Source organism: Callospermophilus lateralis, unplaced genomic scaffold, assembly GCF_048772815.1.
Source record: "Callospermophilus lateralis isolate mCalLat2 unplaced genomic scaffold, mCalLat2.hap1 Scaffold_122, whole genome shotgun sequence".
Classification (NCBI taxonomy): domain Eukaryota; kingdom Metazoa; phylum Chordata; class Mammalia; order Rodentia; family Sciuridae; genus Callospermophilus; species Callospermophilus lateralis.
In genome coordinates, this window is record NW_027512409.1 from 1,618,185 (window position 1) to 1,690,273 (window position 72,089).

The window sequence follows — 72,089 nt, forward strand, 5'->3', positions numbered from 1 at the left end:
ACTAGTGGGAATCTGAATCTAGCAATGAAAACCCTAATTACTCTTTTGAAGGTTTTTGTGTTGGAGATAATTTTTACCAGTCATTCCAAGTTTGGATTGACTGGTGTTGCAAAGTACAGTGAAAGCACAACCTTCAAATTTATGACCTCTGAACTCTGGGCAGGGAGATGGTGACCTTACCAATCATCTCTGTGCTTGACTGGGGAGCTGTACATTCAGTTTTTCTACTACTAGTTCAGTGTGTACCTTCAAAAACTGCACAGAATTCGAGCCTCACTCTGTCCATCTTTTACATGAACTCAGGAAGCTCTGATCGTCCATGGAATGCCTAGGTTCCGAGGAGCTCTCTGGAGGGTCTGAGGGAATTGTTGTAGATTGTGTCTGGCCCAGTAGCCAGATCTCTTATTGGCTCAGAGGGTGGCTGTGTGTGCTCAGTGTGAAGAAATTCACATGGCTGCCAGTGATGATTTCACCCCATTCTTCTCTAGTGGGATCATGGTGGTGCTAAAGGTTTTATGATGAATCCCAGTATTTGGTTTACTCCTACTTGGACAAATTGAACTGTGCCAAGCAGCAGTGGGTGTGTCCTCCCTCAGAGTTCCCAGTGCATGGTAATGGCATTTCTTCCACACAGTTTCAGCACCCCACCTGCTCCTCTCTGCCCACTTTTCTCAGTTCCATCAATCAGCAGATGAGCTGGGCTCATCAGCTTTGGTCTCACAGTGATACCACTACATTAGCTAATTACATGGCCTTATTGAAATGCATCCCCTTCAAAAATATTTACAGGTATCTCTAGCTAGGATAAAGCTTAGAAATTTGATCCTTTTCAGAGCTTCCAGGTTAAGTGTGGTCTTTACAAAATGACAGCCTGCCACAGTTTTACACCAACAGGATGAGAAAAGGGGAGTACTTCTCCTACATCAGTGCATTTTGCACTTCTTCCCTCACCTAATTCAGTCTGAGTTCTTTTCTACAACTATTTCCAAGACAAGCTTGTCACCTTTGTCCATCATTCTGTCTCTGTTTGTGACCCCTTTCCCCAGACCTGCTCCATTGCTTCAGGTGTAGATTCAGGGCTGATGAATTCTTTCTTGCTTTTGTTCTAGTAACTAGAATACCTGAGTCTCTCCAAACCTCTGACAGGCCAATCTTTTGCTGCAGTGTATTCCCTCTTTCACCCACAATGCTGAAAACCTATATTCTTCTGGTTTAAATTTTAATCTGCAGAGAGGCTGGAGTCTGTAGCCTGCTTCTACTCAACCATCTTTATCTCTCTTTCAGAACATAGTATTATATAGTGGCATTTTCTCAATTTAAAGTTTGCCAGTGTCTATCCATCTAAGGGATTAAATATACACTATTTCACTTAAACCATAAGAACAGAGCCATCAAATAGAAACATTGACATGCGTGGCTTGGCTTTTTCCACATGAGACAGATGCTGAAACATTGCTTTTTGTTCCAATCTTAATGGGACTTTAGAACCTATAGAGCCTCTCACAGAAGGCCAGTGAGGGAAAGAAAAGGGTAGTAAGAGAGTTCTAGAGAGAGCAGAATCTGTATTCCCTGTAGATGTGAGCCTATATGATAGTGAATGAACTTAACTACTTGTTTAGAGGTTTAGGAAAAAGGGACTTAGTTTTTGTGGTACATAAATATTGGAAAGAATGGAGTGATTAAATTCTGGAACCCAAGTCTCCATGCTGTTCACTCTGGTCTTTTCTGAGTTAGAGGAGGCCTAAACTGTTCCAGTGTTCATAACTGAAGAAGTCCAGAATCTAAAAGAGGCAGGAGTATCAGGTTTTGCAAGTGACCTCTGGAAAAGATTGAAAGAAGTCTCACTAGCAGATTGTTGAGCACTCTTGGTTGCACTCTATTGAATCTTATTAGTGGGACAAGTAACTAGAAAAAGCTGAAGATGACCCAACGGAAATCACATTCCCACACTTTCTGTTCAGTGTCTGACTACTATCCAGAGAGAACAAATCCCTGAGGTCAACGAATCCCCTCTGTTGGTAGTTACCACCAACATTACAAAAATCTCTGCCTTTATCATTCCACCTTTCCCATATCCAAACAGTGAAAATTGGAAGTGACTGACCCAGTAGAAGCATTGACTGAGAACTATACATCTTATTCTATCTGCTACAATCCTGTGTGTGTCACAAGGAATAAAAGATCAGATCACACTCTTTTTCTCCACTTTAGGTACCTTGTCACAAATCAAGTCTGTGCATAATTACATTTCATAAATGTCATATAAGTTGAAATAAATCAGGAGAACAGAAAGGAATTTATACATAAGAAACAATATTGTGGGGCTGGGGTTGTGGCTCAGCAGGTGGGTGCTCACCTAGCACTTGCGAGGCCCTGGGTTTAGTCCTCAGCACCACATAAAAATAAGTAAATAAAATAAAGATATTGTGTCCACAAATAAATAAATGGATAAATATTTTTTAAAAGGCACAGTATTACACAGAAAAAAATTTTTGTAGTTTTGGAGTGTAGACTTATTTATGTTAATAATTGTTGGATCGCTCTAATATTCCAACTCTAGAAAAATATTCATATTTTAAAATTCACCTAGAAAATTATTCACTTTAACTTATTTTCATGTTACAGTGCTGGAATTACACATGTAACATCTATTTTAATATCCTTACAAAACTGTTCCTCCCTATTTTTTTTTCTACAATAAAAGAATATTTTTCTACCCACCTATTTGATATCTCCTTTTAAAGATCCTGCAATTACTGCTTACTCAATAATCAAAATTCAAATCCTAACCTTCATATTGTTTCCACCTCCTGTCTTCCTGGAATCACATCTCAATCTATTTTTTAATTTCTGTGGGTACTATTCCAATTGCAGCATTGGCTCAAGCCATAAAGTCACTTTGACACTTGCATTTCTTTCAATTTCAATAGATAATATATCTGCAATATATTTTTATGTCCATCTCAAATTTCTTGTATGGTTATGCTTTTTTCAAACTAATCATGGCTATAGCCATAAAGAAATTCAAACATGAAAAATTTTTTCATGCTTGTAGAAATCTTCCTCTTAATTGACACAACTTTTAATAGCAATGTTATTTCATTTAAAACATATCTTCTTGGTGTCCAATGCTTTCTACATCTGTGTTTTTTGTCAATTACTTTTCTCATTTTATCATGAACTTTTTTACATCCTGTGATAAGTTATCAACAAGTCTTTTATTACACTTATCTAATTTCAAGTGTATATGTATATACACATATGAATGTATGTAGATATATATATATGTATAAATGTGTGTATATATATATATATATATATATATATATATATATATATTCACACACATATATATGTGTATATTTATATATAAAATATTTTAGTTTGTCCAGTTATTTTAATATTCTCTTTTTCTTTCCATTCATAAATGTTCTATTTATTAGCTCTTTTGCTTTCTATTCTGGACCATGGCACATTCATCTCAGAGATGCAAATAGTTACCATCTTTCAAAGGGCACAGACAATTTAATGTATTTATTAAGTCTCATCTGACTGCTTGAGTTTCTACCAAACTCCCCAGAAACACGATACTGTTTTGACATATACTATGCTGTGATGTTTATCTAAAAAGAACAAATATAAATAAAAATCAGTTGAAAAATAAAGAAACACAATGCTACCTTTTAAGCACAGGATATTCACAATTTTAAACCATGCATAAAATAATTAAAAAGTAAAAATAGAAGAACCAGAGTTTCAACAGGTATAAAAATGACAGGAAGAACCTAAAATTCCTGAAGTGGCAGGAAAAATGGGATGAGATTTGAATTGTTATAAAGCCAAGGAAGTTGCAATTCAGACATTTCATGAGATCCTCAACCTCCAGTTCAGCTGGTTCTAGTATTACACATAGAGTATACAGTTGATGAGATTGGTGTTGTGTAGTTGAAACAAAAAAAGGATATTGGACTTAACTACAATTGCAACAGCTGCCAGAGGCAGAGTAAAGATCAATGATTTGAAACTGCTGAAATGAAAAAGGACAAAGAGGCTACTAGTTTATTATCACCTCATGTAAGAAGAACCTGGCATAGAAAAAAATCTGATATATAGAGTCACAGAACTACCATCACATTATAATATATAGAAAGGAAAATTTGCAGTTCAAATAAAATGATTTTCTAACCAATACAAGTGTCAAGCTGTAAATATACCATGTAAGTTTATGCTGAGTGGTACTGCACGCATATTTGAAGTTTTATTCTTGCATATCTCAGCGGACAAGGTCATATATAGTATCTTGATTTATCCCCTATATTTATTAAAGTTTATAACATTATTTTTCAAAAATAACTAGATATTTTATGTCACATAATTGATTGCCAAATGTACTTTAATGGCAGGGAACAACTTATTTTCTGATGATATTGGGAATTGAGCTCAGTGGCACTTGACCACTGAGCAATATCACTAGCCCTATTTTGTATTTTATGTAGAGACAGGGTCTCACTGAGTTCATTACTACCTTGCTTTTGCTGAGACTTGGCACTCGCAATCTTCCTCTCTCAGTCCCCTGAGATGCTGGGATTGTAGGTGTGCCCGGTTTAGAGTACAACTTTAATGCTATTTTATAGGCACTTATGTTCAGTCACTCTTTAAACTACTTCTGTTTTCTAAATTTATGTACACTTTGATTATACTAATTATAATAGATTAAATGTCCATACAGTCTTATTTTATTTACAACCGTTATCAAACTTTAAAAATCAACCAAATGATGTTGTCACCATTTAATCTCCTACCCTTATTCTTGCTTTGCAACCTAAACTACAATCGGCAAATTTCACATTTTACATTTGCATATGTTTAGCATAAATTTTATTGAAAAATTATGAATATGGAAGCAAATATTAAGTATGCAAGTAACAAGGGATTTAAGATATCTTAAATCTCATTACTTTTTAACATTGATGTATAACATATAAACATGCAAAGGAAAACAAGAAATGATAGTGAATTTAGAAATACTGAAATAAATAGTAGAAAAAGAACGTTAATGATTTGAAAGTTGTTGACTGTGAGCAGAATAAATTTAGAATGGGGAAAGATAAAAGAGAATGATTGATGCTTATAATTTTAGGCCAAGAAGTATTCTTTATTCTTCAAATTGTGAATGTACATTCCTGAATCAAAGTAATATATGGTAACAAAAATAAATGCATGCTTTAATATATTATTGTATTTTTATGAATATACTAATGAAAAAATATGTATTTATTATTTTTTTTCTTGGGAAGTGTTATGAATGAATATTAATGAAATTTTCAAATGTCATTTTCCCCAACTTCTTGCTTCTTTTCTGTATCTAGTGACTGACTATTTATTGTGGACATTTGAAGATCTGGCTCCTTCATCCAAAACACCATGTCTCTGAAAAGCCAATCAGTTTTCAATATCCCTAAAGTTTCTGCTGAAATTTTTACATTTACTGAATTGCAGTCCAGCTTCTTCTTCTGCCCAATTATGATTTCTTTATTTCTCAACAAATATTCCTGATTTTTTTTACTAGAGTAGATGCTTTCTTGAGATACTTATTTAGTAACAGGCTCAAAACTGATCTGAAAAAGCATACACTGTGATAGGATGTTGGTGATGAGTCACCACCTGAAGGCTGAGTACTGAGGATCCCATTTCTGGTCTTTCAAGCATAGATAGCCCTTGTTCCTGACATGAGTTAGCACTATATTTTCTTGAAGTTTTAATAGTGGTAAAATGTGATGTTATACCACTGGGAAAAAATGCACTAGCAATTGTACTATATCAATTATTATTTGTGATGTATATGAAAGAGTAATAGGTAAAGACATAACAATGGAAAGCTTTCCATTATGTCAAAGACAATAAAAGCTTAAAGATGTTTAATCATTAGTGCAAATCTTTACATAATAACAGGAAAATTAACAGCTTCTTAAAAGATATTCATATAATATAGTAAGAGAATAAATTTCAAGATAAATTTCAAAATAAATTTCAATATAACATAAGAGTAACTAGGTTCAAAAAAGTTTAAATTTTCACCATAAATTTATACATTATGATTAAGTCCAGGACTTACATAAAAAATGAGACTGTATGGTAATAGATAGAGACATTAGTTTAATACATTTAATATTTTAGAATTTCTAGATTTTCTCAAAACTTCTGTATCTAAAGAAAGAGCTCAAAACTTTCTGAAGCAAAACAGGTCCTCCTTTAATTGAAGAAAATGCAGAGTTCTTTACTCTGTGGGTCAAAATATAATCTCATCCAAATGTTTCTATGTTTGGGACTGTAACAACTATAATTATAATTAAAAACATAATCTGTCTATTAAATTGAAATTTTTATTAAGGTCAAAGAGGTCCTTAAGGAGATATAAATATATGGATTTTACGAAATATACAACCCAGGAATGGGCCTGAGATACAGGCAATCAGGTTCATTCTTTGTCTTTAAAACCTGGGGAAATTTTACTATGATATAAGAGAGTATTTTGAATGTTTTCACCAAATGAAATGATAAATTTTGAGGATATATCTAAGTTTAATTTTATTTAACCACTATAAAGCATATACATGTATTAAAACATCACATGGTACTTCAAAAATTTCACCATTTTTTGTTTTATGAAAAATTTAAAATTTTTAATTTTTAAAATCTTGAGGAAAGTGATGATCCATTCTAAATAGAGCAGAAATATGAAATTTTCCAATGAAAATATTAAAAATATGGATCAAAATATTTAGACAATAAGACATGAAGGTGGATTACATTATGTAAGTTTGGACCACTCACTAGTTGACTATTCCTGCAGGAAAGTCTAGATGATACTCCAGTGATCAAATTAAAGAGATATTGAGAAGTTCCCCAACATTATTTAGAATTTCAGTGATCAATGTGCAACTGGGTTCATTGGCTATATATTACATTCTGTAAATTACATATTAATACATTTATATCAATACCTCTTTAATCAAATTTTTGTATGCTCTATTTTTCCTTAATTATAATTCTGAACTATATTTGTTCTGGATCTTACATATTCTTGTTGACTAGACATGAAAATCTTTGCGGGACAGAGTTAGGAGATTGCATTTCAGAAATTCACTTACTAATGGCAAATAAGATGAATCAATACTTCAATTATAATGGGATAATCAAGGACAAAATCATCACAGTGACAAGATAGCCAAGGATACTGTCTTTCAGGAAACCAGTAGAGAGAATTAATTGAAAAGCAATATCTCTAAAGGAAAGGGATCATGCATATAACCATCACTTTTGGTGATCAAGATATTATATAGAAGCACACCATTAAAAAGTCACTGTCTCTTGCCTAACTTCCATATTTCAGTCAGTTTTTAGACCAGTAATATTTTGTGCCCTTGATTAATAGTCCTACAGTTTTATGGTAAGCATATATAGTAATCATCTCCTCACTTCTTCTCAATGGGATATAAGGCCATTTTCTTGTGTTATTTTTCTAACCCATAAATAAGCTGTAATGAAGTTGTCATGTTTGAGTGAGGCCCAGTGTAGTAAAGGATTCGAGGTCAAGTTTGTACAACAGTAAAATGATATTAGATGTATCCATATTGGCAAAATATGCATTGTAGAATTTAATACAATCCCAGTTGGTAATCCCAGTCACCTATAATGCTAAGCAATGTTGTGTTGTTTGACACATATTTATCCATTTAAATATTAGTTTCTATTTTGTTCTGACAAACCATGTTTGACCTTGTCAATGTTGAAATAATATTCAGTGACCCACCCATTCTGAGTTGGTTTCAATTAAACACCAAAATCATATGATGCTTGCCTAGCTGCAACCATCATTGTAAGAAGAAAGGGATATAAACAGGCTAAGGCATGAACAAGGCCTCAGGGATCAGGATCTGTCTCAGTCCGCCATGCTATCTCCACTGATGCACCTGTGGTCCTTCATCAACTTATTATTACATATGCATATATACATATGCAAAAAATCCATGTGGATTAGTTAATAAAGGGAAAAATGATTGTACTTGGTTGATAACCAATTGGTTTAGTGTGTGGTTGCTTGACAAAAAATGAATTCATGCTGCACAACACCTCCAGTTAAAAGCATCCCTGAAGCCAGGTGTACTGGTGGGAGGATTGTGGGTTCAAAAAACTGTGGTCTCATAGGTAGTGACAAATTATTTGAGGAATTTGTTAGGGGAGCAGAACAAGAAATACTGGATGACTGGGTCAACAAGTGTTAAGAAGAAGGATGATGATGGTCCAATGGGTATGAGCACCAAGTAAGAAAGCAGCCTTATAATTCATACTGAATGCATTTGCTGGATGCTGTGGTGTGAGCTTCTCAGCACTGTACTTGCTGGGATGCTACAGTAAACATCTTTTACCTTTCAGATCTTTCCACAAAATGCTACTACCTGATAAGAACTAAATGACAGCTAGTGATTAGTCAGTTGAGAGGTAAATAAAGGTCAATCTTAATGTCCATCTTGACTAATCCTGAAGCACCACCCTGGAACTCAGAACTTCCTTGTGGTTCTGAGGAAACTCTTCATGGAATGTAATCTATATTATTTAGTGGGCTCCAGAAAAATTAAACCAATATGGTGTAGATCTATCTATCTAAAGAGATATTAAATATAAAGAATTGGCTCACAATGTTACCATCAGGAGTCAGGAATCAGGTTCGTGTTCCACAGAGTCCACGAATGAACACCATGGACACCACAGCTGAGGGAAGAAGCAAGGAAGAAATATTAAACATTAAAAAAAAAGAAAGTGAAAAAAAAGATTCAGAACTCCCAGCTCAGCCTGCCTGAGAGGGGCAACAGTGCCCTTTAAGTCTTACCATGTTACTCCTTTCAAAGGCACATCAAAAAAAGGTGATAAGCTCCTTGTGCTTTTTTTTTTCTTGATATTTCAATTGTCCTGGAGGCCAGATTATGGATTATATGTCACTTTTAGAAAGATGGAGATTTATATCCTTTCTGAGAAGCAGAAGTTATTTTGTAACTTGTTGATGCTTGTTAAAAAGTCTGACCTCTCATCAACCTTTACTCCCCTTCCCTATTCTCCAATGTCTATCCTTTTCTATCTTAACATGATTACTGAGGTTGAAAACAGCTAAGATCTGCAGATGGCAAGCTGAAGCCCAAGAAGAATCAATCTGTTAGATGGAATGTGGAAGCAGGAAAAGAATGGTATCTCAAGCAAACAGGGGCAGGGAGAGTTCCTTCTTCCTCAGCCTTTTGTCATTCTTCTAGTCAGGTCCTCAATTGATTGAATGACAATGATTCACATTGGAGAGAACAAATTACTTTACTCAGTCTTAGGATTCACATGTGATTCTCATCTATTATTTTCATCACAAAGAGAGTCAGAATGCCCCAAAATATAATGGCCCACTCAAGCTGACATATATATTAAATCATTACAAGGTCACACCCCAACTTTCCTTATGCTTAGCTCAATTTTGTCCTTCCTCTTAGACCTGTTGATGCAAAGAATATTTCTCAGATCATTCCCTCATGGTAATTCTTATCTCAGAGTCTGCTTCCAGTCAAGCCAACTTGAAATTACCAACAAAGCTAACTAGTGAAAATATTGCAAATAGGAAGCAAATCTACTAGCCCAATTTTTGCTCCACGTATTTAATTCTCTTACAATACAATTATAGGAAGCAAATCTAGTTTCCAACTATTTATTTATGATTGCATCTATGTATCTCCTCTCAATTCATTTGTCCTTCCCTTTCTTCCTCAAAAAGGATGTTTGCACAATAGGGATTATAAAATTACCCTAGAACAGTTATTTTAGTATGGCACTGTCATGCACAGGTGGAACTACAAGGAAACAAATCACATTGTATATTGTCACTAACATATTTTTGTTTTTATTTTTCCCTGTTTACTATTTGAAAATGATCATGTCAATAGTCCATAGACCAGTTGTTCTCAAAGTGTGGGGAACATCAGTATGATTTACTAACTTGTAAATGCAGACCATTAAGGACTGCTCTAAAAATACTGAATCAGTAAATTCCAAGAATGGTGACTACAAATCCTGATTGATTGATAATGAATGTGTGTGTGTATTTAGTCAACTTAAAATTATTTTTAACTGGTACATTATAATTATGTGCAATAGTGAGATTCATTGTGCCACATTTTTACATGAATGTGGCAGAATTTGATCAATTACATTCCCCAGTACTTCCCTTTCCTTCCTTTCCTCTCTTGTGATCTTATTGCTCCACTATACTCATCTCTCTTTTATTACTAATTTACCTAGGACATTACAATTATATATATGCATATGCATATGTAAATATATGTATGTTATATATATAATTGTTCATTGTGTGTGTGTGTGTGTGTGTGTGTCTGTAGCATAATTTGATAGCTTTTATGGTTTAGATATTGGGTGTTGCCCAAAAGCTCATGTGTGAGACAATACAAGAAGAATTAGAAATATAATGATTGGCTTATAAAACCTTAATCCAATCAGTTAATTAATCTAATAGAATTAATCTGAGTGATAACAGAAGACTGGTAGGGCATAGCTAGAGGAGGTGGGGTCATTGGGGGCATGGCATCCATGGTATATTTTGTATCTGGTGAGTTTTTCCCTGAATTCTGATTATCATGTGAGCTACTTCCCTCTGTCACACTCTTCTGCCATGATGTTCTACCTCACTTTGAGTCCTGAGGAATGTAGCTGGCCTTCTATGGACTGAGATCTCTAAAACCATGAGCTCTCAAAGTTTTCCTCCTTAAAATTCTTTTTGTCAGGTCTTTTGTTCACAGCAATGTAAAAGATGAAGAAAACAGTAGCCGATCTGTGCATTAAAAAGCCCTCCATATGAATGTGCTTTTGTAAGTCAATATACTATTTGAAAGTGTGCTTATATCAGTGATCTCAAATTTTATCATTCCCGATAAAATAACATGTTTTCACATTATTCATTATTATTATTTTATTACTACACTAACCTGCTTTTCCTTACCAAGGTAGAAAAATATTAAATTTTAATTTCTAATTTATCTATTCAATTTTATAAATCATGAATCTAAAAGAATACCATTAATTCGTGTGCATTCGTGTGCAACATGAAACTTATTTTTCTGAATAAAAGCTATATAAAAATGTTACAGTATGGTATCATTGAAAACATTAGTGGAGGTTATTCCATTACATTGCAAAAAAAATTGTTATATTTGTTTTTTTCCTCACTATAATATTAGCTAGTTATATAGCAACTATTTTTTTCTAGTTTCTAAAAATAAATATAATTATATTCATGTAAAAAACATAGTTTCAAATTGTATATTGACTTACAAAAGCACAGTAACACTAATTAAAAGAAAACAATTTAAATTTTTAGTTTAGTGGGAATGGAACCACCATTTGACCCAGCTATTGCCCTTCTCGGACTATTCCCTGAAGACCTCAAAAGAGCGTACTACAGGGATACTGCCACATCGATGTTCATAGCAGCACAATTCACAATAGCTAGACTGTGGAACCAACCCCGATGCCCCTCAATAGATGAATGGATAAAAAAAAATGTGGCATTTATACACAATGGAGTACTACGCAGCACTAAGAAATGACAAAATCATGGAATTTGCAGGGAAATGGATGGCACTAGAGCAGATTATGCTAAGTGAAGCTAGCCAATCCCTAAAAAACAAATGCCAAATGTCTTCTTTGATATAATGAGAGCAACCAAGAACAGAGCAGGGAGGAAGAGCAGGAGGAAAAGATTAACATTAAGCAGAGTCATGAAGTGGGAGGGAAAGGGAGAGAAAAGGGAAATTCCTTGGAAATGGAAGGAGACCCTCATTGTTATACAAAATTACATATAAGAGTTTGTGAGGGGAATGGGAAAAAAAATAAGGAGAGAAATGAATTACAGTAGATGGGGTAGAGAGAGAAGATGGGAGGGGAGGGGAGGGGGGATAGTAGAGGATAGGAAAGGTAGCAGAATACAACAGTTACTATTATGGTATTATGTAAAAATGTGGATGTGTAACCGATGTGATTCTGCAATCTTTGTAATGTTTTGAATAACCAATAAAAAAATAAAATTAAAAATTTTTAGTTTAGTAATTTAAGTATCTTTGAAATAAAATTGGAACAAAAATAGCTTATAGAGAAATTGGGTTTGCAAACAATGAAATCATTTTTCATTTCACAAGCCTGATCCTGGGTTAATACTGTATAAAACCACCAACACAAAGGCAGGAAAAAATCCACTTTATTATCCACTGGGAAAAATTCATGCTGGGTTACATCAAGACAAGCTGCTACTGCTGCATAGTAATTGGCAGCCAATAGTGGGAAACCACTGTGAATAATCCTTGTTATTTTAGTTACACCTAACTGAGCTTCAAATTATAAAAAAATTTAATAAATATTATCATTTTTAAATCGCCTTATAGAATCATTACACTATTTTGTTTTTTTTATTTCTATAAATATTATAGAATAAACCATATTTTTTTATTTCCCTTTTCAGAATGCATTTGGAACTTATATTGCAAGAATCACTCATTTCCAATTCTAATCACACCTACACACATGTACTGATACCTGAGTAGGGAATTGCTAAAAAAATCGTTTTACTTTTACAAATTATTACTTCATATTTTAAAGTATATTTATATACTTTCACTTGCCATTTTGTCCAAATAAAAAGTCAACCACTTTTATGTTAAAACTGTATTGTTGATAATTTTTCTCCAATTATTTATTTAGAAAGAACATTGCTTTCATGAAAATGAATTTGTAAAAAGGTAAGTTTGTTTTCATTCTCTCCAAAATTATTTAATTATTGAACAATAGGCAACCTTATTAGGGGAAGATGACAGAATTCAAAGATTCTAAATTTTCTCCCAGGAATGAATTCATTTAAATAAAGAAAACAAGAATGATGAGAAGGGCCATCATCATGATCCTAGGAGAGTTCCAGAAAGACTGTAGTGTAATGGGGTCATATCTTCTGGTGTTGTGGAACAAAAGGCATGTCAAATGTTGGATTTCACTTCTGACCAATGTATGCAGGTTTATAGAATTCACCACCCTAAATAAGTCTTCCAGGTATGCACACAGGTTATGAAAAAGGCTGAAAAGATAATCAGTGCTGAAATAATTATAAATATGCAAACATTGCTTAACCCCAAAGACAATATGACATGACTCATATATTCTCTCTCTCATCTCAAAACATAATTGTTAGCTGTTAGTTATCCATTTGTTTTATAGTAACAAGAACAATCGAGGGTTGGGGATGTGGCTCAAGTCGTAGTGCACTCCCTGGCATGCGCGGGCCTGTGAGTTCGATCCTCAGCACCACATAAAAATAAAGAGGTTGTGCCTCTGAGAACTAAAAAAAAAAAAAATTAAAAAATTCTCACCCTCTCTTTTCCTCTCTCTCTCTCTCTCTCTCTCTCTCTCTCTCTCTCTCTAAAAAAAAAGAACAATTGATGTTAAAACTTACTGAACTTTCAAACTAGAAAAACTGTATATATTAGAAAATAAACATCTGACTGAGAATATAGCATATTCCTAGTTTTGAAGATTATACTAAATCTTTAGAATAGCTATTATTTTTCCATAAAAGTATAATTCAAAACTTAAGGCACAGTCATAAAAGTATACTTTATATTGATTTGAAGATGTGAACCTTTCAAGGCATGTTGTTGCTATAAAGGAATTTCCCAATTATTCTGTAAATTGACAGCTAAGTTTACAGTGTTTTGTTATTAAAAGAATATTTAACTAGATTTTTTATGAAAAAACTGTAATCAGCAGTGATAGTCATTAGAATACAGTGCAGATGATGTAATTGCTTTTTTTTGAAACAGTGCAGATATTTTTCTAATAGGCATGAGACAAACTGATTCATCATTTTTATAATTAAGTGAACACAGACACTTCTTAACAAAATTAGAAATATAAAGGGCTTTTCAGGTTGTTTTCATAGTGTATAATAGTCAGCCTTCTGCTACTGTAACAATTACCTGATAAAATCAGCTTAAAATGAAGAAAACCTTTTTTGGATCCTGGTTTTGGAAGTTTTAGTTTTACTCCATGGTCAGTTGGCCCAGTTTCCTTTGGGCCTGTGGTGGGGTAGCACATTACGGCAAGAATATATGGTACAGGAATCCCATCTACTTCCTGTTAAGTAAACAAAAGAAAGAGAAAGAAAGATACTGGTTCTCCATAATTCCCTTCTAGAGGATGCCACTAATGATATAAAGCCACTCATAGACCACCATCTCTTAAAAGTTATTGCCACTTTCTAATATTCTAAAGCTGAAGATCAAGGCATTAGCATTTGGGGCTTTGAGGATACTCCAGTACAGAACTATAGAAGAGTATAAACATTTTTCCCCCCTGAGGATCTCTGCCTTACACAGTTCTCTCATCTGGGCACTTAAAAAACTATTGTCTTCCCCTGGCGTAATAGCACAAGTTTGTAATCCCAATAGTTTGGGAGGCTGAGGCAGGAGAATCACAAGTTCAAATCCAGCTTCAGCAAGTTAGTGAGGCCCTGAGCAATTCAGTGAGACACTGTCTCTAAATAAAATATAATAAAGTGCTTCGGATGTATCTCAGGTAAGCACCCTTGAGTTCAGTCCCCAGTATCAAAAATAAGAAAAAATAAATAAATGAGGCCTGAGCCTTTAAGCTGCTTCTTTATTCACTGTCACCTCCATGGATAGAGGAAACTTTTCACACTTTTTCTTAGATTTTCATATTTCTTACTGGATTTATTACTTCTAAATCCTTGTTTTCCTTCGAATCTAAAATATTTTCTGACTCTCTGGTGTCATGTTCAGTTTAGGATTTGGAGATTTATCTTGCTATGAATAATCTTGTGGTTGCACTGCTGTTCTAAATGCAAGTTTAGAGGTGATTATATGTATTTCCACCCAAAAGCACTTCTCTTTCCTGAGTAGCTTCAGAGTGCCCTATGGATCTTATGTCCTAGTAGTCGTTCTCTAGTCTTCCCAAGATGTCAATCCTGTATCAAATGTATTAGCTCATCATTCTAAACCAGTAACCATAAGTAAATACAAATTTTTTCATAAATAAATTGGTTACGTTCTGTCACACGAGATGATGGCAACACAGGCTACAAAGAAATCATTAAAATACTTAGAATCCTAAATTGGGCAAATAATTTTAATAACCGTAATTGTAAAATATCTTAATATACTTGAATGATTTCTGTTTTGAAAGTAACACAGATACTCTGTGAAACATTTAAAACTTTCTGTATCTCAGAAGAAAGCAAAAACTTTGATGGATTTTTTGCCTCGTAATTGTTGTATACATGTGTGTGTGTGTGTGTGTATATATATATATATATATATATATATATATATATATATAAATATGTATTTATAATAAAAGTAAGCATATTTGTTGTTCAAATATTTTAAAATACTATCAATTTTTAATTCAGTTATTTTGCTTTTTTATTTTAAACTGATATATGAATTATTAAAATATTACTTGTTAATGGGTTACATCTTATGATTTGATGCATGTGTTATTCGTAAAATGTTTGAGTTAACTTCAGCCTGTATTTCTCCTCATATATCATCTCTTCATGGTGAAAATTTTTAAAATCCTTTCTTTAGCATTTTCGTTAGCCATAGTCACCTACTATACCATATCATACCACAAGTACTTAATCTTATGTAATAACTTTGTGCCCATTGATCCACATTTCCCCCTTGCTCTACCGGATCTTGTCTTGCCTACCTCTGTTACCAACCTTTCTAAACTCAACTTCTATGAGATAACTGTTTTAGATTACACATATGAATGGTGAGGTACTTATCTTTCTATGTCTGGCTTATGTTACTTGACATAATTATCTCTGGTTTCATACATGTTGTCACAAATGACAATATTTCATTCTTTTTGTGACTAATAATTACTCAATTTTGTACATGTACCACATTTTTTTATCTATTCATCAGTTATGGTAGTTGTTTCCATTACTTAACTACTGTGAACAGTGGTGCAGTACACATGGGATTATATTTTTAAAACATACTGATTTAATCTCCTCTTTATATATGCATAGTTCAATTTCTGGGTGATATGATAAATCCAATAATATTTTTGAGAAACCTCCAGATGGTTTTTCCATACTGACTGTATTAACTAACATCTTTATATTGAACTCTTTTGTAGGTATTCTCACCATGAAAATGTGCATGGAAGGTTCCTCTGGTGAGCAAACTCCCTGGGAGTAACAGGCACCATGTTCCCCATGCTTGGAATGCTCAGGGGTTTCACCTAGAATCTAGTAAGATAATTATATAGGCGCACTATCTAATTTCTATGGTGATGTCCTTGGAGAAAAGGGCTCTGTGTTTTAATTAGCCTGGACTTGATCTCAGCTATATAGCACTTGGGGTTAAAGGGATACTAATCATAATGTAGTCATGGTACTAATGAGCTATGTAACGTTTCAGATAAATGAATGCAGCTTCTTGGAGGAGCAGCCACTTCTTTTCTTGCCTCTGCATCTTGTCTTTGTGTCTCCTTTGATTTTCTTTACATTCTTTCTTACTATATGTATATTTATTTCATCTGAATTTTATATCTATTGAAAATAAGGCCAGTTATTTTGCAGTTGCATATGATTTTTTATTATTATAACCAATAAGTATTTTATAATACCAATAATTAATAAAGGTAGTTTGAGTTTTCTCTTCTTGTAAACATTACATAAATTTTGTATATATTATGATTATTCACAATAAATTCTCTCAATATGAAAAATTCCAAGTAGCATTAGATGAGGAGATATTACCTGTTAAATAACAGAAAGTTTTGAATTAAAGCATTGTTTTGTTTTTTAGCATACTGTCTAAGTCTTCACTGCTGCCATGGCTGAAGAAGCAAGAGAATTTGAAATTTTACTGAGCATAAATATAAACCTATCAATAAATTAAAATCAAAGGTTTTCCTAATTCATTACTTAAATATAAACATCTTGTCTTGGAACACAGATATTGTTCAACAGATAAATGGAAAACATGGTGATAATATTTATTTTTAAAGTTTTAATAACATTTAGTTTACCACTCACAAAATATAAAGTATCATGTCCATAAAATTTCTCACAATATTTACAGACTAAAGAAGTCATACATTTTACTGTGTTTAGCACATTATTTAGAATTCTAATTAAACAAAAGTGTTTCCAGAATGATGAAGTTATATTCTAAGTAATTTTTTTTTCTAGAGTAGCAAACATTGCAAAACAAGGACCAGTTATGCCTTGAAGGACTTCCTAGAGGATTATGAAATGAATTACACTCCAAATGCTGGTGAATAAAATTGACTACAATGTTTTCACAAAGAAAAACAATATTAAAACAAAAAGAAAATCAGAGAAAGACAAATGGCAAATTTTTCTTCTATAATAATTTAATATTTATTTGGCCATGTGTTGTTGAAAAAAGTATCACTAGGTAAAATAAAAGAATATTTTGCAAATTTTTTTGTGTGTTTTTTAGTATAGTAACTATATCCAATATGACTTAATTTTACGATTATTTGCATTTTATGTCATTATTGGTTTAATTCAAAGTGTTTTGCATGCATATATACATTCCAAACTCTACATGGACATAGGTTGAATGTAAAAATTCATTCATTCAAAAATTACACACTTTAGCTTAAAGTTCTCTCTGACATGTAGATGCTTACTCATAATAGGCAGAAGTGGGGTGGGAGTGTAGGGAGTGGATGTTCACTGGACAGGACAGGAGGAATAGAAAGAAAGGGGGATGGAAAAGTAAAAGACAGAAATTAATTAGATATAACTTTCCTATGTTCATATATGAATAACATGATCAATGTAACTTCACATCATGTATAACCACAAGAATGGGAAGTTATGCTCCGTGTAGTTATGATATGTCAAAGTACATTCCATTGTCATGTATAACTAAAAAGAACAAATAAAAGTGTTTTTTAATAAATTACACACTGTATATTAGTATTTTGCCTAGGAATATAATGATGAATAACAAAATTTATCACACATTATTTATTACATTTGTATAAGCAATCCCTTAAGTTGTCCCATTTTGTAATAAATATATGGAACTTTTAATAAAACTTTTCATTCTCTTATATAGTTACTTACCTAGATCTTATAAGAATGGTTACAATACTATGATTATGGGGCAGAAGCATTGTCAGTCTCTTCTTCTTTATGATATAGAGTGATAAAGCTGAGTTATACAAATTGAGTTGCCAAGTAAAACACTATTTCTAATCATATTGAGAGATAGGCACAGGAACTCCTGAATCATAGTGAGTACTATTTATGTTGTACATGTTATTACTTGAAAAATCTAAAGAAGATGACTTGGGGACAGAATGATAGAATTCCTCTGTGTAGGCCAAGATTTGCATTAGCATAATAAAGTTCAGCAGTCTCTTGGAAATTTCCTACCTCACCACAACACATTTATAACAAAGTGTTTATAGACCTAGGAATGGACATTCTTTAAGAAATTTCAGCAATTGTCAAGTTCCAGACGCAGCAAATGGATTGCAGAATGAAATTGAGTGTAGAATTTTAAGCCTCTAATTTTGAAAATGTCTTATTAATCATTTTCAGACTTCAGCAGTTTCATCACTGTCAACAAGAAGTCATAATAAAATTAAATGGAGAGTCGGGATCTTCAACTGAATATAGAATTCATTCAATTCACAAATGAAGCAGAATTGATTTTAATAAAGCCCGATGTATTACACCTTGATAAACCTTGAGACGTTAAAATAAAGTACTTGCCAATTGGTGGTTGTGAAACTTAGTAAAACCACTAGCCATGGGTATTTTTAAAAATATAGATAGACAAGATCCACCCTACATCTTCTTAGAAGTAAGGCTTAGAAACCTGTAATTAACTATTTTTAAAATAATGTTAAATTACCTCATTATAATTAAATGAGCAAGGAATAATAGTGACACATCATAGGCATCTATGATGCAGTTAACCAATGAGTCACACCTTGAGGAATGCTTTGTGATCGAAGGCAATTTAAGTTTTTGCAACTCCTCTTTCTAAAGTCCTGTGTTTACTGGGAACCCTAGACACTACCTATTCCTCCATTTATCACACACCCACTGCTTTGTCACCCAGGGTTTCTTGAAGTGTACCTACTGTATAGAACTTCAGGATAGTTGACATGGATAGTAAAATTGATACACATGTAATATATTTAGAAGATATTTTTGTCTCACAAACAAAACATAGTAGAATGAATTCTAGAAAGAAAAATGTGAATCACAATAGAGCTTCAATTTATAGATATGTTGAGAGTATTAACAACACCAACCTCTGATTAGGTTGACATAGAGAAGCAAAAGGGAGCATTGTATCAGCTACTATATTAAAATATAGTAACCAATATACACTTTAAGAAGTAAGTTAGAAGAAACAAGAAAAAAAATGAATATTTTCTGCCTTTCCATCAGAACTCACTAAACTGAATATTTTAATAAGCTTTCATAAGTAGAAAAATGAATTATGGAAAGTAAGAAATACATAAATGAATTAGATAAGCCCAAGTATACAAGTATTTTAAACCCTCTCTATATTATTTATTATTTGGAATTTATTGCCTTTGAATAATTAGTTAATTTCAAGTGAGTTAAAATGTATTTATATTACATATTTTTTAATCTAACAAAGTTTTGCCACATATATATTTTTCATAGTGATAAACATACCACACCTATAAGATAGATCTGAATATTTCAAAACCATGCTTTGTGGCACTTCTAATTAATTATTGGAAAAGACAATTAAACTATAACTATTTAATGAAATAAAAAAGAAATATATTCAAGATACAGAAGGACCAATGAATACTAGCCAATCAGAAAACATCCCATTAACATTTAGAATTCAAAAGCTAATTTGCTGAATATTGTTATCAGGATGTAAAGATAATTTTCTGGATATAAAATAAAAGAATTAAGTTTTCTATTGGTGTACAAAAGTTTAAGAAATCCGTAAGGAAATGAAAGAAACAATGCCAAGTTGAAATAACAAGAGAATTACAATAGAAACAGGAAGATATTAATCGCACTGTATGTTTCAGGAACACACTTTTGGTGGATTCTCCTTACATTGAGTTTGGGTGGTCATGAATGGTCACAGGGTAAAACTAACTTTTTATGAAGTTTCATATTAACTTCAGGGATAGGAAGAACAAATCCTGTGAGAGGGAGAATGCTCATGGCTTATATTTTATATTTCCACTAAAGAAAAAAAAGGAAGTATGAGAATTGAACATACTTCTCCATACTCCAATAATGACCTCTCTAAAAGAGAAGAAATGGCTATTTCAACTGATTGAGGAAGACTCCATTCTCTAGAGAGGTACTTTTGAGTTTCTCCTTTCAAGACCTTCAACCTTCTTACAGCCTCTATCTTATTTTTCTTAATATAACTTACTGGATTAGACTGTGTTCAAAGAAAACCTACAAGTTATTTTGAAGTTGTCTTTAGGAGAAATTTCTAGCATAACTCTTGGTGTACTGTCTATAGTTATTTTATCCAATTAGCATTACAATTAGTACAAATTACAGGTATTTTTTATTGACTCTGAGTTAGAATGAAAAAAGGGATTGTTACATATGAATCCATAAATATTTTAACAAACTTTTTTTTGTTTTATTGAAGAAGAAATAAGCCATTCAAGGTCATCCCTTCCCTAACCATAAGGACTGGACTTGAGCTCAAATGTTTAACTTCTGGTTAGTACTAGGAGAGAGGAAAGAGTTGTAAAGTAACAATAATGTAAAATTATTCACAGAAAATAACCTTCATATCATTCAAATGCTTTATGCAGAAAGAAGAAATTAGACTTACAGGTTTCATTCAAAATAAAATAGTAGGTATTGTCATATGTATTCCAAGTAGAAAGTAATACTGGGCTCTCACTATGGAATATTTTTGTTGAATTAGTAAATTGCATAGAGCAACAAGTGTTTGAATTTTTAAATAGGACCTAATATAATAGGATATATTTAAGGCAATTAGTTTGTAAGGGACTCATCTATTTGACAAACTATTCCCAAGGACAATAAAAATTTGTTTCTAATGCTTTTCTGGAATTTCACTGTGATTGTATCTAAGAAACAAAGTAATATTGAAATATGAATAATCATTTATATGTTTACATGCAAAAAAATACGTAGCAGTTCAATAACTTAAATTATTTTATTTTAAAAGTCACAATTCTTCTTTAAAGCTGAGTAATATATATATATATATATATATATATATATATATATATATATATATCTCACATTTTGTTTATCCATTTTTCTGTGGAAGGGAACCTAGGTTGGTTCTATAGTTCAGATATTGTGAGTTGGGCTGCTATAAACATTGATGTGGCTGTATCACTATAATATGCTGATTTTAAGTCCTCTAGGTATAAACTGAGGAGTGGGATAGCTGGGTCAAATGGTGGTTTCAGTTCAAGTTTTCTGAGGAATCTTCATATTGCTTTCCATAATGGTTGTACCAATTTGCAGTTACACCAGCAATGTATGAGTGTACCTTTCTCCCCACATACTCACCAACATTTATTGTTTTTTTTTAACATTTATTTTTATGTGTAGATGGACACAACACAATGCCTTTATTTTCATGTGGTGCTTAGGAAACCTGGGTCCTACCTAGGAGAACGCTCTACCACTGAGCCACAATCCCAGCCCACCAACATTTATTGTTGCTTGTATTCTTGAAAATTGACATTCTGACAGAAGAAAGATGAAATCTTAGAGTATTTTTGATTTGTATTTTTCTAATTGCTAGAGATATTGAACATTTTTTCAAATATTTGAAATTATGCAATTTACTGGTAAATAGTGGAGTTGGATGACATCATGGCAAGTGAAATAAACCAATCCCAAAAAACTGAATGTTTTCTGTGATATATGGATGCAAATTCACAATAAGGGGCATGGGGCTAGGGGAGAATACAGTTACTTTAGATATAGGAGAGTGAAGGAAGAGGAGGAGGGGATGGGAGTAGTAAGGATAGTACAATGAAATAGACATTATTACTGAAGTACACAAGTGACTGCATGACCGATATGTTTCTAAAACATGTATAATCATAAAAATGAGAAATTATATTCCATTTATGATGATATATCAAAGTACATAAATACATTCTACTGTGATTATGACTAATTAGAACAAACACATAAATTTTAAAAATAAATAAAAGTAAGCAGAGTGATTAAAATATTAAAGACAATTGAAATGTTCTCTCACAAATCATCTATGAGAAACCAACACTTGTTGATGCCTTGATTCTGGAATCCTTCACCTTGTTTGAAGCCATTCAGTTTGCAGTGATTTGTTATGGAAACCCTGGAACCTAATGTACATCCTATGGCCATATCAACATTTACTGTAGTTTTAATTTATTTTCAAGATGCACTATCCCTACAATATTGTAACATAAATACTATGATAATTTCTGTGATTATAAATTAAATGTCTAAAGATTGAATTTTAATGCTTGAAAGAAAAAATAGATATTTACAAATTACTCTTAATAAAAGATAAAAAATGTATAATACCACTAGTATTTTATTGTGGTAGAAGTTTTAGAAGGAACAAGTGGTGTTTCTTTATAATTCATATGTGTTCAAAATATAAAAGGGATGTTTTGGGAAAGTAAAGTAGACGTATTATAATTTAATATTATAATTCTATTCAGGTCCTATTATTATTTGCTTTCCTTGTTTCTAAGACTTAGTATGTGTTTTAGTGTGGATATGAAGTGTACCTCAAAAGCTCACATGTGAGACAATGTAAGAAAGTACAGAGGTCAGTGGGTCTTGGGATATATCTCAGTTGCATAGCACTTGAGTCATGTGTCTCAGGCCTGGAGTTCAATCCTTAGCACTATTAAAAAAAAAAATAAGAAGGAGGAGGAGGAAAGGTAGAAAGAAAAAAAAAACAATAATATTCAGAAATGTAATGATTAAAATATGGCATTAACTTTCAGACCTCTTTACCAAAATTTCATTATGAACAATAACAAATAGCTTTAGTTTGTTGTTTTAATAGACATTTCTTATAATAGTTCAATAAGAATTGATAGTAGGTAGGGCATTTTTTAGAAAAGCATCATAGATTCTATTTGTTTAGTATGATATACATTCATCACTTCTGTAGTTCAAAAATTTTTTATTTCTATATTTTATCTAATTTATAAAACAATTCCATTTTAGATTTCTTAAATTGCCTACTTAAAAAGAAAAATTGTTAGTACATTATATGAATTCTTGTTCTGATAAAACAAGTTTTAACTGAAGGTATTTATACACATCAGCTAAATATATTATTTCTAAACATGTAATATCTAAGGCAAATTTAAAGAGTAGAAGATAACATACACATACAATTACCAAGTGGTTCCAATTATTGCATTCTTAAATATGTCATGCACTGTTCAAAGTGCAGTTTCTGTGTTAAATTATTTAGTTATTTTCACGCAACATTAGGCTTTATAATCCTCATTTCATAAATGAAGAAACTGATGCAATGGAGGATTTATTAATTTGCTCAAGGTAATTGAGTTAGAAAAAATTAGAGCTAGGATTTGAACACAAGAAGTATGATTAAAAAGCTTATATCTTTTTTTCCCCCAACACTATACTTGTGTATACTTTTAGAGAGAAGCACTAAGTTAAGCTGATATTTATAAAATATTATAAGTTAAAGTGATTATGAACTTGTAAGTAATTAGGTAATTCCCAAGGAAAAGCAGAATTTATAAAGTCTACCACAAGTAAGGTGATAAGCATATATTAAGTGATATCATGTTTTTACTTAAGATTATATAGACATTTTTTCTAATATAAAACACTAGTCATTTGCAGACCAATCATACCAGTATGTAAAACTATAAAGTCTTCATAAATTAAATAAAATATCTCTTTGAACTCATCAGAGAGCTTCCAAGCTAATGGGGAATTCAAGAAATAAGATCCCTATAGCAAGAAAAATAAAAAGTAAATTCAATTTTTAATGTTACCATTCTCCTTGAGAAGTTCACAGGATGCCCTGAGTTGCTGGGTAACTAAAGAAAAGGTTTTAGGGAACATATTGGAATAGGGGAAAGAAAAAAAACAACAGTTACTACTCATCAAGAATATGTGCATGAGAAAATAACTTCATAGTAAATATTTATATGCTAGGCAAATTATAAATGTGCAAGCTTCAATATAAAATTAGACCCTATATTCAAATTATATTAGTTTCTGATTTGATGTTTGATGTACTTGGATACACGTAGCCTGATTTGTTGTTTATTTTTTTTTATAAACTTCTTACAAAATAAAGATCAAGCAGAAATTCTATAGAAGAACATATCACTGTGAGAGTCTCAATATTTTTTGACATTTTTATACACCTAATCTCAGACTTTGATTAAAAATCAATAGATTCTCTTTATTCATACTACTCCCATTTTCTCAAATGCTGGACAAGTTCTATAAACTAGTTAATTCCCATCTCTGTGGATCAATTTGCAAAGTGTGAGTTTTAACATGGGAGTGTTTTAGTAATTTCAATGCTATAGAATTTGCCACCTCACTGACTACCAGTAATACGGCGGACAACATATCAACATATCAACATATCAATTCCAAAATCCTATCATGATGACATTGTGTGCTCTAGGACTCCTTCTTGCACCAATAGCCATAATCTCAATTTACCCAGAAGCAGACCTTTACAAAAATTTTGAGCAGTTTATTAGAAAGGTGTTCCCAGGAAATTCAAACAGGGGCATGAAAGTAAGGTAAGTACAGGAAGAAAACTGCACTAGCTACATCATGGGGAAAGTTAGCACTGTAGCTTAAGCTCAATAGAGAACCTGAGAAATGATGTAGAACATGCTCCTCAGAATTATTCCTCCAGAGAAGCAAGAAATATGAGACATTTGTGCACAAACCCTTTGTCTGCCATAGAATGTGCATTAGTGTCACAGACCATTAATTCCTGCACTTGTGGCCCAATTCACAAGGAACTGAGTGAGTTCCAGGTTAGTAAGAGTCCTCAAGCAATGTGTAAGCAATTAAGCAATGGGGGCCAGTGTGTAATAAACTAGTAACAGCAAGGGGGATTCAGGTGGAACACCAGTAGAGTTTTCTCCATATTTCGAAATGTTCATGATTCCAGGTGACTTTTTCACATGACACATTACTCAAGGATTTAGTCAGATAAGTGTTTCCCCATTCTCTCTATCTCTGCCTCATGCTTTCTCCTCATAGTTTGTCGGGCTTGTTTGTAAAATCACAACCTTAGTTTATTTTCGATAAGCCATTTTGCTTAACTCATGGAATTTACTAGAAATGATCTATTCATCTAGACATTTAATCAAAGGACACGATGTCCATCAAATATTTGGATTCTCTCATGATGTTTAATTATCAGGTTCAAAGACATTCTCAGTTATTTTTTTTGACTGATTTTGAGTAATAATAGGTCTCCATTTTCAAATCTGCATATTTAGGCGGTCTGTACTTTCTAACACATTCTATCATGTTTTTTTTCCAAACTAGAAAACTGCACTTTTCAGCTAGATATTAATATAATAACTATATTTGTTATATGCTGAGAAAATAAAGCAAACTTTATTATATTACAAACATTCTGAAACAAACATTATAATCAGATGCAATGTATACATGTGTTTGTGTATACACACACACAAACATACACACTTTCATTTATCTCTGTCTTTCTTGCCACAATCTAAATACCCCCCTGTATCACATTGCTTTATTTCACTGATTTTACTACCTTTTCCTATGCTGATGATCTTCATTTTTCTATTTTCCTATTCCCTTAAGAATTTATTGATCAAAAAAATAAATATGAACAGTAGTGGTAAATCCAACCACTAATTCTCTGTTAATTCATTAGCTAGATAATGTGTTACCTCTCCAAGGAAATGTAATGCCTAACTCTCTACATACATCTTCTATAAAAAGTCTATAGGGAAAAATACTAATGTTGAAAATTTAAAAAAGATACAAGTGGGAGTTAATTTATTTAAGGGGGATTTTCATAGAGTCCTTCAAATAACATTAATAGAGCTGCTGCTTGCTTTAATTATGCATAAATCAATTCTACAGTCACAAGTTACTCAAGGAATGGGAACATTTTTGGTGCAATATCTTCTAAGAAAGGGAGCAAACAAAATACTTCTTATCATTATTGGTGGTGTAGTTATGCACCATCAAATTTGGGTTTTAATAAATAGAACTATGGTAAAATTAATATTTATAGTAGATCTACAAATAGAACTTCTCCTTTTAGTTATTCTGCAAGTTGATCTATGCACGTTTAACTATGTAGATAATATGAAATGGAAAATAAAATAATATCTAATTAATTTTTGACAAATAGTTAATCCATTACCACCTCATGCTCATCAACACTTGGCCTTACTAATTATTATTTATGAAGAATGGATTAAAACAAGAAGTTATATTAATATTCTTGTTCTACTCTCTATATTATTTAATTTATCATTTTATTCTAATCTCAAAATGTCAATAATCATCTCTAGGCAAAAATGTTTCATCTGAGCTCAGAACATTCATTTTTTCAAATTGTGAAATAGAATAAAATATAATATTTGTGTTACCATGAAGTAAAACACACTATGCTTTAAAAGAAAGAAAAAAAATTGCTAACCCAATGAGAAAAAAAATAGGTTATAAATTAGACTACATTAAGAATACAAACTCTTATTTATAAAAAGACATGATTATCCAGGTGTAGTACTGGTACCTATAATCCCAACTGAGGTGGGAGAATCACAGGATCAAGACTAGCCTAGGAAATATAGTGACCCTATCTAAATAACAGACTATTAAAAGAGTAAAGACAAGGCACAACATCAGAGACAATATCTCCAACAAAGAACACCAGATTATATAGCAAATTTCAACAAATGAATAAGAAAAATACAGAAAACCCAACATGAATGTGTACAAAATACAAAGGAAAGAAATTTCAAGAAAAAGGAAATTTGAAAATAGAATGCTATATTACTGTCTGCTCACAAGGAAGGTAAATATTTTTAAAAAATGTTATTATAAAATCTGTTCTGTAAATCTCTGAAATACACATGGTGGTGGAAGTGCATATTGATATAATGAAATTTGAAAGGTCTTTGGCTCCACTAAAGTACAACATATGGACCAGACATCTCATAACATAGCAACAAAAACAAAGATTTATGATAACACACATATTAGAATGTTCTTAGCAGTAATATTCATAGTAGTCAAAACAAAATTTTAAAATGACCAAATGCCTTACTGTAATCCTCACAGTGGATTACTATGCAGTAATCTCAATAAATGATATCTTAACTGCATGTAGCAATTGTAATGAATATCTGTGACAGAGAATACAGTAAAATGCACAAAAAATCTATGATTTGATATCATAAAGAATAAAATCTACATACAAATAATGGGATGTTTTTCAACCATCTAAAATGAATGAATTTCTTTTAAAAAAAGAACAATATGGCGAACAGTAAAACCATTATGCACAGTGAAATAAGGCAAACACCAAAAGGCAAATATTATTTAGATCCAACATTTTGACATATCTAGAATAAAGAAATTCAGAGTTTGAGACTAGTTTAAAGTTCCTAGAGGTTGGGGTTGGTAAATATAGAGTTGTAGTTTAGTGAGTACACAGTATCTATCTGGGAAGATAAAAAGCTTTTGAAGTGGATCTGGGAATGTTTTTCAACATTGTGAATGTAATAAATGCCATTTAATTTTATATCAAAAACATTTAAAATGGAAAATTTTATTTTTGCATATTTTACCACAAGAAAATATGCATTAAAATAATCAAGCAATTGTGCACTTTAATTACCAAAATAACAAATATAAATAATGAATAGGCTAAATAGCCAATAATTGGGAGTAGTTTAAATTAAGGTTGAACCACTCAAAGGAATCTATGAGGTCATCCAGTCATGTGATAAAGGATATTTTATGGCACAAGAAGATAATTACATATGCTGTGGAACTTAAAATATATGCTGCACAAACAATGTTAATATATATAATATATATCATACATAAGCTATATGTATACTAGTAGTTGCAAAAGTATATATACTAAATATTTCTCTTGGTAGTGACTTATTTTCTTCATTTTGTTATCCTTTACTTTTCCAGTCTTTTACAGAATAAAATGATACACTTATAATTTTTTTAAAAAAAAAGTTTAAAAACTGGTTTCTAACAAGCAATCAAAAAATCTATACACTTAACAAGTTCAGATAATTTTTACTTTTGGTGGTTAATTAAGCAAGCATCAATACTATTCTGGATTCTCATACAAATCCTCTTTGTTATATCACTTTGTAAAAAAATTTTTATTTGTCTATTTATTTAGTTAGTTGTAGATGGACACAATACCGATATTTTATTTGTTTGTTTGTTTATTTATTTATTTATTTATTTATTTATTTATTTATTTATTTATATTGATGCTGGGGATAGAGCCCTGTGTCTTGCACATGCAAAGTGAGCACTCTACCTCTGTGCCACAACCCCTGCCCAATATATCACTTTTTGATGTGTATGTTTATTGCACAGGAAAGATTAGACTTTTAATTGCATATTTGCAATATGTATACTTTTCTGTATAAAAGATATTTAAAGGTAAGTTGTATAAACTCTTTGATAATTCTATTACCAATAATCCTATACAACAAAATGGTTCCAACTGCATTCTTATGCAGGTTAACAATATGTGGATATTGTAAGCAACTTCCTCATCTTTCAGGTGGATGTTGTCTGAAAAACTTAAGTGCAACTTGCAATTGAAAATTTCTCTTTAATGTTGCATAGCTCAACCTGCTTCTTTTTCTGAATTTATCTTTTCAATCTACATAGTACTCATGTGTAATGTGCAGACATTATCACAGGTATATACAGAATGAATAATATTCTTCACCATGGTCTTTAGCATTACCATAGAAAAGATGTGGAAATTATCAGAAAAATGGAGTTTATACTGTAATTTTCAAAAGAGATAAAAATGCAGATTTATATTAAGAAAACAAAGCCAGTAATACTGAGAGTGATTTCTTAGGTAAAAGATATTGATTTATTAACACATAAAATTTGTTATTAAAAATGTTTGAAGATGCCAGGTGCAGTGGCTCATGCCTGTAATCCCAGAAGCTTAGGAGGTTGAGATTGGAAGATCACAAGTTCAAACCCAGCCTCAGCAAAAGTGAGGCACTTAGCAACTCAGAACCTGTCTCTAAATCAAATACAAAATCAGGATGGGGATGTGGCTCAGTGGTAGAATTCATTTGAGTTCAATCCCTGGTAGCCCCACATCAAAAAAAAAAGTAATTGAAGATTTTTTGAAAATTAATAATTATTTGATAGGATAAAAATGGTGGAACTGAGAATATCTGCTTGACATAATCTGTATGTCAAATGTAACAAGGAAGGAGATTACCCAGAGACACAAAATTATGAAACACAGCTCAAGACAGAGTCAAGAAAGTATGGGTAGATCTCATCAATGAATCTCAGAAAATTCTATGTACATGGAGACAAGAGAAACACAGAAAATGCAGTTGTGTCATCAACAGCAGTTCCTGTTATATCTTTGGTAGAGAAGTATACAAAGGGTTGGAGATAGGCAAAAATAAACAGAATTTTAAAAGAAAACCAAAACAACACACACACACATACACATACACACAATGATTTCAATACAACCATAAATATGTGTGTACTAAAGATGTGATTTGGAAAGTGCAGTCAATTAAAATTAATGAGAAAATAGGGACTGGAGAAATATGAATCCACAGTCAGAGAAAATTGCTAATAATGGAAGACAGAGAAAGGAAAATGTATGGCAGAGGCAGTAAAATAGTTAAACAGTCGTAGCTGTACCTATTGCCTGGAAAAGCAATATCAAGTTTTCTGACAGATGTCTAGATGATGATGTAAAATATGAAGCTGGGTGTATACAAGAAATGTTAAAGGAAAAAAAGACTCAGGGTTAGCAGTTTATATTTGGAAGTAGAGCCATTGTTTAACATTTTAGCCTGGGACTGGGGATGTAGCTCAGAGGTGGAGTGCTGGCCTAGCAAGCATGAGTCTCTGTGGAAAATATACAAAGTGTTGGAGATTGGCAAAAAATAAACATAATTTTAAAAGAAAACCAAAACAACAACAACAACAAAAACAACAACACACACATACACACACACACACACACACACACACACACACACAGAGCACTCCAGGGTCAATTAGAGATAAAAGAACAAAAAAAAATAGAAGAGGGCTGGGGTTGTGGCTCAGCAGTAGAGTGCTGGCCTAGCAAGTGCAAGGCCCTGAGTTTGATCCTCCGCACCACATATAAATATATAAATAAATAAAAGAAAGGTATTGTGTCTGACTACAACTAAAAAATAAATATTAAAAAAAGAAAAGAAAAATAGAAGAGAAGCATCTAGAGAGGCATGAGGTAAACTAAAGAGCATGTTGTCATAGAAACTGAAAAAAACAAGGTGGGTCAAGAAAATCTAATAATCCTCTGCTGTGATAGACCAAAAAAAAAAAAAAAAAAAAAAAAAAAGAAGGAAAGCTGAGTAGTAACAAAGAGAAAATTTTCTCTGCTGCCTTTGTGGATGGTTATGTGTGCATACAGGAAACACAAATATATATGCTGAAACAAACAAAATACATGTCTCCCTGTATGATAATCATCTCTGAATCCATACAACTTGGAGAATCTTCACTGTTCAATTTTGCAAGTCAATTCTAATCTGACTTTTGCAATGTCAGTGTCTAAAGATCTGTGGTCATCTGTGAGGTCTGTGAATCAGCTAGGAATATCCTTTTATCCCCATTAAACTCTTGATAGCTTAACATTTTTTTTTCAAACTTGTAATCATATCTTTAAACAAAGACTGCATTTTTTAAAACTCAAGTTTCAATTTTATTTCTTCCTTTCCACCCGTTCTTTGTCTTTCCCTAACTCTGTTCGCTGCAGTGAATTTTCTCTTTCTCTACCAATTCTAATAACAAGTCCCAAAAGTTCTGGTGAATTTTACCATAAGAACTGATTAAACTCTGCTTTCCAACACAGCCCTTAAAGATTGCTTCCCCAAAGTGCCGTGCTTCAGATACTGGGTTGAATCTCTTATGACAATAGAGCTTCTATACTCTATAACTATATTGTAGATTCTCTCAATGTGGCCCCTTCTTTGAAAATAGCCATTCCATTTAATTTTAATTTCGAATATTTGTACCAAATGGACATTAAGTTACAATTTTTATAGTTGTATAAATATTTAATAGGGATTAAAAATGCACAATATAATTTTCAAAAATTCCTTCATAGGCTCTAAGTTATTTCAGGATGTAATTATTTGCAAAAGTGAAAGATTTTATACTCATTGACATGAAACTACTTATTAAATAAACAATTTATTAAATGTACTAATAAATATTTATAAAGATGATTTGCTTTTAAAATTTAAATCTCTGTTTTGAATTTTTAATGATGGTTCTTTGTTTTTTTTAATTAAATATTGTGGTGTTATCTTCTACAAAAGCCATTATTTGTTAATTCTAAGTGTTTTCTTCTTTTCCTTATTTATTTAAAGATTCAGCCATGAAATTAATATTCAAAGACATATTGCAAACTGTGAAGCAATATTTCCCAGTCTCTCTTACAAAATATAAACTTTATTTTTGGTTTTAAAGGTGTGATTATTAAACATAGTATAGAATCTTCTCTATCATAAGAAGCAATGAAGTTTCCAATAATAGTCTTAAAATTAAATACTTATTTTCACCAATCTGTAACTTTGCTCATTGAAAGTATTTTACTGTCTTCTGATAATATTCAAAAAATATCACTTCATATCAATATATTGCTATTTCCTTATACTTTTCAAGAATATTTATGAAAGTCATCTTTTTCTACCTCTTCTTTTGCTAAATTATAGATTTTTATCCCAGAAAGATATAATGCATGTCAGTTACTCAAGATTATTAGTGTTCTAAAACTAATGCCTGAATACCTGAAGGCTTTTTATTTTCTGTGATAATATTGATCATAGTGGTTAAACCTGGATTAGTAAAAAATGTACAAAATTTTATTCATTAACCTCCATGTATGTGTGGGACATTGGATTTGATCCATAGCCCCACATAAGTACATAAATAAAGATACTGTGTCCATCAACAACTATAAATTTAAACAAGAAAGAATTCAAAGTGTGTGTAATTTGATTTGAAAGTGTCTTTAGCTTAAATTATGATTTATATAATTATATAATGTTCACTAAAATTTTGTAAAATTACATACGGAATATAGTAAATCATTTGGTGTAATTAATGAAAATAAGGATTAAAAATATATAATGGCTCACTGTTTATAAATCATTAATTAAAGATACTGATAAAATAATTATATTAATGCTAATGACTAAAAGTTTAGGTGCAAGAAGTTTTCTGTAGAAGGGAAATGAAGTAAACATTATACTTTTATTTCTTAAAGTGAACATGAGTGTATGAAATTTATTTTATTAAACAGTTATTCATACATTTTTGCATCTTTTTTAAGAAAATGCAATTTTTTCTCACTTTTATGGAAAATAATTCAAACTTGTCTCAAGTTTTGCAAAAAAGGAGGAACAGAAATTTTCTTAAATGTGTACTTTCACAAAAGATCATTTGTATTATAAAATGGATTTGTCTTCCATGAAATATTCTCTTAAAAGAATAATTCACAGGAGTGGTGAATGCAGCTAGAACATTAGGGCTTCACATATTTCTATGCACAATTACAAAAGGATGAAAAATTGTTGAGATCATTAAAACAGAAGCAGCAACAAAAGCCTCTGTCCCTTGTTCTATCATGTGGATGGATTATGAGCAATAATATGCCATTTGAAATATCCTGTGGTGATTTGTTAGGACCATGATGGATTGTAACTAACAGAAGTTTAATGTTTCAATTTCCTATGTTTTAGAGCCATCTTAAAGTTGTCAGCTATCAAATGGTTCACCTGATTCAATGGGTACCTGGCATTTAGATCCTTCAGTGTGACTTCAAGTACTGGTCTTTCACTTACGGCTGGTGAAGCTGGTGTATTTCTTTTTTCTTTATTTCTGAACATTGGACACTATATGAATAAGTACTCTTAGTATTTAACAGGTAATTTGGTTCTATGTATTTTACCAGGAATATGGGTCTAATTACTCATAAGACCCATGTAACCATTAAAACAAAAATATTGAAGACCAAATATTATTAATAGCAGATGTAGACTAGCATGTGAAAGTATTGCTCAGCCAAAAAAAAAGCAAAGAAAGATGTAATACATAAGATAAGCTGTATGCATATTTTTATATAACCAGATTGTCACAGGAAAGCAGGAAGCTGAAACTCCAAACATCGGTTTTTGTGTTCCAATGAAAGAAAATTTAAATTCACACACACACACACACAAAAAAAAGTAAGAGGACTTTATTATCAGAGAAATTGAGGTGAAAGTAAAATAAAAGCAAAGTGAGTCTGAAGCAGAGAGCACTCTCAAAAGAGAGAGTGGACCAGATCCAAGGAGAGATTGCTAAAGAAGACAATGCTGTTTCCAAATTTATTATTGCTTATGTTTACCAGGAGAACTGAGGTCCATTTCTGTACTCTCTGCCAATCAGGTTTTCAACTCCTCCTTTACATCAGCTACTGAAGTTGTTGAATTTTGTTGGTACTCTCCTGGACAAGTGGCCATCCTATTTAGAGGGACTTCATCTATGAGTCAATCTCAAGTTAATGTGAGCACTGCGGTCAGTAACTGGTCAGAAATTGCACTACTAAAGGAATCTTCCTTCCCAGACAAATGGAGATACCCATAGCCATAATTTCTAGCTTCTCATAAACATCAATAGATCCTGTCAAGAGTTAATCCCATTAATCCTTTTCTTTTCACATATTCTCCCTTTGTTTTACCCACTCCTATGTTTCCTCTTTATTTCTACAAATTAACAACTATCTTTTACTTTCTTATCTACTTTGGAATTCGTTTATAGAAGACCCTAAAATAATTTAAAGAACATTTGTGAACTTGTCATGCATTTCCTGGCTCATTGTGAACTACAGCCTAACAAAATTTCTCTGCCTGATAGTACCACTTGTAATATTCTGCATCATGGTAATATTAGAGAATATTACACTACATCATGATAATATGGGAACATGGAATTTATGTTTTAAAGACATTTAATAGGTTGTTGCTTTCATTATAAAATAGTTAAAAGACCTTACTCATGATCAGAACAAGTCTCAGTTCTAGTAAGTTAATTAGTACCAGAGGTACATATTAATTTACATATTTTAAATATTAAAATTAATTTGAATTCTTAATGTATTTAGCTATTATTTACTTTAACTATAGTAATTTAATATCTCCTTATTATATGTCAAGTACTGTGCTTCCTAAAACATCACTTAATTTATTCTCACAATTCTATGGTTTAGGTTTTATTATTGTTATCATTTTATAGGTGAAGAAAATGACACTTGAAGTCATTATATAGTATTCAGTGGTTGTATATCTGATAAACTATGGTTTCAGGATTCCAGTTATCTTATACCATCTTCAGGACATATTTACAGTATTTTCAATACTCCTCAAAATACTAAAAGTTAAAGTCTATTTGTTACCAATAGACACAGTTTTGTGGTGCATAAATTCTTTTTAAAAACTCAATTTGAAAAATATGAATAGTATATATTTAAATGTCAAATAGTTCATATGAACTATAAAATAATTGAATACTAAATGCTTAATTGCTATAGTAATATAATATAACCTCAATACCTGCCAGTCACTGCCCAGCATTAAATCTTTGTCTCATGTAAGTATATCATTGTATTTAGGTAAAACTCAGTGATATATAGAAAAACACGTTTGAATTTAGACAGAATAAACTTGTACAGAAAGTATAACTGAATGTGTAAAATAGAACAAAAACTTAGAGAGTTGAGAAAGGCATAAGAAAGCATGATTTTGAAGGATCAAAGTGTTCACATTAATATTCGGAAGCATAAGATGCAGCTGGGTGCACACATCTGTAATCCCACCAGCTCTGGAGGCTGAGGCAGGAAGATCAAAAGTTCAAAGCCAGCCTCAGGAAAAGTGAAGTGTTAAGTAACTCAGTAAGACCCTGTCGCTAAATAAAATACAAAATCAGACTGGGGATATGACTCAGTGGTCAAGTGCCCCTAGTTCAATCCCTGGTACCCCTCTGCCAAAAAAAAAAAAAAAAAAAAAAAGAGTGAGATGCAGCTGAGGAGTATCTTCTGTCCATGCTCTCTTCATGATATTTTGAACAGCTACTGATGTACCAAACCACCTGCACAGGCACAAAGGAGCCAGGTGAGAGACCACAATGAGTTCATGACACCCTTCTCCCAACTCCAAGCTGCACATCATGAAAATACACTTCATACTTAGGGAAAAAAGACGTAATTCAGTCCAGGTCTTACACTTAAATTCAATTTTAGGCACACCTTGGTGAAATCCAGCACCAGAAAGAACCTTACAACTTCTACCTTAGCCAATATCCATGGACTAAGTTACTAGAATTATTTTGTCAGGTGGAAAAATAGATTAGGTCCACCAATACTCCTCCCTCAGGCAGAAGAGCAAGGTTATGGCTGTGATACTCATGTGTGTGATCCATCTTAACTTTAGCCCAGGTACCCAAGAAACTGTCTCTACCACCATCCATGGGTCTTGGGTAGAATAAATATCACCAGACTATTTCTCACAGATAATGCTGCAGGATCTCCCTGGCACAATCCAGAGTTCTATGCCCTTGTGGGAATAACTTATGTGTCTACCTACATCACTGTAAGCAGCATCCTGAACCTTGGTATTATCCTTAGAGTAATTCAGTGAGCTTGACAACAGGCTATTTGAAAACACACATTCAGAGCAAAACAAACAACAACCAAACAAGGACAAAGAAAGAAGAAAGCTTAAGAGAATTCTGGAACACAATGACTAGAGGAAATATTAGATTACTAGGGTTCCAGGGGGACTTGAGAAGCCAAAGAGTAGAAAGCTTATTCAAAGTGATAATAACATAAAATTTCCTAAACAAAGAGAAGGATTCAAATATTCAGGTATATAAAGGTAAAGGTTATCAGTCAGATTTAACTCAATCAAGGAATGTGATAATCAAGATTTCAAAAGGTGAATGATATGAAGAAAATATGGCTGAAAGAGGAAGGAAAAAACCAATCCATAAAGGAGTTCCAATTCACCTGACTGCTGACCCTCAGCTGAAGAGACAAGTGTGGGTGCCACAGGATTTCCAAACAAGTGAAGGAGAAAGCAAAACAAAATGAAACTACCAAATGAGAATAATGTACCCAGCAAAGCTATCCTTTGGAAACAGAGAGCTAAAGACACTTACAAACAGAGAAAAACAGAGAATACATTTCCAATATCTCTGTACTATAGGAAAATGCTAAATAGGTAATGGTGCAGCCTGTAATCCCAGTAGCTAGAGAGATGACTTAGAAAAGGGGAGAAATAATTATAAAATAACAATCGGACAAGGGGTTCATACCCAGAATGTATAAAGTGCATTTAAAACATCTAACATTAAAAATAAGGTTAAAACTCAAATAAACCAGCTAGGTATGGTGGCTCACTCCTGTAATCCCAGTGACTCAAGAGGCTGAGGTAAGAGGATTTCGAGTTCAAATCCAGCCTCAGCAACATAGCGAGGCCTTAAGCAACTCAGTGACACCCTGTTTCTAAATAAAATACAAAAAAAGAGCTGGGGATGTGGCCCAGTTTTTGAGTGCCCTTGGGATCAATTCCTGGTACACAGACATAAAAAAGTCAAATAAAACATTTAAAAAACAGGCAACAGACGAAAATTGATAATTCTCAAAAGAAAGTATGCAAATGACCAAGAGGTATATTAACAAATACTCAACATCATTAATAATTTGTGAAATGAAAATTGAAACCACATTGAGACACTACCTTACTGCAGTAAGAATAGTTACTATCAATAAAGTAAAGATAGTACGTTTTGGGAAGAATGTAAGAAAAAGTGCACCTTGGTACCCTTGTGATTGGGAATGTACATGACTATAGACAATAGGGAAAACTGGGGATGCTTCGAAAAATTAAAAATAGATATAGCATATCATTCCACTGCTAGGGATATGTCCAAAGTTAATGAAATCAGGTTAGCAAAGTGCCATGTGAACTGACCTATTTATAATAGGTAAAAAACAGGAACAGAATCAGTGTCCATCAACTAATGAAAGAATAAGGAAAATTTGACTTCAACCATAAAGTAGAAGGAACACTTATCACTGAGTTTCATTACAATACATATAACAGTCCCATGTTACTTACAGTTTGATTGCATGCCTCACCTTTGTTCAATCAGTACCCACCTCTCCTTCCTGGGACTGCTGCATGGAGCTGCATATGGATGGAAGGAGGTCAAAAACGAATCTCTTATACCTCAGCACCTAAAAGAGTGAGAAATGCACTTCCTGACTCATAGTTTAATGATATTCCTGAAGATGATAATATATAATTTAATGTTAGTTTGCCAGCTCTATCATTTCAATATTTATTTCCTTAACAAAAGAACACATTTTCTGTTATTTTAATCCCAAACATCTCAACTGATTCAACATTAAAATTTTCTCTTAAAGTTTTCTCAGATTTTTAATACTTATCAAGTACCAGAGAAACATGAAAAAGCTAGTAAACTAATATTACTAAGACAATGGAACATGAAATTAAAACATATGTAGCTTATAATAGGAGAAACTCTAACCAAAAATTGCAAATCATGTCCACTATTTCAAAACTCCTATTTTGTGCCGGTTATATATTAACCTGTACTTTTGTCACAAAGCTGCTTATTTTTAGAACAGATGTTTGGTGTTAAGGAGTAATTTAGAAATAAATTAGTAAAATTTATTGGTTAGGTATATATTTAAACATGTTTTTATTTAAAGATCACAGTATTTCATTGCACATTCATCAAAATCTATGGTATACCCAGAATTTTAAGTATAGTTTTGTTTAAAACCACACTATAAATCTGGTAGTATATTATAAATTTAATTTTAATCTGGAGAATAGAATGCTTCTGTTATAAAACTAAACCAATTTACATCTCATCAAAATGTAGAAATCTTGTATTTTATATTATTTTTGTGTCATAATTTTATACATTTTGAAATTGGTATATTATATGGTCAGCTAAAAAGAAGTATGACCCATTTGCAGCAATGAAACAGACTCTTAATTGGAAAAAAAACTGAAAAATAAAAAGATATATAGTTTTATATTTTTCCACATCAAGTACAACCAGAAGAATGAGAAATTATACTCTATTTATTTATGATGTGTCAAAATGCATTCTACTGTATGTATAACTAATTAGAACCAAAGAAGATTAATATTTTTGAAAGACATCTATTTTAAAGATCAAAAAGTAATACAAACTAACTTTGAAGTTAACAAAGGCCTTCTATAGCATGGGCATATTTGAACTCTATGCACCTGACAGCAAAGAAGTGTAGGCAGGCTATGGGCACCACTTTTTCATCAAGAATTTGCTTCCTAAATGGGTAGGAATCTCTGAGAAACTGAACAATTATTTGAGTCTGAAAGGCTGTGAAACTTACCAAACTTAATAGACAGTTACACAGCATGGAAGAGAGGACATTAATTTGAACTTGAGGCCAATGTGTGCGAGGCCCATTACATACTGAAATTTTGGTTGGAACCTTTAATGCATGTGCTTTACATTTACTAAACAGAAATCAGCCAGGTCCTAAAATAACTGAAGCCATCTTCAAACAAAGTCAGTTTGGGTTTGTATTTAGGACTACTTCTCACTGTTTAATTTATTCTTGAAGCAAACATTTTTGGAAACATTCACTTTTAAATGGTCCTGCCATGTATCAGACATAATTTCTGGATCTCATGCAAAAATAATCAGGCAGGCAACAAGAAAATAACTGAAAGCAAATGAAAAAAAGGATTAAAAAAGCAGAAGCGGAAATGTCATAGTAAAACTGCCAAAATCAAAGACAAAGAGGAAAATTATAAAAGCAGCCAGAAAATAAAAGAAAAGAAGACAGAAAAAAGGCATATTGTCTTCAAAGAAAAAGAAACAATATAAGCAGTAGACAAAAGACTGATATCATTGATGTGCCAACCCAGAATTCAATTCCCTGTGAAAATATCACTCATAGATGAAGACAAAATAAATTTTTAGAAAACCAAAGACTGGGAAAAGTCAGCTCTATAAGGATATGATTAAAGGAAGTCCTGCAAGATTTTCTGTATAAAACAGAAGAATGGTAAAATGAATCTGCCCTAACTTTTCTATGTACATATGTAAACAAACCACAGTGAGACTTACCTTCACACACACGTGTACAAGGCACTAATAAAATAAGTAAATAAAACTATAAATGAATAGCAGAAAGAACAGCAGAGCAAAGGGGAAGAAACAGAGAGGGAGGAGGAGAATAAAATACTGGGGACAGAATTAGAACAAATTATATCTCAAGCCTGTATAATTATGTCAAAATAAATCGTAATAATATGTAGAACTAAATGAGCTAATAAAAAAAAGATTCAAATGACATAGATTTTTGTAGAAAAGTCTGTAAAAATCTAAACAACAGATAATTTTGTATTGGCTAGTAACCCAAAGAATCAAATAAGTGTCCAAGAGAACAAACTCATCTATACATACAATCCACTATATACGTAAGTGAAGGAGTAATGTGTAAATAATTCCCTGAGCAGAAATTATTCAAATCATCTTTGTAGGTTCTTCATCCTCAAAGATGGAGTACATATATTGTATTCCAAAAGTGTGGGTCTTGCCTGCAATAGTACAATATTGACAGGAAGAAAAATTACAATTTTACACGAGAAATCTGGCCAACCGTAATATAGCCCAACATCAACAGTTGTAACGCATGTTAATGGTATGGATTAATGATATTTTGTGAATAGACTGCATGTTACCATGTGTTCTTCCTCTCAAGAATAAATTTTACTAAAATAAATAGAAAAATAACAGTTACTCAGTGGAGGAACATTCTACAAAATACCAGAAAATACTTTTTGAAACTATAAACATTCTTTAAAATGAGACAAATATGATCAATTGTTTGCCAACAATGTCTTTAAGAACACATGATTACTAAATTTAATGGGATATCTTGAATAGGATTTTAGAACACAAAGGGTATTAGAAAAATATGAATTAAGAATGTACTCTAGTTAATTATGGCTATTATTGATTCATTAATTATAACAAATATACTATGCTCATAAGTGTTAAAAATTGGTAAACTGTTGAAATTATGTTGAAAACTGCTAATTTTCACTGTCATTTTTCCTTATAAATTGTCTAAAAAATAAAATTTATTTAAAAGTACTGTAGGAAATAAGAACAATTTAGTAATCTCCAGAGACTGCCTTTTAGATTGTTTTAAATAATGTGGCAACAGCACCATCCAAGGACCTTTCTCTCATCTAGCCCTGATAAAACCAGTCTTTCTTTGTCTCTCTGAATCTCTAAATGATAGACAATCTTTAGTTTTGTCTCCTGACCACTTGCCCCAATATCACTTGTTGGATGCTTGAGACTTGTCTACACATTTTGAAATTGTACTTTTCAGGGGTAGATGTAGGTTTTATAGGGTCTAAAATTTGTACTATTTGGAAATTTTCCTTTTAGAAAAGGAGTACACAATTTTAAACATTAAATTTGTATATAAGAAAATGAACATTTAGAATAAGAGTGAAATTATGTTACTGGGGAATGGAAATTCCATTTTTCCAGAACCCGTGTAGACATTTTATGAGACATGTAATGATTCTTCACTGTAATCAGGTTGCCTCTCCCCACTCAAAACACAACATTACACAGCAACTTCCAGACCTTTCAGATGCACATGCAAATGGGAATCCTGCAGGTTAAGCTTCATTAGCTTCACATTAAAACAGCTCTCTTGTCTCTTCAGTTAATTCTCTTCAATATTTCAAAGGATGGTGGTTGCTCTCTGATGTCAGCAACTCTTACCAATAAGGCTAGGAGGTAGAAATACAAGAAGTAGGCTAATTGGAGATTTCCTCAGTCCAAAGAATCAATGCTCTGGGGTGTCTTGTAGGATGTGAGAAATGGGAGGTATCTAGCAATAATAATAGCCAGGATTTTGGGGCTTCAAAACTGGTACTTAGTGTCATTCAAGGTAATAGGAACTAGTAGAAGAGGCACTGAATTGGAGAACAGAATTTGAGTGTGGGGCTGTAGAGTCAGATATTTCTGTGTAGCATATCCGTAGACATATGTAGCAGACATCTGCATTTGTAATTATAAGAAAAGGAAAACCACATCGTTATACGAAATCACATATATGAGGTTGTGAGGGGAAAGGGGGGGAGGGAGAGAATGGAACAACAACAGATGAGGTAGAGAGGGAAGATGGGAGGGGAGAGGAGGGGGGATAGTAGGGGATAGGAAAGACAGCAGAATACAACAGTCACTAATATGGCATTATGTAAACATTGTGAATGTATAAATGATGTGATTCTGCAATTTGTATTTGGGGTAAAAATGGAAAAGCATAACTCACATGAATCAAATGTATGAAAGATGAAAAAAAAAAGAAGAAATTTGATCTGGGAATAAAGGTATGAAAATCATGAGGATAGACAGAATAGTTAGAATTTGAAGTGATAACTTGAGGAGTCTATAGACTTTAGGAGTAGAAATGTATTAATGTGGATCTCAGGGATAAAAAAAAAGGAGGAAAGTAATGTTTGAAAAGCCTTCTCTCAGAAGCAATTGCAAACTGACTCACTGATTATAGGGAAACTGCAGCATTCTATTTAACCCAAAGTGAAAGAAACAGATATTAAAAAAATGAAATGCACTAGAAGTGGCAATTCTGGTATGATGACAATGAACACACATGGAAAGTTTCTGTTTGATTTTATGGCAATGCTAACAACAATCTTATGAACTAAGAAAAGGTATTTCACTATAGGATGGATAAATTGAGTTACACAAAACCATTTTCCTAAATGCATTTTATAAATGTCTTATAGGTTTGGGGTTTAAACATAAATCAAACTGTGTATTAAAAACTATTGACTAGGGGCAGGGGAAGTCTCTTTCAAAATATGGAGAGTATATAAGAATACTGGAAACCATAGGTTCATGAGTCTTAAAAGCATTCAAATAATATTTTTAAAAGAACAACAAAACCCCAGAAAGATGTCTATCTAAACAACAAGGAAGTCATCTTCTAAGCATATTTTTGTGGTTTTAAAATCACACTTCATCCCAGAAAAGGCTCTGTTCTTTCTCTCTGTACCTGCAGATGCATATTATACATACCTGTTGAACAAGGAAAGGGAGATTCATCAAATTGGGTGATACCTGCTTACCATCAGCTTCATTCTGTATCTTGCCTTTATGATTTACATTTGCTTAGCAGCTTTTGTTGTAATTTTGGCTTCTTTGTTAACAAAGAAGGGTTCTCTGTGGGATGGTAGGTCCCAGGACCAACAAATATGCTCTCCATTTCAACTTTCCAGAAACTGATGGAGAGTTTGAAAACATGCACGGTGTTTGTCTGTGGGAGGGTGCTTTGAAGAGTGGGCTCTGCCTGGTGGAGGGTAAATCATTTCTTTCACATTTTAAACAAAATTTTCATTAGTCATAGCCTGACAATAGAGTGGTCATATAACAAATCTTTAAATAAATAATGCTTTAAATTTTAAACAGTTATATATTTTTGGAAAAATTACAGATAGTACATATATAATTCTCATGACCTCTATACCCAGTTTTTCCAATTTTTAATATCTTGTATTGATATAATTCATGAAATGTTGACATATTATTATAAAGTTTCTGCTGTATTAGCTGTGCACCAAGTGAGGTTGGTAAGAATCACTTTCCCCATTTAACCTGGCCAGTAAAATCTTTGTAATTGAATTATGGCCAGGCCTGAACAATCAGCTTACAATTTCTACTTGTGTTAGGTCTTGGAGTGTGTCCTAAAAAGAGGAGTTCTATTTTATCTAAGTTGTTAAATTTAGAGCTTAGAATGATGCACATTTTTTTTCCATTATCATTTTGGAGTCTGTGGGATCAGTGCCTATAACATCAAATATATATTTGGGTGAGACTAGTTATGAGGATGAAATCTTATTAAGAAAAGTATGATTTTAAAAGAACATCTATATTCACCATTCCCAATAGCAGCAACATTTTTGATAATTTTACGATAAAAGGAATTTTTAAAGTGCATTATCATAAATAAATTGTCCAAATGAACTTTAAAGTACTCAGATGTGGTGAATGTGACACTGAGAATTTTACCATCTTTCATCTTTCTTGCCACTCAAGCAGAGTAGTTCCTACTCTTCTGAATGCTGAGTGATTCTGTCTGTGCTTGCATCTCTCTCTCTATCTCTCTCATCTCCCTTTTTTTTCTCTCGCTCCCAAACCAAGGCCCTATATCTTCTATCCTCTCTCAACTTAATTTTTATATTCTACTTGGCAATTTATAATTTATATGTAAAATTTATCACCATTTCTCACTAGCCTCTAGTTTGAAGATTTAAAATATCTGTTTTCTTTATTTTCCAAAACAAAATTAATTAGATAATCTATCAATTTCTATGTATTCATCTGCCATAAAAATCAGTGAAATACATCTCTTTGTGCCAGTCATGGTGGCACACACCAATAATCCCAGAGATTTAGGAGACAGAGGCAGGATGATCACAAGTTGGAGGCCAGCCTTAGTAACTCTGCAAGACTCTAAGAAGCATAGTGAGACCCTGACTCAGAATTTAAAAAATAAAATAAAATAAAATAAAAAGTACTGAGGATGTGGCTCAGTGTTAAAAACCCTCTAGGTTCAATCACCAGTACATATGTGTATGGGAGAGTGTGTGGTATGTGTGTGTGTGTGTGTGTATGTGTGCTTATGTGTGTGTCTGTGTCTCTGGGTATGCTAGCTCTTCTCATCGCTTATAACTAAAGATTTTCCTAACTATGTCACCTGCCCGTTTAAAATATTGTAGTGACTTCTAGATGCACAAAGCATAAATACCAGTGATACCATGATATATACATGTGTGTGTGTGTGTGTGTGTGTGTGTGTATATATATATATATATATATATATATATATATATATATATATATAATATATATAATGTGAATATCACATATATACACACACATATGTATACACACATATATCCATGATCAATAATAAAATCATTTAAAATTGTAATTTTTTCCTGTGAGGATTTGGTAATATTAGTTTTGTTTGCATCTGAGCTTTGTTGGATGTAAAGATGTTTTCTGCAGATGTCTTAGGTCAGTATTTTCATAATATTGGATTGTTGAGTGTCTGAGACACATGATTTTACAATAAGGATTCTTGAATCTCATTCTGGAGCATAGAAATCTTACTCTCTGAAGAATGTTTTTCTTTATTACAGTACTTTAAAGCAGCATTCCCTAAGGTTTCTGTGTAGTCTGAAATGTCAGGCAGCTGTCTTGTCTGGAATTTAAATTTTTAAATATCTTTTCTATTCTTTGAAAGTTATACTCACAAACTTTTCTTGATTATTCTTTTTGCTTTTCTGCCACATTCACTACGTATTCACATAATTTGTTATTACCAGAACTATAAATGCAATTTTCTACTCTATTGTGAAGAGATAATATTTTCAAGCAGATTGCTATTTCCTAGGCTTTCTCAATTTTCATGATATTCTTATTACACTAAGATAGCAAGAATTTCAAGTGGCTTTTCAAATGTGGTTTCAATTACTTGCCACCTACATGGCTTTGAGTAAATTTCCAATAAAGTAGATTTATTGTTAGTTCTTTGCTTTTCATTCATTATCAAATTCACTTTGATCATATTTATTTTTTAAGTAAATAAAATAAAGATGACAATGACCTTTAGGAGTATTGTACCATATTCATAGATAAAATTACTAAATAAATTTATTGGAATAAATACAGGGAAGCTGCATTGCTCAAGGAAAATATATTTTTTAGATTAACCTTGGAAAGACCAGGGAAAGATGCAGAATAACAGAAAAACACAAATAGTATTTTTTCAATATATGTGTGTGTGTTTGTTTATGTGTGCACTGACATTTTAATGATTTACACATTTCTCAATGTTTTAGATGGTTATAACAAAACATGACAATAACTAATGTGAGAATATATACATCTCATCTCTTAAAAATTTATTCAGATGATAAATTTTCTAAATTACATAACATTGAAAATAACTCTCTGAATTAAAAAAATATAGGTTATCAGTGTCCCTCTTTAGTTAATGTAATGATTTTCTTCTTCTCTTCATTACCAAGCATATAAATGATGCAAAATTATATTTCACGTTTGAATTCCTAAAGAAGTAACCTAAGGCTTGTAACCAGGCAGCGGATTGAGGCATTGTCTCAGCCTGCTACTCCTCTTCTAGACAGCCTTCGAGAGCCTCAGACCTTAGTGACAAGTCCTTCTCTTCTTAAAGTGCACACTGTTACTGGCTCTTCTCCATGCTTCTCACTGAAGGTTTGTTCAACCATGTCGTCTGCCTGTTTAAAAACCTACAGTGACTTCTAGATGCACATTTATCAAAACCCGAATATAAATACCTATCTGTGCATCTGTCAAGGGTTTGCCTCTCCAACTCACCCTACAGCACTCCCTTCCTCATTCAAGGGATCACTGTCTCACTGAAATCTCTTCTATCTTTAATCAAGGAAAAGTTATCTCTCCTTTAGGGCTTCTGAGGTTTACCTACATCATCTTTAAAATATGCCTCTCCTGGGTCTTGGGTTGAATGAGAAGTTATCATTCAGACCTCAGTTTACATGTCATATCCACCATGAAGGCTTCCATAGCTACCCTATCTCCACCCTGTCATAACTCTAATTTTAACCACCATGAATTTTCCATTAATTTTCATGATATAAGGCATGAAATTAAGTTCACATATTATATGCAGTCTTGATATTCTGTCAAACCAAGAGTGTGAATGGCCTTTCCTCAAGTTCTCTTTCACATTCTGCTTCTGTGGATAAGGCACTGTCATCCAGTATCATTCCTTATGAAGAAGACCTGGCACTGTTACTACTGAACCTAGATTAGGGATTTTTATTTCATTGTTACTTTGAAGAATTATTCAGACAGATATTGCTTCCCATAGAACCAGGGAAAATCCTCACAGGTATAATATTACAAAGCCAGATTCCGATGGCCTCTACTGTTTTGATCTTCTCTTGAGCACAACGTGAGTGTGACACTCCTTAGCATGAGTTGTCTTCCCTACCCTGGTTGAATCTGTGAGTAAGTAAAAAGGCTGTTGATATCAGTAATTTATCCAGAGTTAGTCATCCCCTCAACTGTGTTGTCTAGAACTCCTCGTTTACTGATGGGGTGAAGTAGAAACAGAAGAAACACCATTTTATTTATTAATTTGTTGGCTATTTGCCTACAATTTTATAACTGAATGCTTCATCTCTCTTCTTGACTTTCATCTTTGGATCCCTCAATAATATAGCATTACTAAGGATTTTGAAAAATGAATAACTCTCAAGATATCCCTTTCTACCTGACATTTTTACAAATATTTATACTATAGATGTTTACAAATACAGAGACATAAAGATTTACCAAAAAAAATGCATCTCCAGGGTATAGATGGTATAGTTTACTGATAGAGTATTTACCTTGCAAGCATAAAGCCCTGGTTTTAATTCCTACCAAAGCAAAACAAAGCAACAAGAACAACAAAAGTATCTGTATCAACGCTAAACAACATGAGCAATTTCTGCTGATAAACCTGTAATATGAAGATTCTGGACATAAGAAAGCACAGTAGCTTAATGGATTTCTAAAATGGCTGAAGATGTCCCAATATAATACCAAGATTCAGTGAATATATTGAGATAATAGTTGCATGGTTATGTTATGACAAATGTTGTAGCTGACCACAGAATAATTTGATTACCATGGGTGGGCCCATTGCAATAACATAGCCCTTAAGGGTGGATAATGTCCTGCTGATTACAGATGAGGATATCAGAGAGATTTGAAGTGCAAAAAGGATTTGAGGAACTCCTTGAGTTTGTCTTTTATAATGTCCATCCTATGGCCCTTTGGCCTTCTGCTGTTTTGCCAGTATTGATGATCTTAACTACTCCTGGGTTTGAATGTGGAGGGGGGAAACAGATGAAAGAATAAAGGTTATCTCTCCATAATAAGAAGGAGCACTACTGACTTTCAATGAGAAAGGAGACTAGGCCCCAAGACTCATAGAACTATATTTAGCCAGCCATTTGAATAAGATTAGTAAGATTTTTTTCCCCCAGACTCTCTAAAATGAGTGTGTTCTGAGTGTTACATTGATTTCAGCCTTGTGAGGCCATAAGCAGATGATCTAGTCAAACATGTTGACATCTAAATTACAGACCAACAAAATAACATTTCATATTATATTAAGCTATCAACTATATAAAATTTGTTATGTAATAATACAAAACAAATATAGCCATATCCATGGAGGAAACCACTCTGTAAATCATAGACTACAGAGGAAAGACAGAGGAAGGAACAGTTACAGAATATACGCAGCTTGGTGGTGCATCTGAGATATTAAAGATGGAGCATCCAGGTTATTTGGCCTTATTTTAGGCCACATCCTCATTGGGGAAGCACAAGAATCCAGATAATACTGCCTTTTTCTTAAGAAGCCAATAGTAACTATTGGGAAAAAGAGAAGTCTGGCCCTTATTGAACTAGAGACAGCAGTAGAAATTACGCAACTACTTCATATGAACAATTGGTCACAGTCCCACTTCTCATGACACAGATCTAGCTTATCACTCTTCACAGAAAACACAGGCTAAGCTGAACAGAATCAAACTCAGTGTCATCTACTAAACCATGACTTAGTAAGGAGGAAACCTTTATAAAAAGGGAAGTTGTGAGTCCCTCTGCATTCTCAGCCAACCTCAAGATAAAAGGAAATATCAATTGCATGATTGTCTTTGATAAATGACGTCTTTGGAAATATAGTATAGAACACTACACACATAAAAGTGTAACTGGTTACAAAAAAAAGAGAACTAATTAAACTCAGTAGAAGTACTTATCAGGATCAAAAAGAAGCTAAGGAGCAGCAGCATATAGATTGACAGGCAGAATTTTCTAAGAAACAAGATTAGGAATCAAGAATTTTATGGGAGAAACTGAAGACAGGGCAAAACCACAAGAAATCAGGAAAAAAGCCTGGTGCGCTTTCTCTGGGTAGGGAGACTTGACAACAATTTTTGATAATTCCACAGAAAACAGACACCTAGACTTTCTCCCCAGCATATGTCTGAAAGACACGTCAGTTGGCATGGGTGAAATTAACTGAGAGCCAGTACCAATTTCCTAATATACACTATTTTCCTAGAGCTACAAAATACCAGTTTCCAGCGTTCAAAATTCAGATGAGGATCCTGATAAATCATTGTCAACTCCCAATTAGCCTAGAAAAATGTCTCTGCCTCTACATAATTGTTTTATCCATTACTCTTCACATAATGGATTTTTGGTCCACAGCAGAGTGGATAATGACATTAAGAGCCTTCCCTTGTTTTAACAGAAGTCTTCGTGCTGAGATACAAAGACTTCTGTCATGGCCTCTCTTGCAAATTGATATTTAGTGAATGAATGTTGTGTGTATTTGATATAAAACTATTTTTAAAATTTATTTTTGACTATACACTGAGCGGGAAACATGAGATAGATATCAGCATTATTTTCTTAGTTTCAACTATGTTATGACAGAATTGAATTCTTCTCTATTCAATGGAGTCTTGAAGTTCATGCCATATATTTATCAATTTCTTGTTATGCTTGAGTTATAGCCGTAACTGAAGTAAAGGAAGATCAATATCTTGCTTACCCTTTATATAGTAATGAGCTGAACATCATCTTATTTAATAAAGATAACCATGAGCTCTGAAAAAAAATTAAATAGATTTAAAAATTAATGATTTTACCAATGGTAGGTCTCTGGAGGGGTTATCACTGGACATCCTCTGCCAAAATAAATTAAGAAAAAAAAAGTCAAATTGAGAGGAATCCATGAGTTTATGTTAATATTATTGAGTAGACAAGGGAAAACAATGGAGTTAAAAGATGAATATTAAAAGATCATCATAAAATAATATCCCATAAGAGTTCCCAACCTAGACAACAGGGTACTTGCAACCTTGCTTTGTTTATTTTTATTTTCATTGGAAGATGTTGATATTGATTCTGCTTCAATTTAATTTTTTGACTCTTCATATTATGCTTTTAAAACAAATAGTCCACAAGATTCATATATATTTTAATATCCCCCCTAAGTATTTACAGGAATAAACCTAATACTACTTTATTCAGGACATATTAGGTTTTTGTTATTTATAGAGATATATATTTTTAAAATATATTTATTAGGTGAAAGAATATGTGAATATTCCAGGATAATGTGCATGCAAGGAATTTTTTCATTTTGCACTTCAACTTTCTCCATATATTTTGTGTAAGAGGGAATATTGCTTTAAAGCAAAAAGAAAGATTATGGTCTAAAGTAAATTTTGAAAGATTGCAGTAATCTGTAGTGTTCCTAGTAGGGGAACTGAAAAAGGAGAAGCATTTTAATTCAGTAGTTCAAGATCAGCCTAGGTGACATAGCCAGGCACAACTCAAAAAAATAAATTAAATAAAATGGAAATGATGAGAATATTTTGTTGAATGTTTGATTAGGATAATGAGCAATAAATTTGAAGCATTCTAAAGCTTTTTCTATAAAGTTTGTTATAGTGAAAGAAAACTTTCCAAATGAAATGCTAGAACATAGGATCAAATATTGACTGTAGTCTTAAAGATAAAACTAATGAACCTGAATATATAAAGAGCTAGTAAAACTAGTAAATCCACTGCTGGATTTAAAAAGGCAATTCACAACACACACACACACACACACACACACACACACACAAACACAAGTTTTATAGCAATTAAAGTTATTAAAATAGATGCTCTAATGCACTTTAATAAGGTAGTGTCAATTAAAACAAAATTGAGCTAGCCACTCCAGAGGCTGAGGCAGAGGGATCTTGAGTTCAAATCTAGCTTCAGCCAAAGCAAGGTGCTAAGAAACTTAGTGAGACCCTGTCTCTAAATAAAATACAAAATCGGGCTGGGGATGTGGCCCAGTAGTCAAGTGCCCCTGAGTTTTTTTTGCCCCAGTACCAAAAAACAAACAAAAAAAAAAAACATTTTTCTATTAGATCAGCAAACATTTTTGTCTAATAACTTCTAAATTTTAATGATGTTTGGGGATAAATAATCATTCTCATACATAACTGATTCGGGGTGAGGGATAAAATATTTTAGAGTAAAAACTACAGTATCAATTAACACTAAACATGCACATATTCTCTCACCTACACAACATAATTTAGTTATAGAATATATATAAATTATCAAAAATTCAATATATCTGGAATACATCAGTTTTAGTTATAATTTTAAAATCTCAAAAAATAAATGCATATGAATAATGTAAAAGCTGGGTAATGTAAATAATGATTAATTTGAATATTAAAATAATTTAAAGAATTAGGTACATACACACTTAGTGATCTGAAATATGTCCATTATTTTCTGCTTAGTTGGATAAGTTTCAGAACCATATGTAGAGCACAATAACCTTATTCTAAGTACATATATGTTTCTATATGTTGTTTTAAGCATATATGCATGGATTTGTCATATATGAACAAAATCTAGAAGCTTATATAGTACATTATTTTCTATATCCATAAAACTTAATTACAAAAAATGTAGAGACACAGGTTTTTTTTTTTTTTTTTTTTTTTTTTTTTTGTGATGGACATCATTATCCAAAGTACATGTATGAAGACATGAATTGGGTGTCACATATTTTACATTCAAACAGAGATATGAAAAATTGTGCTCTATATGTGTAATAAGAATTGTAATGCATTCCACTGTCCTGTACTTAAAAATATAAAATCAATAAAAAATAAGTTACATATTTACTATTTATTTGCTATATTTTATATAAATATTTTACCATAATTTTTAAATTTGTGGTGTAAAAACTTCTTTAAAATATCAATTAGTAATATGGTTTATTATACTATTAATATAATACTGTGACTTCACACTCATAACATGAAAAACTAAACTTTTTTACTGTAATTGTCAGTTTTGACTCATAACCATGTGAATATTTAGAGAACAGATGCTATTTCAAGAACAAAGTAAAAATAAAAATTAAAAAGGTGGATTTAACTGACAAATTTGAAGTCTTGAGACAATATTTTATTAGAAAGAAAATTAAACTCAGAGGTTTCTAATTTCAGGCAATATAACTTAATTTAAATTCTTAAATTTCCTTTGATGTACAGAAAAAATATATAGGAACTTTTTTATGTCAGACAGAAGTCAATGAACTTCTTAGAATCAGATTTCAAATTAGTAAAAAATAGCTTGTGAGTTGGACATATAATTATTGGATAAAAAATGCATGTTCATATATATATAAAATAAATATTTTCAAACATAATTCTAATACTTTATATAATGGCATTTGAGAAGAAAACAGAAATTAAAAATGGAGGGGAAAAAAAAGACAAAACTTTGGCCAGATAAGCTCACAATTAATTCAAAGAATCTCTGCCTTTTGTAAAATAAATAATGAAATTAAATCAGTTTGTTTGAAAGAGTGACCTTCCAATATTTTAAGGTTGACTTTGTGTTTATTTAAACTTTCTAAATAACTAAAAATAACTTTGTAGGATATTTATTTATAAGAAGAAAATTGCTCTGGGACCTTTTCAAATGAAACCAAGCAAATTACATTTTCTGCATATAAATATGGTATCACCTAGTCTTCATAAAAGTCAACCACAACTTCATAGAGAATGTTTTCCTTTCTTTGAGGAAAAAACCTAATTCCTGTTTCTAGTTAGAATACCTTCTAGAGTATAATTAACTATTTCAGATTTACTGTAGCTGCTTTCTTTTCTTATCGCTAAAAAAAGTTATTGAAATGATAAATGTATTTGACTGTAAAGGAAATAACACACAGAGAGAAGGTTAAATTTATTAAAGCAAACAACTAGATATAATTTAAATAATATATTTTTAGGAAGACCACTTCCAACATCTCTCCTTCTAACTACCATAATTTCTCAGGAAATGTGCAACATTTAGTTTATTTTTCATGAGTACTGTTGTTTGGATTTATTTTGTGACCTAAACTTCATTTTTGTGCTGGTCCCAGTACTATTGGACCACTTTCAGAATAGGCCTCAGAGTTTGATATCACCTGTTCACAATAGGCATACTGTCCTATCATCTTCTTCTGAGCTCTGCTGCTCTGGGCTACATTTCCTATCTCTGAGAGGCATCATAGTCATGGTATTTTCATCATTCTTACTATTAGAGTATAATCAGTATATACCTGATTCCTTTGTTAACCTCTTTCTAACTGATTCTTTATGTATCTCAGAGATGTTGATTTAGTTCAGAGATCTGAGTTCTTTGACTCACTCCAAAATCTCATTGAGTTGAAAGAGAACTCTTTTACAATCTGCAATTTTAGCTTCTATCCTAGTCTGCCAATTGCACTTGAGTGCTCTCTCTCTCTCTCTCTCTCTCTCTCTCTCTCTCCTTCTCTCTGCCCCCATATGCACGCACACACACACACACACACACACACACACACACATACACACCGACCACACAAAACACCCCCCCACATAATTGACAATCCATAGATCTTTATTTATATATACAAGCACGTATGTATACATAAATGTGTATATAAGTATGTATATTAATAATTACAAACACATTGTAAAATTCTAATTTACATCTCATATTAATTGGATAATCTTTATTATGACTTTACTATGGGTGCTACATATTGGCTATATAAGATAACAAGTTTTAAATTTAAAAATAATTAATATATTATCATCTAGTTTTGATAAAAGTCAACTATAACTTCATAGAAAATGTTTTCCCTTCTTTGAGGGGGAAAAAAACTAATTCCTGCTTCTAGTTAAACTTCCTTCCAGAGTGTCAATAATGTTCTGAGATTTACTGTAGTTGCTTTCTTATAGATTGTAGAAATGAAGACATATACTTTCATCTTCACCAGTATCTTGAAATTTTTAAAATAATCTGTCACTAGTTTTTATTTCATGAAGTTTTTTTTTTTAATTTTCAATTTCAAAACAAATCCAGAATAAACTAAAAGGCATAAAATACTATAAAAATTCCCACAGATAGCAATCCCCTCTTATTCATGGTTTTGCTTCCCATGTTTTCAGTTATATGTGATTAAATGTAGTCAAAATATTAAATAGATAAACAATATTTGGTCTTCAAAATATTAAAAGGAAATCTCCTAAAATACACAATTTATAGGTTTTGAAAAAAATGCTATTAGAGCACTTTATTATAATTGTTTGATTGTATTATTGGTTACTGTTGTTAATTCTTTTTCTGCCAGTTTTATACATTGAATTTTATCATTGATGTATGCATAGTGGAAAAACATATTACATATTCCATAGAAAGTTTTCACTGGGGTCTCCACGTGGTGAGTTATGGGGAACTACTATATCCTTCATTTATGCTCCTCAAAATTTTAAATTATGTAAGTATTGGTAAATTGTCATAAATTATTGTATATCTAAAAGCTAACCTACATATCTTCCTCAAATTTACTTCATTTTCCTATTAATTTTCTTTCTCTGGTAGAGGTTCCAATATGAACTAAGTAAAACATTTAGGAGCCATATTTTAATACTGTCTTCCAACTCAAATCCTCATTGTTTTATTATTTTTGTGACCTTTAAACTTTTGAAGAATATTTACTTATATTTTGTAAACTTTTTCTTAAAGAGGATTTATCTGATTTTTTCCTGATTTTGTTATATAATTTTATTAAGAATGCAGAAATGAGTGTGCCCCAAAAGGTAACATATTTCAGGAGGTAGATGATAGCAGTGTGATTCATTATTGATTATATTATTTTTATGCTTGCTTAAGGTGTGCTATGGTAAGTTACTTAACAGTGAAATTATGTTTTTTTAATAAGTAATAAATATCATGTAGAAAGAAATTTTGAAAATATGTAGGCAGTTTCTTGTCATGTTTGAACTAGTTAATTTTGGCAAAAATCTATCTCAACTCTATTTTTAAATAAGACAAAATAGTCATTTAATTATTCATTGATTCACAAGACTATCTAGACTATAAATTTATTTTGGTTAATGATATTGAGATGCTTAGCCATGTACACTTTTATAATTTGACACCAAACTCAAAATATTACAGTGATATATCTGACAAAATGAGACAAAAGATAAAGATAGCTATCACTTTATATCACTGCAAAGTACATGATTTCTAGGGACTTTTGGAACCTACTTAAAGTAGGCAATAAAGAGTCTTGATAAAAATGAAAATTGAATATTAGTACCTATTTGATACAAAAGTAAAATAATAGCTTTCTATATTATTTCTACTGTCCTATGGAACATGAACTAAATTGAATCATCTTAAAAGTGAATAATGATTTGAAAATGTATGTGAAAATATACCCAGTAGTCTTTATTGCAGAGAAACAAAAAGTTCTTCTAAAACTGAGTATACAAATTTGACAAATATAAAGATGCCAAACTTTTCATTTATTATAGCAGCATTGGGAACGAAGATTTTTTAAATTGATCTGAAGTCTTAAGATATGAATTTATGTTTTAGAGCTATGAATATATATTAAACATGGATGATAACATAGTTGAATTTTAGCAGAACAACAGAAAATTACCCAATCTGTGTATGTTCTTAGTGACAATCATATTATTTTAGAAAACAGATTCAATTGCAAATTTTAATATATCATGTACACATGAAAAAACATGTCAGCATATAATTCAATCATTTTAAGTAACATTACTTATCCATGTTTCCTTTTATTGAAATCAAGTAAGAAAGTTAAGATGATCTAAGTTTTTTATGATCCTTGTGAATATGATCCACTATATTCAAGGAAATTAAGTGGAATAATTTTCTGAACTAGAAGAGTAAAGGAGGGCTCACCATGAGCACCAGATAGGTAGTAGGTGGATTTTACAAATTATTCATATCTTTGTTTTCTAACCCAAAGAATTTACTCCAGGCATGTCATTTCTGTTCAATAGTTTGAAGCAAGGATATGAATACACATGAGGAACATACTTTTGGATAACTTATATTTCATTTCACAGTTTAAATCACTTGACAATTGAGTGCTCAGCAAATACCTAGACCCTAGAGTAGTCATTCTTGGTTACCTTATTAATATCATCTTCACTAATAAAAGCTTAATATTAGGGAGCCAGATCATTTTTTTCTGTAAAAAGTATACTACCTATCCACAAGAATTACGGTATATTAGAGTAAGAGCTGCCATTTTAATTTATGAGAATTCAGAGAGAATGAATTCTAGTGATAAAAGGGAAAACTCGCTGCTTTAAATATCACATTTTGAAAAAAGTTATTGTTTAGAGATTGATTGCCTTAAAATATTTTTTTATAATTTTGAAGTGGATTTAACAGTATTCCCCCAAATTTATGTTTACCTATAACCTCAGAATACAACATTATTTAAAAATGTTTTTTTTTTTTCACAAGGAAATAATTTAAGGATTTCAAAATGAAACTATCTGATCCAACATGGCAGCTGGCGAGGAAACAGCACTCTCAATATCTCCACATTAACGGGATCAGAAACACTCATTAAAACAGCTACATTCTACCTACTGAGGATCATCTAGCAAAATTCCGTTGAAAGAAGACCTGCCGAGAATTAGTAAGTTTATTAGACGTGACAGTTTGCCCCAGACAAGTGAAACTTGACCGGCGGGCGCAGAGTCCAATCCCGCGGCCACCGGCCGCTTCTGCAAGCGGCAGGCGGCCCAGAGCAGTGCGGCAGAAGGGTCCCCACCCGGCCAGCAGACAGCTTCCGCCATCCCGGTTACCCTGGCGGCCCGCTCTTGCCCTGCAAACAGCCACCCCGCCCGCCTGGTTCGTAGCCACACGGCTGCAGCCACCCGGCTTTACAAGCGGCCCCCGGCGGCCCCGCTTGGCGAGAAGGGTCCCCGCCCGGCCGGCAGACAGCTCCCGCCATTCCCCTCTGGCTCTGCAAACAGCCACCCCGCCCGCCTGGTTCTTAGCCACACGGCTGCAGCCACCCGGCTTTACAAGCGGCCCCCGGCGGCCCCGCTTGGCGAGAAGGGTCCCCGCCCGGCCGGCAGACAGCTCCCGCCATTCCCCTCTGGCTCTGCTAAGATAACAATGCAAAGATACAGCGCTACGGATTCTGCAGGCTCCCGCCAGCTGTGCAAATACTGTACTCAGAGCTGAATTCTGGGCTTGAGACGGGGAAGGAAGCCATCCAATTCGGTTCTCCACATCGGTCAGACCACAGAGGAAGCCAGCGGCCACCATCTTGGAGAGCTGACGTCATCATCTCTGTTTTTTTTTTTTTTTTTTTTGACTGATCACAGCTCTTTCAGCTATAGATCAGCGGGGAAAACTTAAGGGCCCCTCCCAGCTCTCCTGTGAGCGCAATAGCCAGACCGAGGGCGGCACGGGAGCCGGCGGCAGCCGCGGATGCGGCGAGGGAGCCGGCGGCAGCCAGGGAAGCGGCACGGGAGACGGCGGCAGCCGGGGCAGAGGCACGGGAGCCGGCCAGAACTGGCGGGAGCCGCAGCAGCGGCGCAGGAGCCAGTGGGAGCAGCGGCGGCGCTGGCACAGGAGCCGGCAGGAACCGTGCTGCGCGGGACTCCCAGCTACCGCTCCCACCAGTGCTGACAACTAAGGTCTCTTGCACCGACTCGCCTTGGCGTGGGACTCACGGCTACCGCTCCCACCAGTGCTGACAACTGAGGTCTCTTGCATCAGATACGGGGGCGTGGCTACCAGAAGGTAAGCAAATTTGCTGGGGGTTCTCAGCCCCAAGCTCTACAAACTTAGGGCCTGAGGGAGGCAAACAAGGAGAGTGTGCCCAGGCACTAATGAAACAGCTGCTCCACGCGTGTGCAAGGTAGGCGGAACTGTGACCACCGACAAAACAGGCCCAGTGGACTGCCAGACACATGGCTCAGATTGGGGGAGGGGCAGAGCCGCCGGGCGCCTGCAAGTTACGCAGACCTGCGAATCACCAGCAGATCAGGCCCAGCAACCGCGGAGCGACAGAGCCACCCCCGGGCCTGCAAGGTAGGCGCACTTGCCACACACCAGCAGGTCAGGCCCAACAAACTGCGGAGGGGCACAGCTGCCCCACGATCCTGCTAGGTAGGCAGTACCCTGACCACCAACAGAACAGGCTCAGAGGACGGCCAGACACATCGCCCGCCCCGGTAGGGGGAGGGACAGAGCCGCCAGGCGCCTGCAAGGTAGGCAAACCTGCGTCTCACCAGCATATCAGGCCCAGCAACCCGCGGAGCAGCAGAGCCACCCCTGGGCCTGCAAGGTAGGCGCACTTGCCACCCACCGGCAGGTTAGGCCCAGCAACTCTTGGAGGGACACAGCTGCTCCACGCACGTTCAAGGTAGGCGGAACCGTGACCACTGACAAAACAGGCCCAGTGGCCCGCCAGATACATCGCCCCGGTTGGGGGAGGGGCAGAGCCGCCACCAGCGCCTTTTAGGTAGACAGACCTGCAACCGACAGACAGAACAGGCCTAGTGGCCAGCGGAGGGACAAAGCCGCTGCTCACGCCTGCAAGATAGGCGGACCTGTGACCACCGAAAGAACAGGCCCATCGAAAGTACAGGCACAGCGGCCTCCCGGCGTGGTAGACACATTGCCTCAATTGGAGGAGGGGCAGAACCACCGCCAAAGCCTGCGAGGGAGACTTTGCAGCTATACAAGAGCAATATAAATATATAGGGGGAAAAATCAATAACACAACAGTTTCACCAAACAGAAAGAAACGCGATCAATATGAAAAGACAAGGAAAGAAAGGACCACAAGCAATGCAGGTCAACTAAACTTTAGAAGAGGTAATATCTGCAGCAGATGGAATGTCAGATAAAGAATTCAAGATATACATGCTTCAGATGATCTGGAGTCTCAAGGAAGACATTAGACAGCAAAATCAGACAATGAAAGACCACTTCGACCACTTTGACAATAAATTACATAAACAAATCCAAGAAGCAAAGATCAATTATACAGGGAGATAGAGGTTATAAAAAACAAACAAACAGAAATCCTGGAAATGCAGGAAACAATAAACCAACTTAAAAACTCAATTGAGAATACTACCAGCAGAGTAGAACACTTAGAAGATAGAACATCAGACAATGAAGACAAAGTATTTCAACTGGAGAAGAACATAGACAGCTCAGCAAAGCTGTTAAGAAACCATGAGCAGAACATTCAAGAAATATGGGATAACATAAAGAGACCAAACTTAAGAGTCATTGGGATACAGGAAGGTACTGAGGTCCAAACCAAAGGAATGAGCAATCTATTCAACGAAATAATATGAGAAAACTTCCCAGACTTGAAGAATGAGACAGAATCTCAAATCCTAGAAGCCTACAGGACGCCAAATGTGCAAAATCATAAGAGATCCACACCTAGACACATTATAATGAAGATGCCCAACATACAGAATAAGGAGAGAATTTTAAAAGCTACAAGAGAAAGGAAGCAGATTATATTTAGGGGTAAACCAATCAGGATAACAGCTGATCTTTCAACACAGACTCTCAAAGCTAGAAGATCCTGGAATAACATATTTCAAACACTGAAAGAAAATGGGTTCCAACCAAGAATCGTGTATCCCGCGAAATTAAGCTTCAGGATGGAAGATGAAATTAAAACCTTCCATGATAAACAAAAGTTAAAAGAATTTGCAGCTAGAAAACCATCTCTTCAAAACATCCTCGGCAAAATATTACAGGAAGAGGAAATGGAAAATATCAATGAAAACCAACAGCGGGAGGTAGTACAGTAAAGGGGGGGGGAATAATCAAAGAGGAAAACAAACCATGTTTAGTAACATAAATAAACAAATATGGCTGGAAGAACAACCCATATCTCAATAATAACCCTAAATGTTAATGGCTTAAACTCACCAATTAAGAGACACAGGCTAGTAGAATGGATCACAAAACAAGACCCAACAATATGCTGCCTTCAGGAGACGCATTTGATAAGAAAAGACATACATAGACTGAAGGTGAAAGGTTGGGAAAAATCATATCACTCATATGGACTTCGGAAACAAGCAGGAGTGTCCATACTCATATCAAATAAAATAGATTTCAAGCCAAAGTTAATCAAAAGGGATGAAGAGGGACACTACATACTTCTCAAGGGAACCATACACCAACAAGACATAACAATTATAAATATATATGCCCCAAACAATGGTGCAGCTATGTTCATCAAACAAACTCTTCTCAAGTTCAAGAGTCTAATAGACCACCATACAATAATCATGGGAGACTTCAACACACCTCTCTCACTACTGGACAGATCTTCCAAACAAAAGTTGAATAAGGAAACTATAGAGCTCAATAACACAATTAATAACCTAGACTTAATTGACATATATAGAATATACCACCCAACATCAAGCAGTTACACTTTTTTCTCAGCAGCACATGGATCCTTCTCAAAAATAGATCATATATTATGTCACAGGGCAACTCTTAGACAATACAAAGGAGTAGAGATAATACCATGTATCTTATCTGACCATAATGGAATGAAATTGAAAATTAACGATAAAAGAAGTAAGGAAAAATCATGCATCACTTGGAGAATGAACAATAGGTTACTGAATGATCAATGGGTTATAGAAGACATCAAAGAGGAAATTAAAAAATTCTTAGAGATAAATGAAAACACAGACACAACATATCGGAATCTATGGGACACATTGAAAGCAGTTCTAAGAGGAAAATTTATTGCTTGGAGTTCATTCCTTAGAAAAAGAAAAAACCAACAGATAAATGATCTAATACTTCAACTCAAAATCCTAGAAAAAGAATAGCAAAACAACAGCAAAAGAAGTAGAAGACAAGAAATAATTAAAATCAGAGCTGAAATTAATGAAATCGAAACGAAAGAAACAATTGAAAAAATTGACAAAACTAAAAGTTGGTTCTTTGAAAAAATAAATAAAATCGACAGACCCTTAGCCACGCTAACGAAGAGAAGAAGAGAGAGAACTCAAATTACCAGCATACGGGATGAAAAAGGCAATATCACAACAGACACTTCAGAAATACAGAAGATTATCAGAAACTATTTTGAATCCTTGTACTCCAATAAAATAGAAGATAGTGAAGGCATCGATAAATTTCTTAAGTCATATGATTTGCCCAGATTGAGTCAGGAGGATATTGACAACCTAAACAGACCAATATTAATTGAGGAAATAGAAGATACCATCAAAAGATTACCAACTAAGAAAAGCCCAGGACCGGATGGGTATACAGCAGAGTTTTACAAAACCTTTAAAGAGGAACTAATACCAATATTTTTCAAGCTATTTCAGGAAATATAAAAAGAGGGAGAACTTCCAAATTCATTCTATGAGGCCAACATCACCCTGATTCCTAAACCAGACAAAGACACTTCAAAGAAAGAAAACTACAGACCAATATCTCTAATGAACCTAGATGCAAAAATCCTCAATAAACTTCTGGCGAACCGGATACAAAAACATATCAAAAAAATTGTGCACCATGATCAGGTAGGATTTATCCCTGGGATGCAAGGCTGGTTCAATATACGGAAATCAATAAATGTTATTCACCACATCAATAGGCTTAAAAATAAGAACCATATGATCATCTCGATAGATGCGGAAATAGCATTCGACAAAGTACAGCATCCCTTTATGTTCAAAACTCTGGAAAAAACAGGGATAACAGGAACATACCTCAATATTGTAAAAGCAATCTATGCCAAGCCTCAGGCTAGCATCATTCTGAATGGAGAAAAACTGAAGGCATTCCCTCTAAAATCTGGAACAAGACAGGGATGCCCTCTCTCACCACTTCTGTTCAACATAGTTCTCGAATCACTGGCCAGAGCAATTAGACAGATGAAAGAAATTAAAGGCATAAAAATAGGAAAAGAAGAACTCAAATTATCACTATTTGCAGATGACATGATTCTATACCTAGCAGACCCGAAAGGGTCTACAAAGAAACTATTAGAGCTGATAAATGAATTCAGCAACGTGGCAGGCTATAAAATCAACACGCATAAATCAAAGGCATTCCTGTATATCAGCGACAAATCCTCTGAAATGGAAATGAGGACAACCACCCCATTCACAATATCCTCAAAAAAAATAAAATACTTGGGAATCAACCTAACAAAAGAGGTGAAAGACTTATACAATGAAAACTACAGAACCCTAAAGAGAGAAATAGAAGAAGATCTTAGAAGATGGAAAAATATACCCTGTTCATGGATAGGTAGAAGTAACATCATCAAAATGGCGATATTACCAAAACTTCTCTATAGGTTTAATGCAATGCCAATCAAAATCCCAATGGCATTTCTTGTAGAAATAGAGAAAGCAATCATGAAATTCATATGGAAAAATAAAAGACCCAGAATAGCAAAAACAATGCTAAGCAGGAAGTGTGAATCAGGCGGTATAGCTATACCAGACTTCAAACTATACTACAGAGCAATAGTAACAAAAACAGCATGGTACTGGTACCAAAACAGGCGGGTGGACCAATGGTACAGAATAGAGGACACAGAAACCAATCCACAAAACTACAACTATCTTATATTCGATAAAGGGGCTAAAAGCATGCAATGGAAGAAGGATAGCATCTTCAACAAATGGTGTTGGGAAAACTGGAAATCCATTTGCAACAAAATGAAACTGAATCCCTTTCTCTCGCCATGCACAAAAGTTAACTCAAAGTGGATCAAGGAACTTGATATCAAATCAGAGACATGGCATCTGATAGAAGAAAAAGTTGGCTATGATCTACATACTGTGGGGTCGGGCTCCAAATTCCTCAATAGGACACCCATAGCACAACAGTTAATAACTAGAATCAACAAATGGGACTTACTCAAACTAAAAAGTTTTTTCTCAGCAAAAGAAACAATAAGAGAGGTAAACAGGGAGCCTACGTCCTGGGAACAAATCTTTACTCCTCACACTTCAGACAGAGCCCTAATATCCAGAATATACAAAGAACTAAAAAAATTAGACAATGAGATAACGAATAACCCAATCAACAAATGGGCCAAGGACCTGAACAGAAATTTCTCAGAGGAGGACATACAATCAATCAACAAGTATATGAAAAAATGCTCACCATCCCTAGCAGTCAGAGAAATGCAAATCAAAACCACCCTAAGATACCATCTCACTCCAGTAAGATTGGCAGCCATTAGGAATTCAAACAGCAACAAGTGCTGGCGAGGATGTGGGGAAAAGGGTACTCTTGTACATTGCTGGTGGGACTGCAAATTGGTGCGGCCAATTTGGAAAGCAGTATGGAGATTTCTTGGAAAGCTCGGAATGGAACCACCATTTGATCCAGCTATTCCCCTACTCGGTCTATTCCCTAAAGACCTAAAAAGGGCACACTATAGGGACACTGCTACATCCATGTTCATAGCAGCACAATTCACAATAGCAAGACTGTGGAACCAACCTAGATGCCCTTCAATAGATGAATGGATAAAAAAAAATGTGGCATTTATACACAATGGAGTATTACTCTGCATTAAGAAATGACAAAATCATAGAATTTGGAGGGAAATGGATGGCATTAGAGCAGATTATGCTAAGTGAAGCTAGCCAATCCCTTAAAAACAAATGCCAAATGTCTTCTTTGATATAAGGAGAGTAGCTAAGAACAGAGTAGGGACAAAGAGCATGAGAAGAAGATTAACATTAAACAGGGATGAGAGGTGGGAGGGAAAGGGAGAGAGAAGGGAAATTGCATGTAAATGGAAGGAGACCCTCAGGGGTATACAAAATTACATACAAGAGGAAGTGAGGGGAAAGGAGGAAAAATATAAGGGGGAGAAATGAATTACAGTAGAGGGGGTAGAGAGAGAAGAGGGGAGGGGAGGGGGGAGGGGGGATAGTAGAGGATAGGAAAGGCAGCAGAATACAACAGACACCAGAATGGCAATATGTAAATCAATGGTTGTGCAACTGATGTGATTCTGCAATCTGTATGTGGGGTAAAAATGGGAGCGCATATCCCACTTGAATCAAAGTGTGAAATATGATATATCAAGAACTATGTAATGTTTTGAATAACCTACAATAAAAATTAATTTAAAAAAATAGGAAAAAAAAAAACAAAATGAAACTATCTTGAATTTTGCTAAGGCCCTAAATACAGTTCCTTATTGAAGAGTAAAGAGAGACATACATGTTAAATAACATTGACAGATGGAGGTAGAGATTGGAGTTATGTTATCACAGGTTAAGAAATGTCTGGGATCATCAAAATCTGGAAAAGGCAAAGATTCTTCTCTAAAACTTAAGTGGGAATGTACCTTTGCCAACATCTTTATTTTAGACTGACCTGATCCAGAACTGTGAATAAACTTCTTTCATTTTAAGTCACCTAGATTTGGTAGCAAGAGTGAAAAGTTGCTGTAACAAATACCTAAGAATGGAAAAATGCCTTTGGAATTGAATAAAGAATAGTAGTTGGACCAACTTTGAGACACTTGACAATGATTCTTTCTGTGAGAATCTTAAGACAATTAAATGTTCTTTTAAAATACATCTTAAATATTTTTTACTTTACCTTCATGCAATAATCTTAATTTAACTGTATTATGATTTGCATTTGAACAAATGTTTATCCTATGCTCTTTGAATATATTATTTATTATTTTGTTGATCTATATTATTTGTCATTTTGAACTATGAATATGTTATGTCTTATTCTATCATAGATAACATTAATATCCATTTTGTAGTTTGTCATTTCCTCTATTATTTTTGAAACATTTTAAATTTAAAAGGATTTTCAAATATATATATTTTATTCCACTTGTTTACAAATAATCTTTTTATTTTGTAATATTTTTATTAATGATATTATAAATAAATTTAAGAAACTCAATAGAGTATAATGCTATTTTCTCACAAAGACCTGCTGTATTTTTTTCAGTGATACTTTGTGAAAAAACTTTTTCAAATTTTCAAGACTTCCTTGAAACTAAATATGGCCAGAGAATTGATATTGTCAATGACATGTGAACCGAAAACATATGGACAACTTTTCAACACTAGCCATAAAACACTTCTGTATCAGCTATTTCACCACATCCCCTTCTGTTTGACAAATAGTTTAGCATAGTGAATTTACAAGCCATGTGTTGAACATGGCAAAGTCCCAGGATGAAATGATTCTTAATTTTTGAATCGTTACAAGAAAGATAGAGACATACAGTCTAGAAAACTTATTGTGGACATTATGTGCCAGAGGAAAAAACTCATGTAACCATAAAACCATTTGTTGCCCATTTATTGTGCCTCCAAATTTACCAACTACAGTTCTTTCTTTTTCTCAAATATGTTTAGCTCACTAGTTCTCTTCAAGTTTCTTTTAACATGTTATTATAAAACCCAAATGTAAGAGTATATCTTAAAAATTCTGAAAGGGCTGGGGATGTGGCTCAAGCAGTAGCGTGCTCGCCTGGCATGTGTGCAGCCTGGGTTCTGGTCCTGAGCACCACATACAAATAAAAACATGTTGTGTCAGCTGAAAACTAAAAAATAAATATTAAAATTCTCTCTCTCTCTCTCTCTCTCTCTCTCTCTCTCTCTCTCTCTCTCTCTCTCTTTAAATTTTACTAAAAATTTACTAACAAAATATTAGTATTTTAAAAAATCTTATTCTGAGGCCATTTCTACCTGCTCTGGAAAAGATATCGCCAGGCACTGTCTTGCCATCTTACAGTTAATTTACTCATTGGGACTAATTAAAAATTGTTCATATAGAGTACATTGCCATAAACTACTCCTGTACTGAGAAATGGCATTTATAATTATTTTTTTCTTCACACATATTTAGAGTAACAGTAGAAAAGTAATATTATTGATAAAGAAACAAAAAAACAGAAATATTAAGGTATAATAATATGTGATATGAAAGAGAGTCTTTAAAATATCCATCTTTATCCTCTAATTTCTAAGATATGGCTAGAAAATGTTGTCCAAATCTTTTGTGTCTAGGTAAGAATATTTAAAGTTTTCCAATCTTTAAAGGTCTGCAGAATGCATATGATGAAAGGTGACTTGTAACCTCTCAGTCCATACTTTCCCCAAAAGCAAGGTACCCACAGGGGCACATAGTGCTCTAGAATATAGCAGGTTTAAAATTGAAGGATTTAAGACTCCTGGGTTACACACTGAACAGTAATCTCCTGGTTCCTTTTACTACAGTTCTTTACTGGACTGAAAGTGAACAAGAAATAAAAGGTTTGCTTGGTGAACTCATTAATATTGCTGAATTTGCTTGCTATACTATATAAAATTACATTCCCACTTAATGCCACAAAGCATAGTTAAAATGTGGTTACTAACATGCTGATATCAGATGTCTTCATATGATTTTTACAATCTAAAATCTAGTGAAAGCAGAAAAGCTAAAATTTCATAAAAAATCACATATATGAGAAAAACTAATACTGGATACCAAATAGAAAATGGTAGTAAACCTAACAATATATATTAGGATATTTTAGAAAACTAAAACCTGTCAGTTTTTGGCTACAAAAATTTATAAAAATGATGTAGTAGAAGTATGCAAGAAGACACAAGACTACGAAATTAACTGAATAAATAATTAAAGCCTGAATAGCTATTAAATAAATGCATAACAGCATGAAAGCAAACCTGAGAAGTTATAATAAGGTCATAATTTCCAGAGTGTGAATTATTTAGTTTACTTTTGGTACTGGAGATTATACAAAGAGCACATGACCACTGAGTCACAACTCCAGCCCTTCTTATTTTTTATTGTGAAACAGGGTCTCACTAAATTGCTGAGGGTATTACTATATTGCTGAAGGCAGCTTTGAACTTGTGATCCTACTGTCTCAGCCTCCCAAATTGCTGGGACCTCAGTCATGAGTCACCATGCCCAGCTTTAATTATGTAGTTTAACCAACATATAATAAAGGAGAAAGAACCTTTTATCAAATTTCTAAATCATTAAACTTAAATATTAGAAAATACATTATTACTTTTTAAAAAAAAGTAGTATCATCAATATAGAATTCCAAAATACATGACAGTTTTGAAAAGCAATGATACAAACTTGAAAACACTTACTAATACTGATAATTATTATAAAATAGTATACAACTAGACAAAAGTGCCCTTTTTATAACAGAAAAAAAGAAGCAAAAGGTTAATGCCATGTTTATTAGATAAGCTTACAGAATTAATCTAATAAATGTGAATAAAATACAAAACCTCTATTGGAGGAAAAAACCTGGCATTTCATTTTGTTAACTAACTTTCACAAAAATCATGATAAGACATAAATACTCTAAGAAATATTGTGGAAAAAAACAATGAAAACAATCAAACAAACAAAAAAAAGTAATAAAGTTTGCACTAATGGATAATGTGAAGTGCTATAAATCCACAATATTTAAAGTACCTTGATACTAATACAAAGATAGACGTCCCCAAGAACCCAAAACAAATAAATGTATATTGAATTCAATTTGAAAATAATGGGCTTACATATATATCTGATATATATATATATATATATATATATATATGTAAAAAATATAAATACATACATATATATGTATAATAATTTATATATGCACATGTAAATAGTGTTGTGGCAATATTTTTGCTTTAGTAATTTTTTTTCATCACTGTGACCAAAATACCTGGGAACCACTTAGAGTGGGAAAATTTTATTTTATGGTCATTTTCAGAAGTTCAGTCCAATTGTTGAGTAACTCCTTTGCTCTGTGCCTAAGGGAAGGGAGATTCTGGAATAAGGGTGTGGTAGAGGAAAGCAGCATTACTCATAGTAGTATAAGATAAGTAAACATTTTAAATAATATTATTCTCATTGATATTGTAAAACTGACAGGTTTTAGTTTTCTAAAATATCCTAATATATATTGTTAGGTTTCCTACCATTTTCTATTTGGTATCCAGTATTAGTTTTTCTCATATATGTGATTTTTCTACGAAATTTTAGCTTTTCTGCTTTCACTAGATTTTAGATTATAAAAATCATATGAAGTTTACAAAAGAACAAGGTACAAAATATAATCTCCAAAAGCACCCCCCCAATCATCTACTTCCTCTAGACAGGCCCCAAATATCTAGAGTTATCACTCAGTAACTGATTCAAATTATGATTGCATCAAAAGGATTAATTCATGATTATGTTACAGTTATCATAATCTAATGATTTCACCTATGAGCATTCCTGTTTAGAGGACTCCTGTTGGGAAGACAGCACATATCTAAATCCTAAAAATTTCTTTAAATATAAAAGTCAAAACTGAAACTCCCTTACAACTGTATCAACACAATATCATGAGTTAAAAAGGAAATGACAAAATATAAAGTTGAGCAATTAGTTTCTCTGAAGTGAAATAGTCTACAAATAGAAATTAGATAAATACCAAATTTGCAACTATATAATCAATGATAAAACTTGAAGTCACTAAAAAATGTTAAGTAACATTATCTGCAAACAATGTTCAGTAGAAACTTATATAAAAGAACTTATAAAAGTAGTATTACATATTAAAATATATATCTATATACTTGTATACATATATTTATAACCATAATAGTTATTATCCTACTATCTGGATACCTGCATAGGCAGAAATTAAGTTATGATCACATCATAATGAAATGTTCATACAAACTTTAGATATTCATATTCAAATATATTTTACATCTAAAATGAATGTGTTTTTTTTTTAATCATGTCTTAAGGATTTTTTTCCCCAAGGGAATTGAACATAAACATTTTAAATAATATCATTTTCATTGATATTGTATATAAAATAAGAAATCAAACCAAAGTAAGTTGAATTAGAAAATCTTATTTTTTAAAATTTTCTTTCTTTCATACATGACTATGCAATACATTCATAATTATCCATTCACAGCACAATTTTTCATAACTCTGTATAAAAGTATGTTCACACTAAATTATGCCATTATACATGAGCTCTCTTATTGATTTTTTTTTACATTACAATTCTTAATACACCTTTATCTTTATTTTTTGAAGGGTCTGGGGGTTGAAATCAGGGATGCTGTACCACTGCGCTACATGCGCTGCCCTTTAAAAATGTTTCAATTTGAAACAGGGTCTCAGTAAATTAACCAGGGTATTCTCACACTTTAGATTCTCCTGTCACAGCCTTTAAGAGCTACATAATGATACCATCTTATGATAAAATAACCATCTACATAGAAAAATTCACATTAATATGAAATATTTTAATGAGACAAATACACATTATATAAAGTCACAAAATCAGGACTGCATATTTTATATAAGATAGATAATTACAGATACAAAATTATATAAGAAGAATTGGAAATCAATATACTAAAGAGGTAATAAGATTTCCTTTAACGAGTGGCATTTAGGCTGTTTTAAAACATGTTTGCTGAATTTAATTTAGTTTGGTCAAATTTATAAAAAAAGAGACAAATAATTTTTTAAAAGAATAATCAAAATTAAAATTTAACCAAAAATTATTACTTATTTAGGAACTATTTATCATCAGGCTACATGGTTCATATGAAATGTTTAAAAGCATTGCACTACAAAATGTCTCTAAAGAAGAAAGAAATTGTAAATGAATCTTAAGCATAATTATCCTGCAACTAATTAGCAAAAAAATTTAAAAAATGTAAATTTAAACTTAAAAATAGATGCTAGATAAGGTGGCACACACCTCTAATCCCAGCAATTTGGGAGGCTGAGATAAGAGAATCAGAAAAGTTTGAGGCCAACCTTAGCAGTTCAGTGGCATTCTAAAAACTTAGCAAGGCCCTGTCTTAAAATAAAAAGAATTAAAAGGATTGTACATGTAGCTCACTGGCTAAGTGCTCCTGTGTTCAATATCTAGTACCAAATATAAAAAATAAAAATAAAAATAGAAATGCAATTAAATAGATTTTTCTCCAAAAATTGCAGACAAATGTATGGAAAAATGATTAATATAAATAATCAGGGAATTGCAAATTAAAACTAAAAAGTGATGATATTGCTTCATACCTGTTAGGTTGGCCATTATCAGAAAAACAAAAGCATAAAATAATTTATTGGATTCCTAAACCATCTTTGTGGAAATGCAAAATGGGGCACACATTTTAATGAACAGTATGGAAGTTTGTCAAAAATTCCTAACTACCACATTATGCAGCAGTAATACTTGCATGTATTTTCCAAAAGATTTGAAATCAGCTCAAATATATATATATATATATATATATATATATATATATATATATATATATATATCCATTGAAGTGACTGCAATGTGATTCACAAAAGCCAACATGTGGAAATGACTTTAAAAGCTGTGGATAATTGAAGAAAATATGAAGATAATTGAAGAAAACACAATGCTGTATCATTTATTTACCAAAAAGAGAAGTCTTGTCATGTGATACATAGTGGAAGAATCAGAAGACTTTATGAAAAATGAAGTAAACCAGTTACCACAAGATCAACAGCACATGACTTCATTTCTATGAAATATCTGAAGTACACAAATCTATGGAAGCAGAAAATACTCAGGGGTGTTAGGTGCTAAGTGAATGAGAAAAAAGGCAATTGCTATTCAGTGGAAATAAAGTTTAAGTCATGGAAAACACAAATATTCTGGAGAATAAAAGTTTATGCTTTTGTTTCTTTTGTGTTATTGTGCTTTAAGTAAATACCACTGTATGACAGAATGAAGATTTATAATGGTAAATCACACAATACATGCTTTTTATCACAATTTTCCAAAATATTAAAAATTAAGCAGAATTAATATATCATTTATAAAGAACATCTCTCTTGTCTATTAGATTAGCATAACTCAGCAAGAGTTAACTTGTCTTACTGTCCAGTAAATTATGGTTCAAAAGAATTTGTGTCAATTGAATTCCTCAGAATCACCTTCTTTTTTTACTCTCACTGGAAAATAGTTTTTCAGTTGTTGACAGGTTTCCCAATTTCTGTTACATGAAAATTGTGGGGTTTATTTATGGTCAGTTTTTCTGTTAACTGTCATTTGAATCTGAAAGCATTTCTCATTATTTTCTTTACCATTAAACTGAGATTTTCATATGACTTCACTGAACTTGAGATGAATTCCAGTACTCTATTTACTGCCCCAAGATAAAGTGTTTTTATCTCTTTACTGGCAGATGATCTACTTAAATCATTGTTCTTCACAGAAGAATACGAATTATTTGTCAAAATTTACTGTTTTCCACAAAGATTTATTAATAAGATACTCAAAAATTTACACTTAATTCATTTTTTTGTCATTTAAAATCTTGTTAACTTGAAATTATTCTGTATAAAGAACATAATTACTCATATAGTAGGTATAATACATTTATTTAAGGAATTGTCTTTTTTTTCTGAATGAAGTAATAGATCAGAAAACTAAATAAGAAACAAACCAATGCGTTGACCACTTAATAAACATCAGGGATGTGTGTAAATATCTATAATACTTTGTGTCTTAACTCAGTAAGTTCATTTTTTTAAAAGAGAGAGTGAGAGATTTTTTTAATATATATATATATATATATATATATATATATATATATATATATATATATATATATATATATAGTTTTCAGCGGACACAACATCTTTGTTTGTATGTGGTGGTGAGGATCGAACCCGGGCCGCACGAATGCCAGGCGAGCACACTACCACTTGAGCCACATCCCCAGTCCTCAGTAAGTTCATTTTTGAGATCATTCTCTTTCTAGGAATCAATAATAAAATACTGCTTTCATCAATGAAATAAGGATGTTTCCATTACTTAATTTTACAGTCATATCAAGGCTTCATAGTAAATTTGAGACATCTGAAATGTTTTTTTTAATTTTTATACTACACAAATCAATGCATTAATGTCTACATATACCTGAAATACAACATATTTTATTTTTATGTTTATACCATAAAATAAATCAATGCATTACACTGAGTTCTAATTTTTTTAAGATAATTAACATGATCAATATATCATTTTCATACAACTTAAACTTTTTAGGTATATACTTTGATAAATTATAAAACTATATGACCATTCAGTATTACTTTATAATGATCATGAACTATTCCATATAAGGTTTTCTTTCGTTTTTTTTTTTTTTTTTTTAATATATGACAGTGGAATGAATTACAATTCTTATTACACATATAGAGCACAATTTTTCTTTTCTCTGGTTGTATACAGACTATATTCACACCAATTTGTGTCTTCATACCTGTACTTTGGATAATAATCATCATTACATTCCACTATCATTAATAACTCCGTACTGTCTACCTTCCCTTCCAAAGTTGCCCAGGGATGTCTAGAGTTTGTCTATTTCTCCCATGCTCCTGTTCCCTATCCCACTATGAATCAGCCTCCTTATATCAAATATAACATTAAACATTTGGTTTT